Below are 72,089 nucleotides of genomic sequence, written 5' to 3'. Positions count from 1 at the left end.
TGCCTTCTCAGGCCAACCCAACTGTAAGCACACTTCTTGGAAACAGTGAATGGTGCCCCAATAATTTGTGCAGTGCTTAACCTACACAACTGTTCCTGCCTATCCTGATTAATTTGGGTATTATATGTGGAGGTTAAAAAGTTTTGCTGATGCTCTTGCTGTAGGAGTTCTCTGATCTCTCTGCTCTTAAGAAATATAAGGGGGCTTCCCTGGTGGCACAGTGGTTGAGAGTCCGCCTGCCGACGCAGAGGATGCGGGTTCGTGCCCCGGTCCGGGAAGATCCCACATGCCGCGGGGCGGCTGGGCCCGTGAGCCATGGCCGCTGAGCCTGCGCGTCCAGAACCTGTGCTCCGCAACGGGAGAAACCACAACAGTAAGAGGCCCGCGCACCGCAAAAAACAAAAACAAAAACAAAAAACAAATATAAGGAAACATCTCACTTTTCAGAACAACCTGAAGCTGTCCCACCACCTTTTATAAGTAGACAGCTGTTGATTATTTAATTTATTAAGTAATTCATTTAACAAACATTATTTAAGTAAAAATGATGGGCCAGGGTTTGTGCCCAAGCAATGGAAAGAATCAAACAAACAACAACAAGAAAATAAGACATGAACTTGTCCTCATGGGACTTAGAAAATTAAAGTAAAAAGGATCAAATATCTCTCTCCTTTATATTCTATTTGAAATAATGCACAAACCTCCCATAGCCTTTTTTAACTTCTCACTTCAGTCAGTATCTATTCTCTCCTCTCTTTTATCTACAAAATAAGGGTAGAGATGTGAATAATCTACATCTCATTAGCAATAAGCTTCTTAACCACAAAACAAAGCAGGGAATGGGGGCAGTTCATGATCAAATAAACTTGGAAAATGAGTCAAGTCACACTGCACATTGGAGATCCACATTCACCCATTAAAAGGTCTGAAGAAGAGTTTTTCACCTTTGGCTGGCTAGTCCAGGATTTCCAAAACATATCAGCCCAGGAAACCATTTTTTTCATAGATATTCTAACACTAACTTTAGGAAATAGTTCTCAGAGTGCAAGCAAGTCGTAGACATACTACCTTGGAACCACCTGGGGGTACGTTATCAAAATCTTGCAGAGAGACTTCCAAGAGTTTAAGTTAACATTTTAGATCATTAATGCTTTACAGGCAGTAATGAGTTAATGGCCAGTGGGACTGGCGGCCAGCAGGATTGGTGGCCAGTAAGAAATGAGCAGGGTTGAGTGTGGGCAGAACCCCTAAGAAACTTTGGACTGGTGACAGTGGGGCTGACTAAAGAGTCAAGCACCTAAATCCTGGTCTTCGTGTCCTCTTGGATTCATGTGTGATCTTGGGGAAGCCACCTTCCTCCTAGGACCATCTAGGAAGGTCTTGGGGTTTGGATTGTGGAAATGTATGATCAGAGGTCATGACTGACATGGAGGATGTAGGGAGTAGGGATGCTAGAGGTTTTCAGGTGTGGGAAGTTCCTCACCTTACAGGACTGCGCTGCCTGTTGCTTGATTTTCTGATGTTCCTCTGGACATTAATGCAGGAGGTGAAAAACCTGCTACCAATGATCAGAGCCTAGAACCGAATCCTTAGCTGCACATAAATGGTTTAATATGCACTGAAATTTCCAGGAATGCAACTGCATTAGGAACCAAGAGAAGATTGTACTTTATGTATTCAGAACTTTACCTAGAACTTTACCACAATTTTGGGAAATCTCATTACTCATGATAACAGTACTCGGGTTTTTGTTAAATTGCCAATGTTACAGGCCTGTATCAGTCTTCACTGGTAGCTGTCACATTCCTGTTGACTCGAAGTATGGATTCATGCATCTGATACTTCTTGATGTCATCTAGAGCAATGCCCTTCAAGACAGTGTGCTACCAGATAAAGAACTTGCACCAGGGACTTCCCTGGTGGTACACTGGTTAAAAATCTGCCTGCCAATGCAGGGGACACGGGTTCGATCCCTGGTCAGGGAAGATCCCACATGCCGCAGAGCAACTAAGCCCGTGCACCACAACTACTGAGCCCGTGTGCCACAACTACTGAAGCCCATGCCCTAGAGCCCGTGCTCCGCAACAAGAGAAGCCACTGCAATGAGAAGCCCGCGCACCGCAACAAGGAGTAACCCCAGCTCACCGCAACTAGAGAAAAGCCCACGCAGCAGCAATGAAGACCCAACGCAGCCAAAAATAAATACATAAATTAATTAAAACAAACAAACAAACAAAAAACTTGCACCAGAATGTAGATCAACATCTTGTTTTCTTCATCAAGGAAGTCTTGCTATGAAAAAAATGTCCACTAAACTAAATAGTGTGTTTCAATACGGTTGATTTTCATTTCTGGTATAAGCTCTTTCCGTCATTGCAGAGATATAACAGTTTATGTTTACGGCATATGATCTTTTTATAGTCATATCTGGAAGTAGGCTTTATTATCAATGGCTTTCATTTCAGGAAAGGAAAGGGAACATCATAAATATTGGTGATAAAAAAAGAAAATTGGGCCCAACACATTGGATTATCACTGCGTCGAATGCTTGCCAAGAGGGGACGAGCTTTAGTTTGTCCATGGCATCAGCGGCTGCCTCACCCAGTTCTCCGATGAGACAATCTTGCGTAAAATGAATGCTTGTCCACTGCCATCTGGGGACACCTCTTTCCACCAGAACACAGTCCCTAAGCCCCACCTACATAGAAAGTCTGAAGCACCCCACGAATGATCTCTGAGGTCTTCTTCAGACTTCTTTTTTTTTCCAGCTAATTCTGTATCTTTCGAGCTTTGCCACTTTGTGCCTTGACTCATCTCTATGGCTGCCCAAGTCACAGAAAGAATTGATGCTGCTCTATTAAGGGAGCAATTCGAAGTCTTCTCCCCTGCAAATTAAGGACAATTACCTCCTGTGCTGCTCTGTCCCCTAAATGTGTACTAGATCAGCGGTCCCCAACATTTTGGGCACCAGGGACCGGTTTCTTGGAAGACAGTTTTTCCACGGAAGGTGGCGGGGGATGGAGAGTAAAATTTCTTTGCTGCAGACAGTCAACACGATTCGGTCCAGCAGGGGTTAAAGCTGGCTTCTTGTCGCTGCTGGGGAGCAGCCAGGGGGATGGGGCTCCGCCTGTAATGGGCGCAGATGCCGCCATGCATTGTTGATTACAGTCTCCCACACCAAGGAAGCTTTGACTAGGTTTGACATAATCAGCTCAGAGCCTCTGCCTGCACTCTTTTACAAACAGGCCATTTTCACATCTTTTTCATGGAATCCGACAAGCGGAAAAATAATTAATGTTACCTCAGCCCAACAATGACCCTGGCTCTGATTCAAAAAGAAGGCATGTTGCATAAACTGCTCTTTAATTGAGGTTTGGGGGCAGACCCCACATACTCCTGTGTCGGTTCTGCCTCCCTGGCCAAGGCTGATTAAGGCTTTCCTAAGACTGAGGACCCTTGGTCACTGAGTACTACTCAGTTTCAGGTTCAAAGAGTTTCCGTGAAAGAATTCTGTTCATGGTATTTAGCAAGCACAGACCAGTTTCATCTGTCGGAGAATTCCAGATGGTACTGTTGGTTGTTCCCATTTTATTGATGAGGACAAAGTGACTTGCTCTTTGCAGAAGACACAAAACTAGAACCCACAGTTATTTTCCAGTATTTTTTTCTTTCTTTTGAGAAAGAAAATACAAATGTATTTTATTATAGACGTCTACATAGTCATTTATACAATTGTTGAGAATGGTGCAGCCATTCAAATGGCAAAATGGTACAGCCACTTTGGAAAATCACTGGCAGTTCCTCAAATGGTTAAATATAGAGTTACCTTTTGACTCGGCAATTCCACTCCTAGGATCTCTCCCAAGAAAATTGAAAACATATATCCAAACAAAAACGTGAACACGAATATTCACAGAAGCACTATTCATAATATCCAGAAAGTGGAAACAACCCAAGTGCCTCTCAATGGACAAATGGATAAACAAAAGTGGTGTATCTATACAATGGAATATTATTTGGTCGTAAAAAGGAAAGAACATGAATGAATCACTATAACATTAATGAATCTTGAAAACATTATGCTAAGAAGCCAGTCACACACAAAAAAACCCACTTATTATATGATTCCATTTATATGGAATGTCCACAATGGGCAAATATAGATACATAGAGAGTTGATTCATGATGGCTTAGGTCTGAGGAGAATGGGAACTGGTGGGGGGAGGGGTTGGATGGTGAAGGGGTGCAGAGCTTCTCTTTGAGGTGATGAAAATATTCTAAAGTTGATTGTGATGTTGGTTGCACACTTCTGTAAATATACTAAAAGCCATTGAATTGTACACTTAAAAAAAAAAAGTGTATAGTACACTAATCTTACTCCAGAAAAAATTATTGTCAAATTGTGAGCCAAAAATCCTGGCGATTCCCTACATCTTTTGGGGTGTCTGTAAGTACTTACCTTTCCAACTACACATCCACGCGAGGCTGGATTTTTCTTTATATAATTCAGCAATACATTATAATGCAACAGACTGAAGGCAGAAGCAGATGTGAGAACTGAGCTGTCTATATTTTACCAAGCCATAAAAAAAACTTCTCAAAAAAGTAAAAAGAAAAAAAAGTCCCAGGAATTCCCTGGCAGTCCAGTGGTTAGGACTCTGTGCTTTCACCGCTGAGGGTGCGGGTTCCATCCCTGGTCAGGGAAGATCCCACAAGCCACACAAGGGGGCCAAAAAAAAAACCAAAGACAACAAACAAAACATTGTACGGGTGTGTGTATGCATGTGTCTGTGTATCGTGCATATATGAAGCAGAAAACATAATGATCTGAGATATCAGATCAAGGTGGCAGATGAGAATACACTTCTTCAACTCTGCAACCCTAAAAATGAAGGAAAAGTGGCTTAAAGAATAAGTTTATCATAGCAAATAGGAGAGATGCTACTAGCAGATCAGAAATCATGAAGAATTCCCAGAAGACAGAATAAAGAAAGGAAGCAGATAAGTAAGAAGAGAAACTCTAAAAACACTTAGGCAAAAATACAGGTGAGGAAAAACAAATTCAAAGCCACACCAAACTCTAAGTCAAATAATAAAGATCTGCAATCTTGTATCTGCAATTCTTAAGTCCAAAACTCTCAAGACAGAAAGGTTTTTTCCTAAGTTTAGCAGAAACATTTGAAGCAGAACCCGACCAGAACTGAGGTGGAGCTATTTTTAGACTTTATCTCATTTCATGTGAATATTCATTTATTTCTTTGCAAAAAAATTAATATATCTGATTACATGGTGCTGCCTCAGATTTTGCTGGGAGTATTATGAAATATTCAGTAAGTGCAATGAACTACCTTTTTTTAAATCAAAAAAATTCAGAATTCCAAACACAACTAGCTCTTAGGGATCTGAATAAAGCATGTGGACTTGTACAGATATCAGAAGAGGTACTTGGGACAGAGTAAGAATGGGGTTTCCATCAACAGGAGAATGAATAAGTTGGGATAAGTTCCAATGAATGAAAAGGTGAGTAGAGGAAATACAGATTGGAAAGGGAGAAATAAACTATCCCAATTTACATTATTGTCTACAAAATCTCAAGGAATCGACCCAAAACAAAAGAAAACAAACCCCCCCCAAATGCCTAGAGCTAATAAGTGAGTTTAGCAGATTCTCAGGATTCAACATCAACACACAAAAACTATCAGGCTAACAACCAATGCTAGCAATGAACAATTAGAAACAGAAATTAAAGCACACTACTCTTTATAATTGCTAAAAAAAAAAAAAAGGAAATATTGGGTATAAATCTAACAAAACATGTATAGAATCTATATGCTAAAATCTACAAAATGAACTAAAAACTGATGAAAAAATTTTTAAAAATCTAAATAAATGGAGAGAAATACTATCTTCATTAATTGAAAAACCCAACATAGTAAAAATGTCAATTATCCCTAAATTTTTAAAAAAATATTTATTTTGGCTGCGCCGGGTCTTAGTTGCAGCATGTGGACTCTTAGTTCTGGCATTCATGTGGGATCTAGTTCCCTGACCAGGGTTCAAACCCGGGCCCCCCCTGCACTGGGAGCACGGAGTCTTACCCACTGGACCACCAGGAAAGTACCTCAGTTATCCCTAAATTGATTTATCAAAGTCCCAGCAGGATTCTTTGTAGATATAGACAAAGTGATCCTGAAATTTATATGGAAATACAAAAAAAAATAGAAGAGCCAAAACAATTTTGAAAAAGAATAAAGTGGGAAGAGTCACACTACCTGATCTGAAGCTATTTATACAGTTTCAGTAATTACGACAGTACAGTGTCAATAGAGGGAGGGACACTTAGATCACGGCACAGAATAGAGTCCAGAAATGAACACACACAAAGTTTTACCAACTGATTTTTTTTTTTTTTTTTTTGCCCAAGCCGCATGCAGCATCTTAGTTCCCCGACCAGGGATGAACACACAACCCGTGCACTGGAAGGTGAAGTCTTAACCACTGGCCCGACAGGGAAGTCCCTTTGACAAAGGTGCAAAAGCAATTCAATGAAGGAAAGATAATCTTTATAACAAATGGTGTTGAAAATATTGATTCTCAGAGAGGGAAAAGAACCTTCACCTGAATCTCACAACTTATGCAAAAACTAGCTCAAAATATATCATAGGGACTTCCCTGGTGGTCCACTGGTTAATACTTTGCTTTCCAATGCAGGGGGTGTGGGTTCAATCCCTGGTCAGGGAGCTGGGATCCCACACGCCTCTTGGCCAAAAAACCAAAACATAGAAGCAATATTGTAACAAATTCAATAAAGACTTTAAAAATGGTCCATATCAAAAAGAATCTTATAAAAAAAAATAGGTCATAGACCTAAATGCTAAGCTTAAAACTATAAAACTTCTAGGGCTTCCCTGGTGGTGCAGTGGTTGAGAGTCCGCCTGCCGATGCAGGGGACACGGGTTCGGGCCCCGGTCCGGGAAGATCCCACATGCCGCAGAGCGGCTGGGCCCGTGAGCCATGGCCGCTGGGCCTGCGCATCCAGAGCCTGTGCTCCGCAACGGGAGAGGCCACAACAGTGAGAGGCCCACATACCGCAAAAAAAAAAAAAAAAAAAACTATAAAACTTCTAGAAGAAAACACAGGAGAAAATCTTCGTTACTTAGTGTTAGGTGAAGAGTTCTTAGACATGACAACAAAGCATGATCCACAAGAGGCAAAAAATTGATAACCTGCTTTTCACCAAAATTAAAAACTTTCACTTTGTGGAAGACTCTGTCAAGAAGATGGAAAGGGGACTGCTCTGGTGGTCCACTGGTTAAGAATCTGCTTTCCAATGCAGGGGATACAGGTTCAATCCCTGTTCGGGGAACTAAGATCCCACATGCCAGAGGGCAACTAAGTCTGTGCGCTCTAGAGCCCACATGCCACAACTAGAGAGCCCACGTGCCACAACTACTGAGCCCGCACACTGGAGCCCGCATGCCACAACTAGAGAGATGCTCGTGCGCCGCAACGAAGAGCCCGTATACTGCAATGAAGATGCCTCGTGCCACAACTAAGACCCAATGCAGTCTTAAAAATTTCTTTAAAAAAATTACTTTAAGAAAAAGAAGAAGATGGAAAGAAGCCACAGACTGTGATCAAATGTTTGCAAATCACACATCCAACAATGAACTTGCATCCGGAATGTATAGAGAACTCTCCAACTTCAACAGCAAGGGAAAAAAATCCAACTAGAAAACAGGCAACACTTGAAAAGGCACTTGATCAAAGAGAATATATGGAAGGCAAATTAGAACATAAAAAAATTATTAATATCATTCGCGATTATTACGCACCTACAGAATGAGTAAAAGAAAAAGTACTGATTATACCAAGTGCTGGTGAGGGTGTGGTGCAACTGGATCTCTCGTACGTTGCTAACGGGGATGTAAAATGGTTCAGCCTCTGAAATAAGGTTTAGCCATTTCTGATAAAAATAACTTTACCCAGCAATGATAGTCCTGACTATTTATCCCAGAGAAATTAAAACTTATATTCGGGGCTCCCCTGGTGGCGCAGTGGTTGAGAGTCCACCTGCTGATGCAGGGGGCGCAGGTTCGTGCCCCGGTCTGGGAGGATCCCACATGCCGCGGAGCGGCTGGGCCCGTGAGCCATGGCCGCTGAGCCTGTGCGTCCGGAGCCTGTGCTCCGCAGCGGGAGAGGCCACAACAGCGAGAGGCCCGCGTACCGCAAAAACAAACAAACAAACAAACAAAAAAACAACTTATATTCACACACACAAAAAGAATGAACTATTTTTTTTTTTTTTTTTTTTTTTTTTTTGCGATACGCAGGCCTCTCACGTTGCGGAGCACAGGCTCTGGACGCGCAGGCTCAGCGGCCATGGCTCACGGGCCCAGCCGCTCCGCGGCATGCGGGACCCTCCCGGACCGGGGCACGAACCTGCGCCCCCTGCATCAGCAGGTGGACTCTCAACCACTGCGCCACCAGGGAAGCCCCAAGAATGAACTATTGATGCACTCAAAATCTCAGATGAATCTCAAGGACACTATGTTGAATGAAAAAAAAAGCCAATCTCAAAGGGTTACTTACTCGACGGTTCTGTATATATAATATTCTTGAAGTGGCAGAATTACAGTAAAGAGAATACATCAGTAGTTGCTAGAGTTGTAGTGAAAGAACAGTTCTGTATCCTGGTTGCGTTGGTGGCTACTGTTATTTGCACATGACAAAATTTCATATAACTATTTATGCGCGCACACACACACACACACACACACACACACACACACACACAGAGGAGTGCCCATAAAAGTAGTGAGATCCAAATAAGATCTGTACCTGAGTTTTATTATATTAACCTTACCTTTCTGGCTTTGACAATGTTGTGTAAGATATTATCATTGGGGGAAGTTAGGTAAATGGAACACTGAAACTCCCTGTACTATATTTACACCTTCTTCTGCGACTTAAACTATTAAAAAATTTTTTAAGTTATTAAAGGAAAAGCAAGGGAACGATCATTGCAAAACTTCTGAAAGTAGTTACCCAGGAGAGATGCAGGGGAATGGAATAAATAAGAAATATAAAAGTAGATGTAAGTTACTAGTTATGTTGTCGTTCTGAGTTCACTTATATATGGGTGGCTATTCCCTGTCTTATGACGTTTTTGTTTGTTTGTTTGCTTGTTTTAATTTATTTTTGGCTGTGTTGGGACTTCGTTGCTGTGCGCGGGCTTTCTCTTGTGGTGAGTGGGGGCTACTAATTATGGTGGCTTCTCTTGTTGCAAAGCACGGGCTCTAGGTGCGCGGGCTTCAGTAGTTGTGGCACGTGGCCTCAGTAGCTGTGGCTCGTGGGCTCTACAGCGCAGGCTCAGTAGTTGTGGCGCAAGGGCTTAGTTGCTCCACAGCATGTGGGACCTTCCCGGACCAGCACTCAAACCCGTGTCCCCTGCGTTGGCAGGTGGATTCTCAACCGCTGCACCACCAGGGAAGTCCATGACGTTTTATATAGATATAGATGTGGGTATAGATATTGACAGAGATGGAGATCTAGATGTAGGTGTAAATGTAGATGTGGAGACAGAGTGAGAGATCTCACATATAAGCATCCCTGCAACTCAAAGCAATATTTTAAGAGTTAATGAAGAAAAAGAATATTAATAGAAAGTTCTGAAACAGTATATGTAATAAGAGCCGATTAAGATTTAGAGAAAAATAAAAGCTCTGTTTCTATGTACACATATATATATATAAATGCACAGGAAACTGCAGAGAGAATGCAAGAGCAAAGATGGATAGTCAGAAGCTCTGGTGAGGGTATTGGGATTGTGCTTGGACAGGGGAAGGGGAAAAGTAAGGGATGGGAGTAAACTGAGATTTTCCCCTTTTACGCTCTACATTTTGTATTTAAAATTTGTTTCCAAGAGAATGTATAAAAACTAGGCTTCACTGTGCCACTGCCGTCATATGTTCTTTCTGAACTAGACACTTATTCTGCATATGGTGTGCCTGCCTGCCCACAATTCTTCTGCTAAAACCATCCCCTGGGGACTTACAGAGTGTCTTATTCACTTTTATTCACATAGCATTGCTTCTGACCAAGGGACTTCTTTTACAGCAGATGAGGACTGCAATGGGCTTAGGATCATAGAGTTCGTTTCTCTTATCATGCTCCCTATTATTCTAAGGCAGAGCCTTTACAGAACAGTTGATGTCCTTTTGAGGACATCATCAGTTATGTATGCCATCAACTAGGTGGCAACACCTCTCAGGGCTAGGGCCATGTGTGCTCTAAATCAGTGACCCACATACGCTGCTGTTTCTAAGGATCTGCAGGCAGGGGACCACAGGGCAGGGATGGGAGTGGCCCCTCTCACCGTTAGCCCTGCTGATCCACAGCCAACATTTGGCTTCCCGCTTCCACAACTCCGAGCTCTGCTGGTGAAGAGGTCTCAGTCCCCAAGGGGGTGGGGATCTCCCACAGGGGACACAGCACGGGGTCCACTGAAGAGGAAGCTGGGACGGCCATCTGGCCACGTTGCCTCTTCACTCCAGTGAATCAACAGGCAAAGAGGTCACTCTACTGTTTGGGGTGATTGATCCTGATTCTCCAGAGAAAATCGGGCTGCAGCCACACAACAGAAGTGACGAGGAATATGTCTGGAATGCAGGGGCTTCCCTGGGGTCCTCTTAGGACTCCCGAAGCCTGTGACAAAATTCAGTGGAAAACTACAACAGCCCAATGCAAGCAGGCCTGCTATTGGCCCAAGCCCTTTAGGAAGAGAAAGGTTCAGTTCACCTTCCCAGGCAAGGAAACTGGACCAACCAAGGTATTTGCCCAGGGCGGATGGATATAGACTGGGCAGAGGATGAACTGGCACACACCTGGCACAGGATTAAGAGAAGCTGGTGGAGATCTAGAGAGAGCTGGACCAGCTGCTGGCTTGGAGGATGCCAAGTTCTGGGGAACAAAGCAATGAAATCTGCTAGCCCAGTGGTTCTCAAATGCTGGTGTGCATCCGAATCACTGGGGGGAGCTTTTTTTAAAATGCTGGGTCTAGAAGCCTCCCAGCCTAGGCTTCCTGCTCAGAACCTTCCAGGTAAGGGTCAGGACATCTCCTGTTATGTTCTCAGATGATTCTAACACGTAACTATAGCCAACACCTTTGTGTTGGTATGTAGTTCTGGAACATTCATGCATGGTCTCCTTGTTCCCCAGTTGCCCACTCTAATTATTTTATTTTCCAAATGAAAGGTACCCCCTAAAGCATAACTCCATGGGTGATGAGATATATGAAGCCCCAAAGTTTTGGAACTCTGAGTTTCCCCTATTCAGTCCTCATGACTTTTGCTTCAATTAGTAAAACGGAAAAAAAATATTAAATAGGGCTTCCCTGGTGGCGCAGTGGTTGAGAGTCCGCCTGCCGATGCAGGGGACGCGGGTTCGTGCCCCGGTCCGGGAAGATCCCACATGCCGCGGAGCGGCTGGGCCCGTGAGCCATGGCCGCTGAGCCTGCGCGTCCGGAGCCTGTGCTCCTCGACAGGAGAGGCCACAACAGTGAGAGGCCCGCGTATCGCAAAAAAAAAAAAAATTAAATAAAAACAGTCCCCACTAGTAAAGGTATTCTTTTATCCTGCTTATGATATTAAAGGTTTAAATGGCCATTAAACTTCTTACCTGGGCTAACTGGCTTATCCGCAGAAAGACTCCCTGAGAGAATAAGAGATCTTTGCTACAGATGTGCAGATAGACATGTGATTTAAGAGGAACGGTCAGGACATCTATTCTATATGTGCTCAATTGCTAGATGCAAGAACCTTGATGTCATGATATTGTATCCTATCAAAGCCTGTAAAGATGAGACCTCAGGGCTTCCCTGGTGGCGCAGTAGTTAAGAATCCGCCTGCCAGTGCAGGGGACACGGGTTCAAGCCCTGGTCCGGGAAGATCCCACATGCCGCAGAGCAACTAAGCCCGTGCGCCACACTACTGAGCCTGTGCTCTAGAGTCCGCAAGCCACAGCTACTGAGCCCACGTGCCACAACTACTGAAGCCTGCATGCCTAGAGCCCGTGCTCTGCAGCAAGAGAAGCCACGAAATTGAGAAGCCCACGCACCACAATGAAGAATAACCCCCGCTCACCATAACTAGAGAAAGCCCGCGCACAGTAACGAAGACCCAACACAGCCAAAAATAAACAAATAAATAAATACATTTATTAAAAAAAAAAAAAAGATGAGACCTCATCCCTGGAGGCAAAAAGCCTAGTCTCTCCTGGAAGGTAGAATCATTTCTGGCACTGGTAGGCTGATGAAAAGGTGGTCAGTCTTTTTATTCAAAGATATCATTATTCCCAAAGTCAGTGGGCTTGTTGCATTCAAGTGTTTTTTTCAACAGTGGTAATAACTTTGTGATTGTTCATCATCAACTCCTCTGCTGACTACTGTTGGCTTTTTAAAGAGGCAAGTCTTGTTTGGGCTGCTTTCCCAAAGGACGAATTTTCACCTGCCCAAAACCCTGCACTGTGTCCTCCCATCTCTGGAAACCTGCCTCCATTTAATCAAAATCGACCATATATTGAAATTTCCCAAGGTCTGACTCTCCACCGTCCAAAGGGACGGGCTGCTTGACTGATAATTCAATCCTATTTATGTGGTAGTAGATGGTAAATTAACAACGACAATAATAACGTAGAAAGTATAACACTTTCTGTGACATTACCATGAATCCTCATAGCACCCCTGTGAGGTGGGTTGAATTGTCTCCATTTCAAAGATGAGAAAACTGAAACCAAGGGACCACAGAGAGAGTTCAAAAGCAGAAAATCAGGATTAGAGCCCAAGACCACCTGCTCCCAAGTCCACTCTAGTCTGAGTGAGATGTTTATCCCTTACTGCAAACTCCCCCCATCAAAACCACCATATGCTTTATATTACATATCTCTGGAAAATACAATCTTCAGTCATATTTTCCCACATTTAGCTAATGGTAAGCATCTATCTGTAGATCCTCTTTATAAGATTCTCTTAACAGGGTCTGGAATCCCAGCCCAGACCACTGAATTTGACTTTTTACACAGAGGCTAGGGAAGGTACATTTTTCATGGGGCCTCCCTATTGGTGAGCGGCCACAATAACCTAGGAGACGCCTCATTAGTGGAATTTCTGCCAGCGGGAGAGTTGGGTGAAGTAAGTCATTGGGGAGAAGTGGGGGATTTCTTAAGTAGCTGAAAAATCTCACCTGAGACAACCCTCCAGGGACACTCTGGGGGGGGGGGGGGGGCAGGTTTCCCACCTTGGGGCTTGATCTCAGCTGAGGTTCCTCAAATGGCTAAATAGTGACGTTTCCTTTGAATAAGCATAGTAGAGTCATACCGCTTGGGTTTGCATTCTGGCTCCTCAACTTCTAAACTTTGTGAGTTTAGACTGATTACCTAACCTCTCTGCGTCCCAGCTTTCTCACCTATAAAATGGGGGATGGTAATCATAACTACCACCTGAGGATGTTGTCAGAATTAAATAATATAATACTCGGGGACTTCCCTGGTGGCGCAGTGGTTAAGAATCCGCCTGCCGATGCAGGGGACATGGGTTCGAACCCTGGTCCGGGAAGATCCCACAGGCCGCGGAGCAACTAAGCCCGTGCGCCACAACTACTGAGCCTGCGCTCTAGAGCCCGCGAGCCACAACTACTGAGCCCGTGCACCACAACTACCGAAGCCCCTGTGCCTAGAGCCCGTGGTCCTCAACAGGAGAAGCCACCGCAGTGAGAAGCCCGCGCACCGCAACGAAGAGTAGCCCCCGCTCGCCGCAACTAGAGAAAAGCCCGTGCGCAGCAATGAAGAACCAACGCAGCCAAAAATAAATAAATAAATAAACTTATAAAGTAAATCAATAATATAATATAATATTAAAATAGTGTCCAGTACATAGTAAGTATTCAACAAGTCTTACTAGTTATTATGGTGTTAGATAATAATAATGATAATAATAAAGTTCAGGTTTACATAATGCTTATGGCACAAAAAACTTTGACGTGTCCATTTACTTTTTTAACCTACCAAATCCGAGCTTCTAAAATATGTCAGGCATCACATCAAGTGCTTTATACATAATTAATTTTTTTAAAAAATTTTGGAGTAATTTAGACTCAGAGAAAGTTGGAAAAATAGTTCAGAGAGGTCCGTGTACCCTTCCCCCAACTTCCTCCAATGATAACATCTTACACACCCATACCTATAATTTTTTTTTTAAGATGAAACTTTCCAGAGGAAGAAACTGAAGCTAAGTCAACAACTTGCCCAAGGACAGACAAACTCAAGGTCTTCAACTAAAGAAAAAAACGACCCTTAATTTTTGGGGGGCTTGGGGGAGTCGGGGACAGAGAAGGGACAGTCAGAAAATAAGGGCTTCTCCTTTTGAGGACTGAGCACTCCCACAGAATGCTTCACTTTTCAGAAATGGCTACATATTTTAGCCCATTTAGTTCCTGAAAACAGCTCTAGGAGGTAGCAGGGCAGAGAATGTCTTATTCCAACTTCACATGTGAGGAAAGTGATGTTTAAGCAAGTTGCCTGAAGTTAGAGGGCAAACTCAGATAAAGTTGCCTTAGGAAATGTCCAGAAGAATGGTTGTGTAAACAGGTACTGAGTTTGTCTTTTCATTCTGTACCCTCAATGTCCCTGGGAAATACACAAACTAGGGAGCTGTCATCTTCAGATGAACTGTTTGTAGGGACAGCAGAGCTGCTGGTGTGCTGAATATGTGGAAACCCTTCCCCGTTTCCTTCTAAACTCCTCTGAAATGATAGGAACTTTATAATGAGACAATAGACACGTGAACTCAGGCTTTCAGCCCGGAAGGCATAGCACAGGGACCACAAAAAAGAGAAATTATGCAGGCCTTTTCGTTGCCCAAATACCTCCAAAGAAGCCTTTATGCTGGAAGGCGTAAAAGTGAATTTGGGTCCCTCTTTAAAACCCATGGACCAAACTGGATTTACTGTTTGAGTGCAGGAAACTTTACCAAGATTATGGAAACAGAAAAGAATTCGAGATTAACACATACTGTACATTTCAGTACAGGTGGCAGGACAATTAGAAATCTAGTTAAGCTATAGAAAATCTCCATAAATCTGGGAGGGATTTAGATCTTGGTGTGTTTTGGTGTAACCCGTCACCAGATGCATGTTGTACTTGGTCTCAGTGTATCCAGACACCCCAGGTGTGGGGGAGATGATGTAAAGGGGAAGAATAAAGAAGTGACTTTTCTCTGATCCACCTTTTGTGTGGAGCAAACGATTAGGTGGCACTGGAAGGGGAACTGAGTGAGTCCTTGAGAGCCGTCTCTTGTCACTGTTTCACAAGTTTCATATTTTCCTTTTTAAAGTAACTAAGATAATCGAGGTAATTGCTTATATGCAGACGTTGATTTTAGAGTCTGAAAGTTGATGCACCTCTGTACGTTTACCTTGGATTCTTACACTTTGGATTCTTACAAAAGCCTTTGATGGTTTTGTCTTGTGTGTAAATGCTATTTATTTAGCCTAGCTTTTTTTTTTTTTTTTTTTTTTTTTTTGCGGTACGCGGGGCTCTCACTGTTGTGGCCTCTCCCGTTGTGGAACACAGGCTCCGGACGCGCAGGCTCAGCGGCCATTGCTTATGGGCCCAGCCGCTCCACGGCATGTGGGATCTTCCCGGACCGGGGCACGAACCCGTGTCCCCTGCACCGGCAGGCGGACTCTCAACCACTGTGCCACCAGGGAAGCCCTATTTAGCCTAGCTTTTAAAGATAACTTTCTGGAAAAGAAAAATGTAACTAAGAGCATTGCCACAAAATTTTAAAAAGCAGCTAAGAGAAAAGAAAAAACCAAATGCCCAAAAGCAAAGAGTACCCTTGAGCATGGCTGCTCTGGCCACCTCATTGTCATATTCTCCAAAATGAAGAAGAAGGAGAAGGAGAAGGAGAAGGAGGAGAGAAGGAGGAGAAGAGGAAGAAGGACCAGGAGAAGTTGTTTTTAACTGACCATAACTAGTAGTCAGCACACTTTTTCTGTAAAGTGTCAGAGAATAAACATTTTAGGCTTGGAGGGTCACATGGTCTGTGTTCACTACTCAGCACTGCAGTGGGAGCCCCATAGCAGCCTGGCATAATATGCAAACGAATGGGAGAAGCTATGTTCCAATAAAACTTCATTTATGCCCAAATTTGAATTTCATATAATTTTCATGTGTCATAAAAGAGTATTCTTTTGATTTTTTCCAACATTTAAAAATGGAAAAACCATTCTTAGTTCTGCACAAAAACAGGCCTTATGTGGGATTTGGTTCAAGGGCTGTAGGTTGCTAACTCCTGATCTAGGCCTATTCTGCCTCTTAAATCTCTTCAGGAGAGATCCTGAGGTAGATGGGAGCTCCCCGGATCTGTGGGAGGGGCCTGTGTCCCAAATCCTTTCTTCCAGATGTTCTGAGCTCCTGTGCCATCGTGCTCTGACAATCAGATCCCCTTTCCAGTGTCGCTTAAACTCTTTTGCTAGGATTCTCTCTTGCTCAGTGATTACTGTTTCCAGGAATAGATAGAACATAAGAGAACACACATTTAAGGGTAGCTTAAAAGGCAGCTTTAAAATCTGGACCTCAGAATGGTTTCCCAACACCAGGTCTCTCAGGGGGTCTCTAGTTGCTCTACGCTGGGTATTGCCAACTGCTTCTTACACAGAGTGAGGATGTTTGCCCTGAAAATGGGCTTGGAGAGGTTAGGCTGAGAGAAGTCTTTGCTCCTGACCAAGAGAATTGAGGAAAGAAAGCCCCCTGCCTTATTTATCAGGGATTTCATGTGGTTGGAATGAAATACTGCTTTAGGGCACTTTGGGAATAGATTTTTATCTGCTCGGGCAGTGCTCCAAATGAGATGCCGGAAAACACACCTTGAATGTCAGAGAATGGAGTTCCCTACAGGGAGCGCTTTGCAGATCTTATGAAATTCCAACCAAGCCCTGGAGATTCAGCCCTGCAACTTAGAGCAGAAATAGTCCCAATCTGGGGGGATCTGAGCTAGTAGCAGTCTTCACTGTACCCCTAAGGCCAAACTAGAAAAAGAAGAGAGGATTTTGCCTTGTCTGGGGGGTGAGACCACCAATGACAAGGAGATTCTGGATAGAGAGTGAGTGAAAGGGGCTTCCAAGAGACTGTGGGTCTGGAGAGGGGACAAATACAGAGGCAAGGCCCAGAAAACATTAGTGATAGGGCTTCCCCCTAGCCAGAGAGGGCACAGGTTTCCTGGGAGTTGCTTCTAGAGTACCAAATTCATGTGCCTTAGGGTGGAGCTCAAGGCCACATTCTCTCTCTATCTGCAGGCTAGAACACTTGTACCTCTGATGTAGATGGGAAGAGGGCAGGAGCAAGGAGAAGGAAGGTCAAGGTTAGCCCCACGTATTAGGGTGAACTGAAGTATCGTCCCGGGTGGGACTGGGCCTTACAGTGAAGCAGTTACCTTCAGGCTGTGATGTAAATCTGATCATCCCTGTGCCCTTCTCTGCCCGGTTCTGCCGGAAGTTAGGGGATTTTGTTTAGTTGGTCGATTTGGTGTTGTCTAGTTGTTCCAGTCATAGAAATGTTTAAAACCTCAAAGGCAAGCCAAACTGTGCAGTCCTTTTTCCATGCAAAAGCCTGGCAGGTAATTGGGGCTGGGAGTTCATTGCTCTGACAAGAACCAATTACCAACAGTTAGCAGAAGGCAGGCAGAAACCCAGAGGGAAAAGGCTCCCCTCTCCCTTGAAGACTGAGAAATTGAATTCAGGAGCAGAGGAAGAATTTAACCTAGTAAGGGTTCCTAACAAGTTGTCAGGAAGCAAAGAGGAGACCCCATGAGATGGTAAAAAAATATTATGCTGTTCATTTTGCACAAGATGAAACAGACCTAGAGGTTAAGCAACAGGATTGAATAAGCAAAGGGAGAGAAAAAAAAGAAGAAATTACAGTCCTTAGAGTAAAATGTAACAATGAAACAGAGCAAAACAGCAAAGAAGAAGAAAAATAATTTAATGAGATGACAAACGTTAGATCAAACCTGTGTGACAATAAACGTGGGTGTGATAAGCTCATCCATGAAAGAACAAGATTTCTGGAATGCCTCAAATACAAAATCCCACAATATGTTGTGTGAAAGAAACACAGCTAAAAGAAACTGAATTTTAAAAGTTACAGTTTAGAAGGCAGGTAAACAGACACCATGAAAATGCTATTAAGAAAAGAGCAAGGTTATAGATGAATATCTGACAATATTTGTGCAAATCTTAGAGTGGCTTGAAATAATTGGCCAGAAGTAGAATTTCTGGGCCAAAAATAAGTGTACTTTAAATTTTGTATGACACACTGCCTTCAGAATTGCTAAGTAGTAGAAGTAATTTATACTGGCATCAGTAATGTATAAGGATACACCATTGCTAACCTTGGAAATTATCAATCTTCTTCAATTTGTTAATTAATATGAATAAAAAGAAAAAGCATTTGTTTTCATTTGAATTTCCCTGACTAAAAATGAGGCTCAGAATCTTTATGTGTATATTGGCATCTGTTATTTCTACTGTGACTAACCAGTTCTATATTTGTCTACTTTTTATGGATTTGTAGCTGAAATACATGGAAGGTAATTATTTACCTTTCATATGCAAATATTTCCAAGATTATAAAATTATCCTCATTTTTTTATAATAATTTTATACCTTTGTTTTCAGATTTATCTCTTTAAACTTCTGGAATTTATTCTTGTATATAGTATACATAAGAGTTTAAATGTATGTTTTCTTTATGGATTCCAAGTGCCCTAACTCTTTGTTTTGAGTGTTTTTTCCTTTTCCACTGATTTGAAATGCCACCTCGAGGATATTCTAAATGTACGTAGGTTCCTTAATGGAATCTCCAGACTGTCTCCTTGATCCATTGTGTTTTCCTACAGTAATACATGCTGTTTTATTTTTATTTTTTGGCTGCACTGCGTGGCAAGTAGGATCTTAGTTCCCTGACCAGAGATCAAACCCATGCCCCCTGCAGTGGAAGCATGGAGTCTTAACCACTGGACCGCCAGAGAAGTCCCAACACATGCTGTTTTAAAGTTTGTAAATGCTGTATCTTTTTTGTTTTAATTAATTAATTTATTTATTTATTTTTGGCTATGTTGGGTCTTCGTTGATGTGCGTGGGCTTTCTCTAGTTACGGTGAGAGGGGGCTACTCTTCGTTGCAGTGCACGGGCTTCTCATTGAGGTGACTTCACTGGTTGCAGAGCATGGGCTCTAGGCAGGAGGGCTTCAGTAGTTGCAGCACATGGGCTCAGTAGTTGTGGATCATGGGTTCTAGAGCACAGGTTCAGTAGTTGTGGCACATGGGCTTAGTTCCTCCTCAGCATGTGGGACCTTCCCAGACTAGGGCTCGAATCTGTGTCCCCTGCATTGGCAGGCAGATTCTTTTTTTTTTTTTAATTTTATTTATTTATTTATTTGGCCGCGCTGCTTGGCATGTGGGATCTTAGTTCTCTGACCAGGGATTGAACCCACACACCCTGCACACCCTCAGAGCCTTAACCACTGCACCACCAAGGAAGTCCCTGTAAGTGCTATATCTTAATAGATAGTAAGGGAAAGAGGATATATATATATTTACACATATTTTTCCTTTTTCCAAAATTATCTCATATATTATTACTTACTACAGGTAAGCACTGGAATTCTTTAGTTACATTAAAAAATTCTTTAGGGAAATCAATTAGTATTACATTAAACATTGTTTGGGGGACAGTGACATCTTTACATATTGAGTTTTCCTATTCAAGAGCATGTTTTTTGTTTTCTTTTTTAATGACATTCGGTAAGATTTTATGGATTGTTATAAAAATATTTATATATAACATGGAGCTTGACTTTTCCTTGTTAAATTTATAGCTAGTAATTTTATAGATTTTATTAATATTGAAAATGGGATATTTTAAAATTTATATTTTCTATTGATTATTGATTCTATAAAGGAAAGCCATGAATTTTTGTATCTGATCATGATCATATTACTGAACTATCTCATTAGTTTTAATACTTCTGTAGATGATTCTCTTGTTTTGTTTTGTTTTGTTTTTTGCAGTACGCGGGCCTGTCACTGCTGTGGCCTCTCCCGTTGCGGAGCACAGGTTCCAGACGCGCAGGCTCAGCGGCCATGGCTCACGGGCCCAGTCGCTCCACGGCATGTGGGTTCTTCCCGGACCGGGGCACGGACCCGTGTCCCCTGCATCGGCAGGCGGACTCTCAACCACTGCGCCACCAGGGAAGCCCTCTTATATTTTTTAGAGGATAATATTGTCCACCTGCAAAATGGCAAATCTTTCTCTTTTTTCAATATTTATACCTCTTGCTTATTATTCTTACTGACTAGTTAACTCCAATTCAATGTTGAAAAGTATAGGTAATAGTGTAAAATTTTGCCTTGTTCCTGACTTTAATAGGAATGCTTTTTTAAAAAATTAATTACTTTATTTATTATTTATTTTTGGCTGTGTTGGGTCCTCATTGCTGTGCATGGGCTTTCTTTAGTTGCAGCGAGCTACATAATAGTTACTGCTATTGTGGTGTGTGGGTTTCTCATTGCAGTGGCTTCTCTTGTTGTGGAGCATGGGCTCTAGCGAGCGGGCTTCAGTAGCTGTGGCTTGCGGGCTCTAGAGCACAGGCTCAGTAGTCGTGGCGCACGGACTTAGTTGCTCCGCGGCATGTGGGGTCTTCCCAGACCAGGGCTCGAACCCATGTCCCCGACACTGGCAGGCAGATTCTTAACCATTGCACCACCAGGGAAGCCCAATGGGAATGCTTTTAAAGCATTGTTTTTGGCTCCTTATAAAAACATTTTCTTAAATTAAGGAATGTTTTTTTCCTATTCCTAGCTCAGTAATAAATAGTTTTGTTGATACTTATTGTTTTATTTAGTTTTATTAAGAAATAATGGATACATTTTAACAAATGTTTTTCAGCATATGCTTTGTTTTCTTGCTTTTTTAATATATTCAATTAATTAACAGATTTTCTTTTTTTTTTTTTTTTTTCGTTTGCAGCAGGGGGCTCCTTAGTTGCGGCATGCATGTGGGATCTAGTTCCCTGTCCAGGGATCGAACCCAGGCCCCCTGCCTTGAGAGCTCAGAGTCTTATCCACTGAGCCACCAGGGAATTCTCACATTAAGAGATTTTTCTAATGATGAATGATCCTTGAATAACTAGAATAAGCCCTATTTTTCCATGATATATGATCTTTTCACACCTTACTGAATTCAACCTGATAAGAGTTTAAGACTTTATTGAGAACTGTGAGAGTTCTGAGATTTTTTTTCCTTGCTTGCCAGCTAACAAGTTAACCCAATATAGTATCATATAAGCTTACAGAATACACAAGACTCTTGGGTCAAAGACAAAGGATTTTATTACACACAGAACAGCAAGCAGCATAAGTTTCCATAACCATAAGTTTCCATTGGTTTCCCTTGCTCCATAAATCCCATAGGGGCAACACAGGTAATTGCTATACATCCAGCAGGCTTGCATCACAGTTCAGAACTCCAAGGTTAGGAACCTGAATCTTTTATAAAGAGAAGTAAGCAAAGGCACTGGAGGGAGACATCATGTTTATCACACAGTAAGCTATCTTCTCTCTATTCCAGGTGGAGGTTCTATCACTATGTTCCAAAGTTGTTGACTATACAAACATCCTTGAAATTATAGCCTGGAACAAAAGGGCAGTTAGTACCTCTATCTGCAAGATGTGTGGAAACACAAGAGTCTCACAGAGTCTGTCTCTTGACAGACTTTTGTGTATATTAGCACTCATTTGTAAGTGAAATTTGTCTATACTTTTCTTTGGAGAGCTAACCAGTTTAAGAGTTATTGGGATTTTGTAAGTAGCAACTGACACTGCAGAAATACAAAGGATCATGAGAGATTACTACAAGCAGCTATATGCCAATAAAATGGACAACCTGGAAGAAATGGACAAATTCTTAGAAAAGCACAACCTTCTGAGACTGAACCAGGAGAAATAGAAAATATAAACAGACCAATCACAAGAACTGGAATTGAAACTGTGATTAAAAATCTTCCAACAAACAAAAACCTAGGACCAGATGGCTTCACAGGCGAATTCTATCAAACATTTAGAGAAGAGCTAACACCTATCCTTCTCAAACTCTTCCAAAATATAGCAGGGGGAGGAACACTCCCAAACTCATTCTATGAGGCCACCATCACCCAGATACCCAAACCAGACAAAGATGTGACAAAAAAAGAAAACTACAGGCTAATATCACTGATGAACATAGATGCAAAAATCCTCAACAAAATACTAGCAAACAGAATCCAACAGCACATTAAAACAATCATACACCATGATCAAGTGGGGTTTATCCCAGGAACGCAAGGATTCTTCACTATACACAAATCAATCAATGTGATACACCATATTAACAAAATGAAGGAGAAAAACCATATGATCATCTCAATAGATGCAGAAAAAGCTTTTGACAAAATCAACACCTATTTATGATAAAAACCCTCCAGGAAGCAGGCATAGAGGGAACTTACCTCAACATAATAAAGGCCATATATGACAAACCCACAGCCAACATCATTCTCAATGGTGAAAAACTGAAACCATTTCCTCTAAGATCAGGAGCAAGACAAGGTTGTCCACTCTTACCACTATTATTCAACATAGTCTTGGAAGTTTTAGCCACAAAAATCAGAGAAGAAAAAGAAATAAAAGGAATCCAAATCAGAAAAGATGTAAAGCTGTCACTATTTTCAGATGACATGATAGTATACATAGAGAATCCTAAAGATGCTACCAGAAAACTACTAGAGCTAATCAATGAATTTGGTGAAGTAGCAGGATACAAAATTAATGCACAGAAATCTCTTGCATTCCTATACACTAATGATGAAAAATCTGAAAGAGAAGTTAAAGAAACACTCCCATTTACCATTGCAACAAAAAAAATAAAATACTTAGGAATAAACCTACCTAAGGAGACAAAGGACCTGTATGCAGAAAACTATAAGACACTGATGAAAGAAATTCAAGATAACACAAACAGATGGAGAGATATACCATGTTCTTGGATTACAAGAATCAACATTGAGAAAATGACGATATTACCCAAAGCACTCTACAGATTGAATGCAATCCCTATCAAACTACCAATGGCATTTTTCACAGAACTAGAACAAAAAATTTCACAAGTTGTGTAGAAACACAAAAGACCCTGAAAAACCAAAGCAATCTTGAGAAAGAAAAAAGGAGCTGGAGGAATCAGGCTCCCAGACTTCAGCCTATACTCCAAAGCTACAGTAATCGAGAAAGTATGGTACTGGCACAAAAACAGAAATATAGATCAATGGAACAGGATAGAAAGCCCAGAGATAAACCCACGCACATATGGTCACCCTATTTTTGATAAAGGAGGCAAGAATACACAATGGAGAAAAGACAGCCTCTTCAAAAGTGGTGCTGGGAAAACTGGGCAGCTACATGAAAAAGAGTGAAATTAGAACACTCATAACACCATACACAAAAATAAACTCAAAATGGATTAAAGACCTAAATGTAAGGCCGGACACTATAAAACTCTTAGAGGAAAACATAGGCAGAACACTCTATGACATAATCACAGCAAGATTCTTTTTGACCCACCTCCTATAGAAATGGAAATAAAAACAAAAATAAACAAATGGGACCTAATGAAACTTCAAAGCTTTTGCACGCAAAGGAAATCATAAACAAGACCAAAAGACAATCCTCAGAATGGGAGAAAATATTTGCAAACGAAGCAACTGACAAAGGATTAATCTCCAAAATTTACAAGCAGCTCATGCAGCTCAATATCAAAAAACAAGCAACCCAATCCAAAAATGGGCAGAAGACCTAAATAGATATTTCTCCAAAGAAGATATTCAGATTGCCAACAAAGACATGAAAGGATGCTCAACATCACTAACCATTAGAGAAATGCAAATCAAAAGTACAATGAGGTATCACCTCACACCAGTCAGAATGGCCATCATTAAAAAATCTACAAACAGGGCTTCCCTGGTGGTGCAGTGGTTAAGAATCCGCCTGCCAATGCAGGGGATATGGGTCAAAGCCCTTGTCCGGGAAGATCCCACATTCTGCGGAGCAACTAAGCCTGAGCTCCACAACTACTGAGCCTGTGCTCTAGAGCCTGCAATCCACAACTACTGAGCCCGCATGCCACAACTACTGAAGCCCGCACAACTAGAGCTCATGCTCCGCAACAAGAGAAGCCAGCACAAGGAGAAGCCCGTGCACTGCAACAAAGAGTAGCCCCCACTCGCCACAACTAGAGAAAGCCCGTGTGCAGCAATGAAGACCCAATACAGCCAAAGATAAATAAATAAATATATTAATTAATTAATTTTTAAAAACCTACAAACAAAAAATGCTGGAGAGGGTGTGGAGAAAAGGGAACCCTCTTGCACTGTTGGTGGGAATGTAAATTGATACAGCCACTATGGAGAACAGTATGGAGGTTCCTTAAAAAACTAAAAATAGAACTACCATGTGACCTAGCAAATCCCACTACTGGGCATATACCCTGAGAAAACCATAATTCAAAAAGAGTCAAGGACTACAATGTTCATTGCAGCTCTATTTACAATAGCCAGGACATGGAAGCAAGCTAAGTGTCCATCAACACATGAATGGATAAAGAAGATGTGGCACGAATATACAATGGAATATTGCTCGGCCATAAAAGGAAACAAAATTGAATTACTTGTAGTGAGGTGGATGAACCTAGAGACTGTCATACAGAATGAAGTAAGTCAGAAAGAGAAAAATAAATACCGTATGCTAACACATATATATGGAATCTAAAAAAAAAAAAAAAAATGTTCTGAAGAACTTAGGGGCAGGACAGGAATAAAGACGCAAATGTAAAGAATGGACTTGAGGACACAGGGAGGGGGAAGGGTAAGCTGGGACAATGTGAGAGAGTGGCATGGACATATACACACTACCAAATGTAAAATAGATAGCTAGTGGGAAGCAGCCACATAGCACAGGGAGATCAGCTTGGTGCTTTGTGACCACTTGGAGGGGTGGGATAGGGAAGGTGGGAGGGAGATGCAAGAGGGAGGAGATATGGAGATATATGTATATGTACAGCTAATTCACTTTGATATAAAGCAGAAACTAACACACCATCGTAAAGCAATTATACTCCAATAAAGATGTTAAAAAAAAAAAGAGGTATTGGGATTTTGCTGGCTTCATAGAACAAATTAATAAATTTTCATACTTGTCCATGTTTAAAAGTAACATTGGGGTAATACTGTCTTTGAAACATTGGTAGAGCTTACTCATAAATCTGTCTTGGCCTAGTGTCTTTTTTAGGTGTAGATTTTTTACTACTATTCAGATTTCTTCTGTAGTTATTAATCTGTTCAGAGCTTCTACATCTTATGTGTCAGTTTTATTAGTTGATATACAGTACCTTTAGAAATGTTTCCATTTCATCTAGATTTAATTATTTACTGTTATATAGCATTCGATATACAGATATTTACTAATTTGTGGCGTTTTTGTTTTTGTTTTTTACATTTCGCTGAAAACTTTTTATTGACCTTTTGGTTAGAAACGAGAACTTATTTGCCAGGAAGCATGACTCCATTATACTTCTGCTGGAACCAGTGCATGGCCTCCTCTTTTCTGATTCTGTGTTTGGCCCTAATTCAGCCTGTCCTGTGCTTCTCATCTGCAATGCTGAAAACTGGCTTACCCGGCACCACGTAGAAGTCCAGCTCGTAGATATCAATTCTTGGGTCATATGTGATCCCCAATCGATGTGTTCTTGGATTGCAAAACCAGTTTCTAATATCTGAGAAGTTATTTTTTCTTAACACATGTTCTCCATACCTTTAGACATTTTTCCAGGATTTCTTCTGCCTTGGCCCCACGGACTGTGCAGTGAACAATCTTTTCATTTCTCCTGATGCCGAAGGATCTGACGGTGTATCTGGCTTTAGAGAACACAGGGGTCTGGCCTGTGAGCTGCGCCAGCACCTTGGCTGCTGGGGTCAGTCTGTCTCAACTTTCCCCCACACAGATGGTGAGGTAGAGCTTGCTGATGCAAAGTTCCCTCATGGGGTTCTCCTCTTCACCTTGATCCTATGCCATGATGTGAGAGGTGCTCAGAAGCAACCCTTCATCAAGTGGCAATGAAAGAGAGAATGAGAGAAGTGGGCCTTGTGAAGTGGGCTTCTCATGAAGACGCAAGAAGCTACGTAGGTGGGAGTACATATTTTGTGAGTGTGAACAGCTTGGCCCCAAGGAAAGTTGATTGAGAAGAAAAAAACAAACAACCTATCCCTGATTTACAGATGGACATGCACTATACTGCAGCATCAACCACAAGTGTCTGACTTCAGCCTTACATCTCCACGCCTTGAAAGACAGTAGAGAAAGGAAATTCTCCCAGAAGACAAAACTTCAAGAAATATATCTCACTGTCCACTTTGCCTCAAGAAGACCTTCTGGTCTAAGGTGAGGACCTTATTGATTCCTGAGCATGACGTTTATTAAACACTCAATATGTCTCAGACACATATCTGTCACTAAATACACTGGATAAACAAGTCAGACAACATCTTCCTTCATGGAGTTTATCTTCTCTTGAGAAGACCAGCAACGCCAAGCTTGTCTGACCACAGCCACCAAGCACCAAATTCACCATTAGCCTTGGAAACCCTGAATCTTTAATAATAGAAGGATACCTCCAGGGCACGTGGTTTCTAGCTGGTTACATGGTATCTCTTCCATCATCGAGGAAGGATAAATCTGTCTTTGCTTAAATAGACTTTTTCTAGAAATGGATTTGTGTTCTTGCCTGTCACTACTGGGAACACCACCAAACACCTTACTTAATATCATTCACTATGACGGTAAACCATACACCATTACCTCCTACAAATAAATTCGCTTCATAATAAAGTAAACAAATCAGATATCACCCAAAGGAGTCATTGGTCTGCATGTACTCCATCATCCAGAAAGAGCTGCTCTTGAATGGCTATTAAAAAGTCAGCCATTTGACTGACTCTTGAACGGCTATTCAAACAGCCGTTGGCTGTGAACAAGCAAAGTAATGGTACTCTTTCTCCCAAGCAAAAAGTTCATTGGCCAGGGAATGAAGAGGTAGAGCTTGAGAGTCACACCTCTCATATGACACCCAATGAAAGGCTCAAAAATTTTTTCCTTCCCATTCTCAAAAGATCTGGGCTCTGCTGATTTAGAAGGAAGGATCGCTCATGTCATAGGAACACAATAATGATTGTGATGGAACTGGGAGCTGAAACAGTCACTTGTTCATTTTGAGATCTCAGGGAAGGAGGAAAGGAAAGTAGGAGGGAGGAACAGAGGAAGGAGGGGAGGGAGGGGGAAAAAGGGAGAATGGGGGAAGGATGGCACAGATGGAGGGAGAGAGGGAGGAGGAGGGGAGAAGAAGAAATCAAGAGGAAATTGCCTTGCTGCTAATGGGTAAAATTTGATGAGAAACAGAATGCCCAGTCTCAAGGTAGCTCTCTACAAAATACTTATCAATTTTCTTACTAATTCATAAGTAAAATTACTTATAAATTAACTTTGTAGTGAAGAAACCTGAAAATACCATCTATATTAGTCAGTTAGGGCTGCTATTAAAAATACCATACTGTTCTCCATAGTGGCTGAACCAATTCACATTCCCACAGTATGGAGGTTCCTTAAAAAACTGCAAATAGAACTATCATATGACCCAGCAATCCCACTACTGGGCACATACCCTGAGAAAACCATAATTCAAAAAGAGTCATGTACCAAAATGTTCATTGCAGCTCTATTTACAATAGCCCAGAGATGGAAACAACCTAAGTGCCCATCATCGGATGAATGGATAAAGAAGATGTGGCACATATATACAATGGAATATTACTCAGCCATAAAAAGAAACGAAATTGAGCTATTTGTAATGAGGTGGATGGACCTAGAGTCTGTCATACAGAGTGAAGTAAGTCAGAAAGAGAAAGACAAATACCGTATGCTAACACATATATATGGAATTTAAGAAAAAAAGTGTCATGAAGAACCTAGGGGTAAGACAGGAATAAAGACACAGACCTACTGGAGAACGGACTTGAGGATATGGGGAGGGGGAAGGGTGAGCTGTGACAGGGCGAGAGAGAGGCATGGACATATATACACTAACAAACGTAAGGTAGATAGCTAGTGGGAAGCAGCCACATGGCACAGGGATATCGGCTCAGTGCTTTGTGACTGCCTGGAGGGGTGGGTTAGGGAGGGTGGGAGGGAGGGAGACGCAAGAGGGAAGAGATATGGGAACATATGTATATGTATAACTGATTCACTTTGTTATAAAGCAGAAACTAACACACCATTGTAAAGCAATTATACCCCAATAAAGATGTTAAAAAAAAAAAGATACCATAGATGGGTGGCTTAAACAACAGAAATTTATTTTCTCACAGTTCTGGAAGCTGGAAGTCCAAGATCAGGGTGCCAACCTGGTCAATTTCTGGTGATAGCTGTCTTTCTGGCTTGCAGATAGCCGCCTTCTTGCTGTGCCCTCACATGGCAGAGAGAACAAGCTCTCTGGATGTCTCTTCTTATAAGGGCACTGATCCTAAGCCTCGTCTAAATCTAATTATCTTCCAAAGGCCTATCTCCAAACAGCATCACACTGGGGATTAGGGCTTCAACATAAAATTTTGGGAGGGACATAATTCAGTCTATAGCATCATCTTAACTAAGTGAAAAAAAGTTATCATCACCAATAATAGGACAAATCAATATCATTTGCCTCTTAATCTGATGCACTAAGGCGAACAGAACCAAATCTGTGATATTTCTGCCCAAAAAAAAAAAAAAAAAGTAATAACCTGAATCTAACCATGAGGAAAACATAAGACATTCAAATTGAAAAATAACTGGCCAGTACTCCTCAAAAATGACAAAGTCTTGAAAGATATGGAAAAACTGAAGAACAGTTCCAAATTGATGAAAACTTAAGAGACACAACAACTAAATATGTGTGATCCTGGATTTGATCCTGGACCAGAAAGGAGACAGCTTTATAAAGGATATTATTGAGACAATTAGCAAAATTTGGAAAGGGTCTGTGGATTAGCTGTAGTATTTTATCAATGTTAATTTCCTGAGTTTTGTGGTTGTGCTCTGATTGTGTAACAGAGTAGCTTTATTTTGGGAAAATATACATACTAAAGTATTCATGTGTAATGGGATATCTGGGTGAAGAAAGAGTATATGGGAGTCTTTTGTACTGTTGTTGAAGCTTCTCTGTAGGTATCAAATTATTTCAAAATAAAAAGTTAAAAACAAGCAAAAAGATGAACTGAAACAAATTAGAGAGTAGTAAGCAAGAAGTACAAAGGTGGAATTTGACCAGAGGGCAAATATTGAAGTTGGCCTCGTATATTACTAAGGCACACAAACACAGCAGGCAGCAGGGTGGGGATGCTGAATGCCAGAGAGTCCCAGCATAAACTGGGACCCTCAAAAAAGGCTAAAATGCTCACATGTTGATAGCATCCCCCCTGATAGCAGAAGCTTATATAAATCCTCTTTCCCAGAGATTAAGATTAACCATATATTAATTCACAATCAAGGCAAGTGACACAGAGAGACAAGTCATAATGAGTGAGAGTAAGCTGAAATAATCAATAGATTTAGACTTGAAAAGACTTCAGATATTGGAATTATCAGATCCAGAATATAAAATATGTACAACATGTTTACAAAATAAAAGATGGATTGTAAAGCTAAGCAACCCATCAGACATTATCTGAAATGCTAAGGCAGATTTGGAAAAGAAACAAGTCAAACTTTTTTTTTTTAAAGACTGGTTATTTTCATTGAGTTAGTCTCAGGGTCTTTTTTTAAAAAACATATTTATTTATTTATTTGGCTGCGCTGGGTCTTAGTTGTGGTACACGGGATCTTCCTTGCAGCATGCGGGCTCAGTTGCAGCATGCAATCTCTTAGTTGCAGCATGCGGGCTCTTAGTTGCCGAGTGTGGGCTCTTAGTTTTGGCATGCAGGATCTAGTTCCCTGACCAGGGATCAAACCCAGGCCCCCTGCATTGGGAGCGCAGAGTCTTAACCACTGGACAACCAGGGAAGTCCCCAAATCGAATTTTTTGGAATGAAAAGTGTTATTGTTCAAATTTAAAGATCAATAGTGGAAAAGTTAAACAAAGCCTAGGGAAAAATGAAGAGGGAAAGAGTGACCTGGGAGGTAGAGCGAATAACGTTATGGAGGATGCAACTTAGAGAGACAAGGTGATGAAACATATGATAGAGAGAGAGGTTACATATGTAGAATGAGAAATGGGATAGACATTTAATCATAGTCCCAGAAACAGAAAATCCTGAGGATGGAGGAGAAGCTATATTTAAAGAGATAATGGTTGTGCATTTTCCAAAATAGATAAAAGGCAAAAATCTACAGAAACAAGGAAGACAGCATACACCAAGCAGGGTAAGCAAAAACAAATCTACCTATACATATTTTAGTGAAACTGTAGAACACCAAAGGCAAAGAGAACATGTTAGTAGCAGCCAGAAAGAGAAGACAGATCCTCTCCAGAGGAATGACAATTATTCAGACAGCTGATAACAGAAATCAGAAGATATGCGAACTTCCCTGGTGGTCCAGTGGTTAAGACTACACGCTCCCAATGCAAGGGGCCCCGGTTCGATCCCTGGTCAGGCAGCTAGATCCTGCATGCCACAATGAAGATCCTGCATGCCACAACAAAGACTAATGTTATTTATTTATTTTAAAATAAATATTTATTTAAAAAAGAAAGAAACCAGAAGATACAGAATAACATCTTTCAAAAGTTAAGGGAAACACATGTCAACGTAGATTTCTGTGTCCTGAAAGCATACTATCTTTCAAGAACTAGGGCAAATGGAACATTTCTCTACAAGTAAAAATTGAAGGAGTATATGGCCAAGAGAACTTCACTAAAAGAACATCTGTATGATTTACTTCAGCAAAAAGAAAACGTCTTTAAAGAAACATAAGAAAAGATGGTGAGCATAGAAAGTGATTGACTTTTAGGTAAATCCAAACAAATATTTCCTTATAAAATAATAAGAATAGGGACAAGGATACTACTTCATAGCTTTTTCCATTTCATCACTGGAGAAAAGAGATCATGGAGCTGTATTTATTTTCTGTCAACCATCACCTCCCTCAGCAGAATGTATGCTCCATGAGAATAGTGTCTCTGTCTGGTTTGTTCACTGCTTATGTCCAGTGCCCAGAACAGTGCCTGGCACATAGAATGACTCAATAAACATGGATCAACTAGATGAATTAATGCGTTGTTTGACTGCAAATTCATCCTCACTATTCTAGTAACTGTATCCTGTCAATTAAGGTGTCCCACCCCCCTCCCAGCCCAGGAGTCAATCAGAATTTTTTCCCTGAAATCTGAATCTTACGCAGAGTGACACAGATACCATACCTGGCTGCAGCTCCCTCCTCCCAGTGATGGGGTTCAGAGGAGACCTGCTGCTGTGACCTTCAGAGCTAATATGATTCCCTCCCCAACAAGACACAGTTTTTCAGGTTTCCTTTGATTCTGTGAGTTACTGCATACCCTCCTAATAAATTCCTTTTTTGCCTAAGTTAGCTGGACTGTCTTGTGTATCAACAAGAAGTCCTCAGAGGGTGCAGTGCTATTGAGGAGAAGTCTGCTGACCATCTGATTTTCCTTCCTTAGTAGGTATTATCCTTGGATTTCTAGAGTTTTACCAGAATGTCCGTGTATAGGTCTTTTTCTTCCCCCCCCAAAATCCTGCTTAGCATTGGGTGGGTCCTTTCCATCTGAAGATTATAAATATCAATAAATTAATTGTTGGGACTTCCCTGGTGGCACAAGGATTAAGAATCTGCCTGCCAATGCAGGGGACAAGGGTTCGAGCCCTGGTCCAGGAAGATCCCACATGCCATGGAGCAACTAAGCCTAGAGCCCATGAGCCACAACTACTGAGCCCGCATGCCACAACTACTGAAGCCCACACGCCTAGAGCCCGTGCTCCCCCACAAGAGAAGCCATCGCAATGAGAAGCCTGTGCACTGCAACCAAGAGTAGCCCCCACTCACCGCAACTAGAGAAAAGCCTGTGCACAGCAACAAAGACATAGCACAGCCAAAAATAAACTAAATAATGAATTAATTAATTTTTAAAAATAAAATAAAAAAGAAATAATGAAACAAGAGATGATGAAAACTAAAGAGTCCAGTCTTTTTCTAACCTCTGGAAACATTTCTTCTATTAGTTTATCTTCTTCCGTTTTCTCCTTCTATTTTAAACCTTTGGTTGCCATGGTGTGTGGGGATTTCCTTTTCCAGTCTCCTTTTCTACCTTGTTAATACTGTACAATGGAAAGAAAATGTGTTTTCTGTATTTATGCCATAACTTTATGGAATTCTCTTACTATGTCTCTGTACTGCAGCCTGCATATGGATCTTGTAAACATGGAAATCTAGTCATGCCATTCCTCTGCTTAAAACCCTTCAATGGCTTCCCAGTGTTCACAGAGCAGTGTTCAAAATCCTCCTCCTGGCTGCCAGTGGTGCATGAGATCCACCTATGTCTCTGGCCCTCCTCCCTCTGCTTTCCCACTCTCCACTCACTCAAGACACTTGAGTCCCATTGATCTTCCCCCTGTACCTTCTCACCTTGGCACCTTACCCACACTCTATCTTTTGTCTGGAATGCCTTCTCCTTATCCATTTGGCCAGCCCAGTCACCCATGTTCTTCAATGACTGCCCAGACCTTGAGCTATTCCCTTGTATCTATCACAAAATATTTCCTTCATGGAATTATAGTTATTTATGCAATTATTTGTTTAATGAATATTTTTGTTAATGACTATGGCAAGGCTATTGGTTTTATTTTGGGTACAAGATGATTACTGTTGGTAAAAGAATTATAGTAGGGGCTTCCCTGGTGGCACAGTGGTTGGGAGTCCGCCTGCCGATGCAGGGGACACGGGTTCGTGCCCCGGTCCAGGAAGATCCCACATGCCGCGGAGCGGCTGGGCCCGTGAGCCATGGCTGCTGAGCCTGCGCGTCCGGAGCCTGTGCTCCGCAACGGGAGAGGCCACAACAGTGAGAGGCCCGCGTACCGCAAACTAACAAACAAACAAAAAAACTACTTTAAGAATTATAGTAGAGGGCTTCCCTGGTGGTGCAGTGGTTAAGAATCTGCTTGCCAGTGCAGAGGACATGGGTTCAAGCCCTGGTCTGGGAAGATCCCACATGCTGCAGAGCAACTAAGTCCGTGCGCCACAACTACTGAGCCTGCGCTCTAGAGCCCTCGAGCCACAACTACTGAGCCCACGTGCTACAACTACTGAGCCCGCACACCTAGAGCCCGTGCTCTGCAACAAGAGAAGCCACCACAAGGAGAAGCCCGTGCGCTGCAACAAAGAGTATCCCCTGCTTGCCGCAACTAGAGAAAAGCCCACGTGCAGCAGCGAAGACCCAATGCAGCCAAAAAAATGAATAAATAAAATAAATAAATTTATTTTTAAAAAAGAACGATTATAGTAGAGATCTTTAATGATGATACAAGGCTCAGAGAAGTTCGGTCAAGACAACAAAGACCAAAGTGGACCCAGAATTCCCACCTGCCTTGGAGTAGGGGATTATTACCATTGCCTGTTACCATTCTCTTCAGTGCTCCAAGCTGCTTGTTACAGGGCCTAAGGGATCTATCCCATAAATAATGATACCTGCCTCAGTGTTGTAGGGATTGAATAAATACATGTAAAGCCCTTCTGAAACAGTGCCTGGCGTATAGTAAGCAGTGTACCAGCTGTCATTGAAGACCCTGTACTTTTGCCCTTGGGTCTTGTTTGTCTGAATACTGGAGAGGTGAGTAGGCTGGGCAGCTGATAAAGACAAGTGTCTGGAAGGGCACCACGTGAGATACAGAAGGAGCCTCGTTTTTGAATCTGCCCTGCACTCAAGGGCCGGGAGGAATCCATCTTCACCCCACTGACAACCTCCCTCAGGACGATGTTACAAATGAGGGCAATTCTCTTTTGGATTTAAATTTAAATTGTAGTAACTTGGTTTCGGACAAAACAGTAATATGTTTCCAAGTTCAAAAAGTACAAAAGGCTCTGCATTGAAGCCTCCCTCCCACTCCTTCCCCAGTCCCCCAACTCACCTCTCCAAGGTATTACCAGCTCCTTTTTTCCATACCAGGGATATGTTATGCATTTTTAAACGAAGCACACCCATTCTTCCTCCTCTCCATCACCTGATACTAAATCATATACACTTTTCTGCTTGCTGTCTCCTCTTTCCCGTTGTTGTCTGCTGCCTTTTAACATTTTTTACTCGTTTAGTGATGTTTCAAGGGAGTAAAGATAAATCTTCATTCGACCATCTTTTTTTTTCTTTTTTTGCCGTACTGCACGGCTTGTGGGATCTTAGTTCCCTGACCAGGGATTGAACCCAGGCCCTCGGCAGTGAGAGCACGGAGTCCTAACCACTGGACCGCCAGGGACTTCCCTCAACCATCATGTTTAACTGGAACCTGAATGAGATTTTTTTCTCATTTCTTTTTGTACCGTTCGTGGGTGGTGTAAAAGGAGGATATAAATTTATATGCTTTTATCTTCTATCTAGCCACTTAAGACTGGCAAACATAAGAAATATTTATATGTCCCCCACTGTTGGTGAGGGGATATAAGCACTTACATAGATACATTTAGGGAAAAATTTGTCATAGTTTTTTAAAATTCAAATGAAAAATATGGGGCTCTATTTGAAGCATTGGCCTCGATTGACCATCCTTTCTTCATTTACATCCACCTTCCTTGGCTTCTGGGACACATCGATCTCCTTGTCTTCCTCTCTGCTCATTCATTCTTCTGTGTCTTTTTGGTGGAGTCATCCTCTTCTATCAGTAAGTCACTGAAACCCTGATGGTCCTCAAGGCAGTTTGATACCCTCTTTTCTCCTCATTACACATTCTACCTGCTAAGTGGTTTCATCCACAGCTACTACCTCAGTTAATATTTCATTAACTTTGGAAAATTCACAAACATTATTGCTTCAATTATTTCTTCTGCTCCTTTCTCCTTTCCTTTCTGGTATTCCCACTGCACGGAAGTTATACCTTTTGTCATTGTTGCACAGTTCTTGGATCATCTGTCCTGTCTTTTTCATCCTTATTTCCTTTTTGCATTTCAGTTTTGAAAGTTTCTATCAACATATCTTCAAGCTCACTGATCCTTTACTTGGCTGTGTCCAGTTTACTTATGAGCCTATCAAAAGCGTTCTACATTTCTGTTCAAGTGTTTTTGATTTCTAGCGTTTCCTTTTGATTCCTTCTTAGAGTTCCCATCTGTCTGCCTGTATCATCCATCTCTTCTTGCACGGTGTCCACTCTTTCCATTAAAGCCCTTAATATTAATCATAGTTATTTTAAAGTCCTGGTCTGATCATTCCAACATCCTTGCCATCAGCCTGGTTCTAATGTTTGTTTTGTTCAGACTGTGTTTTTTACCTGTTAGCATGCCTTGTAAGTTTTTTTCTTGAAAGCCAGATATGATGAATCTGGTAAAAAAGAAACTGAGGATATGTCTTTAGTGTGTTTATGTTTATTTGGCTAGGAGTTAGGCTGTATTTACTGTTTGCTGTAGCTATATGCGTCAGAGGATAACATTTCCCCCAGTGTCCTCATTTTTGCATCCCTTGTTGTCTTTGGGTTTCCCTAGAGACTCTGTCTTGAAATAGAGTCTGAGCCTTACTGTTCATTTAGCTATAATCCACTGTTATTATACAGGAGCCAGATCGATATGGTGGTAAGGTGGGGATAGGTGAAGTGTTTATAGTTTATAATTCAATTTTGGTCTATTAGTGAGCCTGTGCTCCTGGTCTGTGATCTGCACAAGTGCTTCTCTGCTGTTTTGTTTGTTTCTTTAGGTGAGATAGGAAGTCTAGAGGGGGCTGGAGTTGGGTATTTCCCTTCTCCCAAGTCAATTAGGCTCTGATAAAATACATAGAGCAGGGGCTTCCCTGGTGGCGCAGTGGTTAAGAATCTGCCTGCCAATGTAGGGGACACAGGTTTGAGCCCTGGTCCGGGAAGATCCCACATGCCGCGGAGCAACGAAGTCCGTGCACCACATCTACTGAGCCTGCACTCTAGAGCCTGCACTCTAGAGCCCGTGAGCCACAACTACTGAAGCCTGTGGGCCTAGAGCCTGTGCTCTGCAACAAGAGAAGCCACCGCAATGAGAAGCCCTCGCACCGCAATGAAGAGTAGCTCCCGCTCGCTGCAAGTAGAGAGAGCCCACGTGCAGCAGCGGAAGACCCAACGTAGCCAGTAAATAAATAACTAAATAAATAACTAAATAAATAAAATATAAAAAAAATACATAGAGCAGGATGTCATTATGGGGAACAGAATGATCTGGTTTATTTCAAAATGGTTACTTTCCCCTCCCCCTGTCAGCAGCATGAGAGGACTTTTTTTTCCAACCTGTACTCTGAGAACCTGAAAGAGTTCCTGGAGGTAACACTCAGCAACGTGTGGGGACTCCAGAAGTTTTAACTCTCAAGCTTGTACACACTGATCCTCCAGCAATTTGTCAATCACATTTTAGGTTTTTCTACCAGCACTGGCTCCAGTGGCAAGAGTAAACTTTGCTCCTGTTAAACTGTGATTCTTGGTGTTCATCTCTCTTTTCAGTTCTGGAGGCATCTGTTCTCTGATGAATCTAAGAAAAGTTGTTGATTTTCAGTTTGCTCAGCGTTTTCTTAGTGTGAGCATGGAAGTGATAACCTTCTAGCTCTTTGCATGTCAGAAGCCAGAATTCCCTTAATTAATAGTTCCACACCAGTGACTCATAATTTAAATTTCCAGCCTAGGCTTCTCCTGTGAGCTCCAGAATCATCTGTGCTCCTACCTGAATGTCTGGGGCACCTCAACTCAATGTATTTGAGACCAGATTTATAACACACATGCACCAAATAACAATTGATGTTGTTTCAATTTTCCTCATCTCTGAAACCCTTACCAACCAGTTTCCCAGGGTACAGACCAAAAACTCATCCTTGATACCTTTCTCCCTTACATCTCTATATCCAATGCCTCACCAAGACTTGTTGATTTTATTGGGTGGGCCAAAAGTTTCGTTCGTTTTTTTCCGTAAGCTGGCTCTAGTAGCCCTTAGTTGTCTTTAACTTCATTTGAAACAATTTTGTTAGATCGTATGTGACAACTGTCATATCAGCGTGCATCTAAAAAAAGACATCAAAATTGGTGAATTTTTGTGTAGCCATTTTAATATCGAAGATGGAAGAACAAAAAAGCGACATTTTCCGCAAATTATGCTTTATTATTTCAAGAAAGGTAAAAACGCAACCGAAACGTGAAAAAAGATTTGTGCAGTGTATGGAGAAGGCGCTGTGACTGATTGAACGTGTCAAAAGTGTTGCGAAGTTTCGTGCTGGAGATTTCTCTGGACGATGCTCCACGGTCGGGTAGACCAGTCGAAGTTGATAGCGGTCAAATCGAAACATTGTGAATGATCAATGTTATTCCTTGCAGGAGACAGACAACATATTCAAAATATCGAAATCAGGCGTTGAAAATCATTTGCACCAGCTTGGTTATGTTCATCGCTTTGATGTTTGGGTTCCACGTAAATTAAGCGGAAAAAAAACCATCTTGACTGTATTTCCACCGCGAGTATCTACTGAAACATAATGAAAACGTTCCTTTTTTGAAACAAATTGACAGGGGATGAAAAGTGGATACTGTACAACAATGTGGAATGGAAGTGATCATGGGGCACGTGGGGCAAGTGAAATGAACCACCATCAACCACACCAAAGGCCGGTCTTCATGCAAAGAAGGTGGTGTTGTGTATATGGTCGGATTGGAAGCTCTATTATGAGCTCCTTCTAGAAAACCAAACGATTAATTCCAACAAATACTGCTCCCAGTTAGACTAACTGAAAGCAGCACTTAGTGAAAAGTGTCCAGAATTAGTGAACAGAAAATGCATAATCTTCCATCAGGATAACGCAAGACTGCATGTTTCTTTGATGACCGGGCAGAAACTGTTACAGCTTGGCTGGAAAGTTCTGATTCATCTGCTGTATTCACCAGACATTGCACCTTCGGATTTGCATTTACTTAGGTCTTTACAAAATTCTTTTAATGGAAAAATTTCAATTTCCTGGAAGACTGTAAAAGGCCCCTGGAACAGTTCTTTGCTCAAAAAGGTAAAAAAGTCTTTTTTCAATAAAGTTCTTGGTGAAAATGAAAAACGTGTCTTTTGTTTTTACTTAAAAACCGAAGGCACTCTTTGGCCCACCCAATACTTCCCTGATACCTTTCACAAGAATCCGTATGTCTTTCTGTATTGTCACGATCGTGGTCATTGCTTGAACTGCAATGACATCCTACTTTTGTCCGCTTCACTTCTGAAGACCCCTTACCTCAAACAACCCTTCAAAATGCAAATCTGATTATGTCCCCCCACACTGCTCTGTGCACCCGCGCAGCCCTGTTCAGCCCCTCCAGCGCGCTGTGTCCTCTTGGCCACAGAGACTTTGTAAGTTCTGCTCCTTCTGTCTGGAATGTGCTTTCGTTCCTTTCACCGGGTCCACTCCCGCCCATTTTCTCAGATCTCCATTCAAGCCTCATGCCCTCAGGAAAACCTTTCCTGGTGCCTCAGGCTCGGTTACTATCCTTCCTTTTATTCTCACAGAACTCCACCCTGCCCCTTCACAGCACTTTGTAATTACATATTCATTAGCAAGATTATTTCCTCTCCCACTAGACTATGAAATCCAAGAGACGAGGGAACAAGTCTATTATACTCACCATTGTATCTCCAGCCCACGGCACAGGGCTTGGCACAAAGTAGCTGCTAAGAAATATTTGTTAAGTGGCTAAATTAAATCTCTCATCCACATTCTGATACCTCTCAGATTTATACAGCTAGCCTGGTCCTCCCTCCTAATCAATCTACGGACTCCAGCTCCTGCTGGAAAGCTCCTCCTGGGGGACTCTCAGACAGTCTCCCCTCTTCTGGAGTGTCCTGATCTGGTGAATGGTACCACCTTTCACCCCACGACCTCGGGCAGAGCCCCGATGTCATCTTGGAGTCATGCTTCTCCCTTGACCACCAGTTTCTGGAAATCCCAAAGTCTACCTTCCTATATCCTACGTGTCCCTCAAACCTCCCCTTATTTTCTTCCTCATTATCCCAACCCTATTTCAGATTCCCATCACTTCTTGCTTGCTACAGTAGCTTCCAGAGAGGTCTCCCTAAGAAGATCTTGTCCTTCCAAAAGACTGTCCACAAAGAAGTCGCTTTGAAATACAAATCTGATTCATTTCTGTTCTCATCTATTCTGCCCAGTTCTATTCTGTTGACGCAGGCTTCCACCCACTCCACTGCCCTGCCTGCCTAAAACCCTGCTGTATCTACCTGCCTCTGAGGGTAGCTTCTTTCAGTTCCCATAAGAACCATGGCTTCTGGTTTCCAGACCTCCATTCTACTGCCACAGCCTCCTCCTGTCCACACATCTTCCCTCCCTCCCTTCCCTCTTCACCTCGCCAGCTCCTACTCAGGTGAGGGGTGCGGCCTCTCCCAGAAGTTCCCACAGCACCCCACATTTCTCCCATCAAAGCACTTTGACCCTGCTCTTACCCCTTCTTTGCTTCTCCTCCTCCCCTAGAATGAAAGCGTCATCCTTATAGGGACCTTGACTTTAGCCAGGTCTCTGAGTAGGTATAGAAAGTGGTTGGTAAAAACTGCTGAGCAAACGAAGGGCCACTGCATTTGGGAGCATCAGGATGAATTGTGATGCTGCCCTTTTGGAGGAATCTGAGCATGTAAGATGCTGGAAAGGAGGATCATTGCCTCACAAGTGCCAGCCCCACTACTACTTCGGCAATGGCAATAATCCCTTTATTAAGGTGTGTATGTTCTCCGTAGTTCCTGAATCAAGAAATTGGAAACAGCAGGACATCCAGCACACAGGCTGGAAAGGCAGCAGAAGGGGCTGGGGCTCTGTGGCTGACACTGCGACGCTGTGTGGCAGCCATCATCGGCCGCCCGGAAGTTAATCCCATTGAAGGAAGGTTTTTTAAAAATCTTTGCTAAAGCAGCAATTCCTTGGCGCTGACCACCAGTACGCAAAGAAAGGTGCAGTGTAACAGCTGCTACGGGTGTTTTTTTTTTCTTCCTTTCCCAGACCTAGTAAAGGGGGAGAACTTGAAAGTCTTCTAGCTGACATGAGTGCTGGGAGGCAGCCGATGGGTTGATGATCAAAGACTCCAGGTGTTTGGCTGAGAATTACGTCTCCGGGAGAACACAGGGGAGGTATGAACGCAGAAAGGGGGAAGTGATGTGTGGGAGAGGAGGACGGCTGAGTGCTAAATCCAGGCTAAACATAGCAAAAATTCCTGGGGTTTTGCCCACTTAAGACTGGAGGAGAAAGAGAAATTTTCTACTGTACGGACTAAGTGGTCCCACAGGTGGGCAAATGAGGTGTATCATCAATGAAACTCTTGTGGAAAGGGATGCTCTGTGCCTTAGTTTCCCCACACAGGGAGGGGGGAAAATGTTCTTTTCTTTTAAGATCAATAAGATAATTATTTCACTTTAAAATAGGAGGAGGGACTTCCTTGGTGGTCCAGTGGTTGACTCCACGCTTCCACTACAGGGGGCTTGGGTTCGATCCCTGGGGAAGTAAGATCCCACATGCCACGTGGCACGGCCAAAAAATAAAAATTAAAAAAAAATAAGTAAAATAGGAGGAGACAGACATGAATGGGGTTTAGTTACGGTGGGAAGAACAATTTATAAAGGGCTTCCGAGGGGACTTGATGGAAATGGGAAGGGTTACGATGCTCAAGGGACAGCTGCTCCAGAGATGGAACTCTGAGTGGAAGCCTGAAAAGATCTGGGGAGGGACCTCCCTGGTGGTCCAGTGGTTAAGATTCCACGCCTCCATTGCAGGGGTTCGATCCCTGGTCAGGGAACTAAGATTCTGCATGCTGTGCAGTGCGACCAAAAAAAAAAAAGAAAGAAAAAAGGTCTGGGGAATTGAGCTCTCATGGTAGAGGAAATAACTGCAAAGACCCTAAAACAGAAGAGTTTGGAATGCTTGAGGGGCTGCAGAGCTGTAAGTGTCTGGAGCCAAGTAGAGGGGGGGTTACATGAGTAAGGGAGGGAGCTAGTTCATGCAGGGCACAAAAGAACTTTGGGGTTTGCTAGTAATAGAGGTTATCAAAAGGTTCTAAGCAGGAAAGCTGTATCATCATATCTGTTGTTTAAAAGATTACTCTGGGCTCCAAAGGGAGAATGAGCTCGGAAAGGTAGGGATGGAGGTAGCGTGCACAGCCGGGAGTCAGGAGTCAGGGCTGGGAGGCCTGCAGGCGGGAGGTGTGGTGATGGCAGAGGAACCAGTGAGAAGTCGTGGGCTGCAGACTAATTTTGGATTCTGGAGCCGACAGTCCTCATTTCAGGCTTGGAGGTGGGGTGCGAGGGAAACAGGAAGCAAAATAAAAGTTAGTAGGTGTTTGGTACATTTACTAAGTGACTCACTCGCTCACTGGAGGCCATGAATGAGTGAACTTCCCTTTCCTATGAGATCTCCATGGCTCCTGGCAGCCAGCTGTTTGCCAAGATCCCTACTCTGTTTTTTTGTTTTCTTTTTATAAATTTATTTATTTTTATTTTTGGCTGCGTTGGGTCTTCGTTGCTGTGCGCGGGCTTTCTCTAAGTTGCGGCGAGCGGGGGCTACTCTTCATTGTGGCGCATGGGCTTCTCTTGTTGCAGAGCACAGGCTCTAGGCGCACGCGCTTCAGTAGTTGTGGCACGCGGGCTCCGTAGTTGTGGCGCACGGGCTTAGTTGCTCCGTGGTACGTGGGATCTTCCCGGACCAGGGCTTGAACCCGTGTCCCCTGCATTGGCATGCGGATTCTTAACCGCTGTGCCACCAGGGAAGCCCGTCCTACTCTGTTTTTGCCTTTCTGTAGTATGAGGTTAATAATACTCACTGTCCAAGACTGTGCGGCAAACAAATGATGACACTGACCTCAGACCTTCTGAGAAGAAACAAGTGGAGGCTCTGTGAGTGGACGCTGAGGCCCTTCTGGATGTTACTGTTGGGCAAACACACAGATTCAATATAAAATAGATGTATTAACCCTCTCAACGGTCCTGTGAAGGAGATACCTCTATTATCCATTTTATCCGGAAGACAGAGGCCCACCCAGGGAGTTTGTACAAAGGGGCCACGGTCGCAGTGCCTATGGGTCAGCCCAGGTGGGGGCAGTTGGAGGTGAGAGTGATGTGATAGGGTGAGTTGGCATCATCTTTGGGGCTGAGAGAGAAGAGGTCCTTGTGCTTGGTAATGCCCCACTTGCTGATCCCAACCTGGAGCAGAGGCATCCCTGCACTGTGGTTTGCTTAATGCCTTTCGAGAGAGTAAACTGGGGAGGAGGGGATCCCAGCATGCTTGCAGCCTCGAACCTCCTTTTGTTTGCTTGTTTGTATTGTTTTGGTTTTTTAGCCGCATCTCGGCCTGCGGGATCTTAGTTCCCTGACCAGGGATCGAAACTGCATCCCCTGCAGTGGAAGCACGGAGTCTTAACCACTGGACAGCCAGGGAAGTCCCTCGAAGCTCCTTTGAAGTGCGGTGGAGTGGGGGCCGCGAGTCTTGATGCTTGTTGGTGTGGCTGGAAAGCACCCAGGGCTGGAAGGGCAACGGTGTAGGGGAACTGACTGTAGTCGTGCCCCCAGGCCTGAGGCCTTGAAGGGAACTCCCTTTGACCACTTGACCATGGTTGCGCTGTCCCTTCTGTCAGTCCAGAAGCACCACGGTTTTGAATAAGGCCCTGGTATTTTCTCCTCCCAGCAGGAGCACAGGGGAGACACGGGGTGAAGGAGACAGTGGCAGGGCTGCAGCTTCTCAGCCCGGGACAGGAAAATTGCCCGCTGCTCTTCCCAGAGGTGAAGTCATTCTGCCTCCCTTGGAGGAGGCTGGCAGCTGCGTGAGGGAAGCTCAGTCCCTTCCTGTGGACCTTCCCTACCCTGTGTACATCTTTTCTAGGCCCTACCATGCTTGCTAAGGATCTGAGTGGATCTAGTCATCTTCGTATCCTCAATGCCTAGCACAGGGCCTGCTGCCCAAAGGGATTTGCTGAGTCAGTGGATACATTTCCAAATTTATGTTCAAAGTCCAAGGTTCCAAATCAGCATCTCCAACATCTGGCTTCCCTCGGCCGCTTCAGAGCCTGAGATCTGGACCTCTGATCTGGCTGCTGGCTGATCCTGCAAAGGAGGACACGTCAAGGAAAAGTGACTTCTCTCTGTTTACCTTCCTGTATCCCTGAAAAGGAGCCCTGGACACAAAAACCAACCTCAAGGAGTTTACAAATGAAGTGCCTGAAGAGAAGAAGGGAGTGGGTGGCAGGGCAGGAGCCTGGGTTCTAAGCCCAAATCTGCAACCAGCAAGCTGTGTGGCCTTGGGCAAGTCACTTAACCTCTCTGTTTCTCATCTTCAAAATGGAGCGGCATTATAGTAGGTTAAGGGCAGGTAGGCTGTGACATCAGATGGTCTGATTTTGAATCTCAGTTCAACCACTTGCCTGCAGCAACCACCTAGATTTTTGACCTTGGCTTAGTTATACAAACTTCCTGGGTCTCAGTATTCTCATTGGTGAAATGAGTGACAGTATCCACTTCATAGAGTTGCTTTTTTAAATTTAATATATATATTTTAGGACTGTGCTTGGCACCTAATAAGAGAGTTATTATTATTGTAATGTTTACCTTTTTTAAAATGATAAAGGACTGTTCTCCAGGCCTCCCAGGGTTTTGGCGATGATCCCCCAACATCATGAATAAAAAGGTAGGGAGGAATTCTGTAGGTATCAGGTCTTTTTTGACCTTTTTTTGTTTTCAAACCTGACAGGAAATTCCTTCTTCTTCCAGCGGTGCCAGCCACCCAGCCACAAGCACAGCTGACTGCTTTCCATGACAAAAGGCAAGGCCACAGGCCCCCAGGTCTCTACCCCAGAAACCAGCAAATCCCTGCCTCAGGAAACCACCACGGATTTCTTTTTCATGAAAAACCTCAAGGTTTTATCTACTAGAGCAGCTCAAGAAGATAAAAAACCAGTTAGATTCTGAAGATGTAGGCTCTTTCCAAGTTCTAGTAAGTCTCAGAGAGGCAGAGAAGCACAGCGTGGGAGTTTCCTCTGAAGTTCAGTGATGTTCCTTCTTCCGGGGTGTGTGTGGGGGGCTTTGGGACACCAAAGCTTGGCCCATTTTGCCTGGAGAGCCCTGGGGAGCTGGGGGAGGAGTTAAGGGGGCAAAGGTGCCCAGTTTTCAAAGCCTCTGGGCTCCCCGGCTGCCTTTTCCCAGTAAGTTCAAGAAGATAAAGGATGTAAAAGTATCAAGAAGGAAACCTGAAACCTGCTTATTAGTTTTTCAAATTCTCCTTTACCCCTGTCTTATTCTAAAAGGTACATCAGGTCCTAGAAGGTCGAAAGGCAGCTGCTTTAAGTTATACATGTGCCCAAAGGTCCTCAGCCTGGGCTGCAACTTGACACCAGGCCCTAGACTCTGGGAGAACCCCAGAGAAAGAAGGGCGCTAAACTACATGGGGATGGAGGGGGACGTCTTCTTCTCTGTATTGTCCCGAACAACGGAAAGTGAAATCTAGCTCAGGTCCAGAATTCCTGACCTGGTTCCCAGGCAGAAAATGTCACAGATGCAGGAAATGGGTGTCAATTGGAGTGCCAGTGCAGACTTTGACCTGGAAACATCACAGGCACAGGCAGCTTCGTCTCTTTCCCTTTAATCCCAGGCCCAGCGGGAGGCAGTTCCCGGATGGAGACCTGCCCTGGGCACAGCTCCTTTGGTCCCCAGCTCAGCTCGGGGGGACTGAGCCACACTGCTGCCCTTTGCGGTTGTCTGGGAGATCAGAAGTGGATTCTCCTCTTCGTCTTTGTTCTCATAAATGCCATCGTTCTGGCATTTCATAGCTATCAAACACCCAGATTTAGATGCTTCCAAATACAGGTTAATCACATTCTTTCAATGTATCTTTCTTTCCAAAAAATCCTTCTAAGTCTGTTCTCCGCACCACCATCCCTATCAAATAATAATAACCCAGATAGTTTAATTTTGTTTGGTCAGAATTATTCCCAGCCGAGGTCTCTATTAATAGAGATAGATGCCAAGAAGGAAGCTCCCATAAGCATGTACAACAAGCAACTAAAATATGGCGAGCCTACCTCCAATGCGACCGGCAAACGGGTAGATCTGTTCTGAGAAATGCCACAATCGTTGGGCTGCTTCTACTCACAACTCATTGAAGAGAAAAGCCGTTTCATAGGACAGACACTGTCCTGTACCAGAGCCCAGAGGCCTCATTCATTCAGGGCTCCTCTGCTAGCCCTAGAGCCTAGGACTTTGTGTGGGGTAGTGAGGGGTCTCCATTTCCTCCCTGGCAAATTGTGGGTGTTGGTCTAGATCAGTGGTTCTCATCCAGGTCTAATTTTGCCCCCCAGGGGACATTTGTCAATGTCTGGAGAAACTTTTGGTTGTCACACATGGCCAGGTCCTGGGGGGTGAGGAGGCAGGAGGAGGGGGAGTGCTTCTGGTATCTAATGGGTAGAGACTAGAGATGCTACTAAACATTCTGTGATGTACAGGGCAACCTCTACAATGGGTTATCCCTCTCCAAATATCTATAGTGCTGATGAAACCCTAGGCTAGAAACCTTATCTTTCAGGTTTCTTCTAGCTGGGGCCAAGTTCAAGTTTCCTAGCAATTTCCTTGGAAACGATGGGCTGCCCACGGCCCCCTTGAGGACCACAACAGCCAAAGCCAGAGCTCCCCCTGAGGAGTGCTGCTAGCTCGTGGGGCCTTACAGCACCATTTCTTTCTGGAACACAAATTATCTGGTGCACTGAAACTTAGTTTAAACTAAATGACAGAACCGTTACTCTGTTAAAAATAAATAAAATGCTCATATGCCTAGAGATCCTCCAGAACTGTTTCATTCCAACCCTTTAGGATAGGATGTGTGTAGGTGGAACAAATCCAATTAAAAAAAAAAAAAAATCAATCGCTCGCTCTCTCAACGCACAAAAATCCCTGTAGCAGCCTCCATGCCATGCCACTTATAGCTCTATTCCTTTAGGAGAAAGAAGTTAAAGACAGAAAAACAGTAATGCCTAAAAGGTAGCCATAAGTCATCCCACTTAAAGTTTATTTCATGTGAGTTCCAGCATGCGGTGTGCTTTTTTGGGGAAAAAAAAATGTTGTCCCAGTTCACATTATAAATTAATTTACAAATATAGAATTGTGTTAGAAACAGTATTTATAAAAGTCCATACAGTTTTTCACATAGAAAAATATCTATAGAAAGCGTTTTTTTGTACACACAATACGGCGGTAGGTAGTCTCTTTGGTTGTCCTCCTGCATAATATTTACAAAGTAATGGTGATGTTATTTATACCGCAATAGACTATTTTAAAAAAATAATTCTGTATGTATATTTCAAACTTCAAATTTAACAGTAACGCTGTGAGAGTCTCAAAAAAGAATACACAGGGAAAAGTTAAAAATTTTTTTGCAATGAATTTGTGTTCCTTTTTCTAAAAAAATTAAAATCCTGAACCAGCAACGCTCCCATCAAAGACCAAACAACATCGTCCAAAAAACAATTCATATGACATTATCTTCATCTTAATACATCGCTATTCCAATAAAATCACCAACTATCTGCATGTTAATTCACACTTTCTGGATAAGTTCAAACAGTGGCTGCATGTCTGCCATGTACAGACATTCTGTTGGGCACCAGGAGGGTGACCATAAAAAACTATTTAAAGGAAGATACCTCTTGAGAAGTACAAGGGAATGTTAAAAATAAATTACATAAAAAAAAATTTTTTGACCACAAATGTCTTATTTTAAAAACTTATAAAAATTCCATTTAAAAACTACTTTGAATAAAATTCGAAAACTTTGTTTCAAAGACGAAAAATCCAGGACAAATGCTAAAACGGATAGGATGCCAATTAATTAGGATGGTCACCCCAAACCTCAGAAATATGGCAGCAGAAGTAAGACAGAGCTGGTGTCCAACCTCGCTGCTCAGAATGTCTCAAGTGATACTGATTTCAACCAGAATCTTTGGTCAGATGAAACCTAGCTCATTCCTACTCTTTAGACACCATGTCTGCCTATGCACGTTGGTGCCTTTGCTTTTCAGGAACTAGAACACACTAGAACACAAAGCTTACAAGCACTGACTCTGGAGCCAGACCGCCTTAAAACTGGATCCTGGTGAGAGTTCCCTGGTGGCCTAGTGGTTAGCATTTGGCACGTTCACTGCCGTGGCCTGGGTTCAATCCCTGGTCGGGGGACAGAGGTACCGCAAGCCACACAGTGAGGTCAAAAAACAACAACAAAACAAAACAAAAAACCCTAAAATACAAAACACACACACGCACGCACGCACGCACACACGCACGGCCCAAACTCGATCCTGGGTCCATGACTTACTATCTGTATGGCCTTGGGCAAGCTAACTAACTTCTTGGCCGTTCACTGCCCTCATACAGAAAATGAGGGGGAGTAACAATACCTCTCTCCCAAGGTTGTCGTGAGGATTAAACGAGCTAATATACGTCAAGTATCTAGAACAGTGCCTGGCACACAGGGTGTGCTTGGGCGGTTCTATTGCTATTAGTATCTGCCATGTACCTGACACTGAGCATAGACAGAGGTGATTTGTGAGCTGCGAAGAGCTCAAGGATTTGTGGCGCTTCCTAGCACAGTATTCGAAAGACTCTCAGTAGCCACAAAGAAGACAAATGGAGGTTTCCTATAAAAATCCAGGTCTCTGGGCTTCCCTAGTGACGCAGTGGTTGGGAATCTGCCTGCCAATGCAGGGGACGCAGGTTCGGGCCCTGGTCCGGGAGGATCCCACATGCCACGGAGCAGCTAAGCCCGTGCTCCACAACTACCGAGCCTGTGCTCTAGTGCCCGCGAGCCGCAACTACTGAGCCCGCGAGCCACAACTACTGAAGCCCGTGCACCTAGAGCCCGTGCTCCGCAACAAGAGAAACCACTGCAATGAGAAGCCCACGCACCATAACGAAGAGTAGCCCCTGCTCGCCACAACTAGAGAAAGCCCGCACGCGGCAACAAAGACCCAACGCAGCCAAAAATAAAAATAAATAAATTCATTAAAAAAAAATTTTTTAAAAATCCATGTCTCTGACTTTTCTAGAAAAATCAGAATGCTGTCAAGCAGGAGATAACCAGCTGCCCACAGCAGCCTTCAGCTCGAAGGTCCCAACCGCTCGCAACTGCTTCCAGTGCCAACTGTTATCTTTTTCCGACCCAATAACTTAATTCACTTGTTTTTGTAGCCGGTCCCTGGACCCATTTGAGCTTGTGACCCTGACATACAGTGATGAACAAACACACGTGGTCCATGCCCTCTCAGGGCTCACGGGTATGATCCCAGAACAGAGTGAGCTGGATTTCTCGCCAGAGAAACCTGTCAAAGTTTGCCGGGTTGTAGAAACAGTTACCTACTGCATCCACACTACTCCAAGTGTGGTCAGTGGACCGCAAGCTCAGCCGGGAGCTTCGGAGAAATGCGGAGTCTCAGTTCTCGCCCCAGACCTACTGCCTTGGAATCTGCATTTTCCACAAGATTTCAGGTGTCCATAGTCAAGTCTGGGAAGCGGGGGGTCTATACCTCGGAGCCCTCCCGGGGGTAGATGAGGCTGTTGACCATGCTGAAGTTGTAGAAAGGGGTGCTGAAGGGGCTGCTTGGTCCCCCGCTGGTGCTGGCAGGGAAGGGGCTGTAGTAGGAAGACCTCTGGCTGCTGCCATTGCTGGTGCTGTGACTCAGCTGCAAGGTGTCTGGCGAGGCCTCCGGGACGGAGCTGGGGGGGAACGCGCCGCTCGAGGGCACCTGGGTCCCCTGGATCCCTAGAGGGCGGCCGCCGGGGAGCACTCGCTGGGTGCTCCCACTGCTGTTAACACTTAGCGTGCCGAGGCTGCTGAAGAAGCTGTTCAGGCAAGGGGTGGAGGAGAGCACAGACCCTCCTGGGGAGGAGGCGGTACTCTTGGTGCCCTCGGGAGGCTCTGGGGACTGAGAGGGCCTCAGCAACGCCGGGGAGCTGTCTCCTTCCGGCTTCCCACCCACTCCAGACCCCAGTCCCGGGGAGAGCCCTTCTTCTGTTTTCGAGGTCCCCACGGCCACCGTAGGGGTGCTGCTGGCTTCCGAGCGGCGCTTTCGCTTCCGACGGAAGTTCCCGTTGTCAAACATTTTCTCACAGTTCGGATCCAGGGTCCAGTAATTACCTTTCCCTACGGAGATGAGAAAGAAAGCTGAGTTAGGGGAGGATGCGGTTCAGGCTCATGTACTCGGCTTCACATGTGATAGGGGGCTGGTGGGCAGGCTCTCGTGAAACTCCGACAGAGATGCTCAAACCACTCTGCTGTTTAAATGCATCCTTTTGTGGGAGATGGCACTAACTGAGCCTCATTTATCTGTGGAGATAGGGATAAGAACAGTACACCTCACAGGTTGGCTGTGAGGGTTAAATGACAGATCTCCGCAAAGTAGCCACACCACAGTGAGTGAGTGAAGAAACAGTATCTGTTATCACTTGCTGAAAGGGAGCAATACTTGCCCCCCAAAAAATACTCCAGTGGAAAAAGGCAACCTCCAATACCCAACCCTCTGCCTTGCCGAACAAAATCAGGTTATAACTGGGGAACTGACTGGTTGAACAATGCCTTGGATGGATGTATTTGGAGTACAAGGAGGCTCCACACCCCTTCCTTGCCTAGGGCAGGAGGCACCCCTGCATCTCTTCCAAGCTCTTCCTCCACCAGGCCAGTCTCAGAGATCAGGGCCCCATTTAATGCATGCAATGCTAGTCTTCTGCTTAGAAAATTTCCCTCCCTTTTGAGCACAATGGAAGTAAAAAAGATCTATCGTCTTGGAGGATTTTATCTCCCAACAGCTTTTTTCACTTCTGGTAAAAAGAATCTTTGCCATTTGCAAATACTGTAAAGCGCTTATCCTGTAGTGAATTCTCTGCATGGGTAACTTCAGTTACTCCTCACAGCTCTTTGGAGACAGGCAGTATTATGGCCTCCATTTTTCAGATGGGGAAACTGAGGTGCAGATTGGTTAGCAACCTGCCGTCTTTCCAGTTAGCAACGGTAGGTAGGGCCAGGATTTAAGCAGGCTGGCTCTAGACTCAGCATTCTTAACTACTAGCACACACTCCCCCATATCCATTACTTCCACCTACACATTTTCTGCAAGTAGTTGCAGGAAAAAAACTTATTCACATATCTACCATCTAAATAACAATACCTGCATCTATCAGGATATTTATACTGTGTCACATCTTGGTACCAAAAGCTTTTTTCTTTTTCTTTTTTTTTTGGGGGGGGGGCATGCCGCGTGGCATGCTGGATCTGAGTTCCCTGGATCAGGGATCAAACCTGTGCCCCTGCAGTGGAAGCTCGGAGTCTTAACCACTGGCCCTCCAGGGAAGTTCCTGGTACCAAAAGCTTTGATAAGACACCGGTTAGAGGTCCTCGACCTTTTTAGAAAGTTGAGGAGTATACATGACAATTGACATGATCATCTCAGGTGATTGAGAAGCCAGATCTGGAAGATGTATCTTCTAGAACTGCATGCTCTGTCCAGTACAGTAACCACTAGCCAAACGTAGCTGCTAAGCGCTTGAGAAGAGGCTAGTCCCAAGTGAGATGTGGTGTCAAACACACACATAGGAGTTTGAAGACTTAGTGCCAAAAGAATAATGGAAAGTAGTTCACTGATAATTTTTTATATTTGTTCTATGTCGAAATGAAATTAAAAAACATTTCCACCAGCGTCTTTTCACTTTTTTCACGTGGCTACAAGACAATTCACAGCCACGTGTGGGTTGTACTGTATTTCAAGTGGAAAGCACTGCTCGAGAAAGACTTTAGGTACAAATACTCCAGGTCATAATTTGCATAATTTACACAAAATCCTGGATCTCTGTAGAGGGCAACTGAAACAGTTTTCTCTTCCCCTTTTCCTATTTTAATTTTTTAAATTAATTTTTAAATTTTTTTAAATTTTTTAATTTTCTTAAATTTATTTAATTAATTTTTAATTTTCCTAATTTCCGACTCTCTCCTCACACCCCTAGTCCTGGGCTCCTTCTGAAAACCTCACGTAAGATTCTGTTTCTCTCGTTTTTGAGCTTTTCTCCACCTCACTCCTCAGGTTAAGAGGGAAACCACTAACGCGCCACGGTAACCCAGCCCTCCTCACCCCCGGGGTTAGATCCGAACGAAGCAAACTTGGGGTTTTCATTTTTACATTTCCAAATACATAAGGTTCCCAAACCACAATCTGCAGGACCCAGCTCAAGCTCCCTGATCCCTCGACCCCCGTCTCGCGATGCCCGTGCCACCATCCTCGAATCATGTCTTAAGGTAGGGACAGTACGTGTCCCACGAAGGACACAAGTGAGTCTCTCTGGAACCCGAGACAGGAGGAAGGACATCTACGGACAGCGTGTTCCAACTCCCGGTCTCTCCCCACCTCTCTCGTGAAATGTAATGGGATTCTCAGCTCATCTGAATCTTTACAGCCATCCCTTATCTGAGAGCCCACCCGTGTTCTTATTCCTAATCCACCTCCCTGCAACTCGACCGGCCCTTCCAACGGCCTGAGGAACATCACCCAGGGGCGGCTCTCTGCTTGCCCTTTAACCCTAACTGGCCAGTCTCTGCGCGTGTGTGAGTTGGGGGTGGGGGTGGGGGTGGGGGTGGGGGGTAAGGGACCGGCCGGGAAGCACCTGTCCGCCCTCACCTGGGTCGTCCTCGTCGCGGGGCACCTTCTTGAAGCAGTCGTTGAGCGACAGGTTGTGGCGGATGGAGTTCTGCCAGCCGGCCTTGCTGCGCTGGTAGAAGGGGAAGCTGTCGGCCACGAACTGGTAGATATGGCTGAGCGTGAGCTTGCGCTCGGGCGCGCTCTGGATGGCCATGGCGATGAGCGCCGAGTACGAGTAGGGCGGCCGCACCATCTTCATCAGGTCCTCGCGGTTGGCCATGGACAGCCAGCTCAGCTCCCCGGGCGCCGCGGGCCCGGCGGGCGAGGCGGGCGCTGCGGCCGCGGGCTGCGCGAAGGGCCGCTGCGCGCAGGCGAAGGTGCCGGCGGCGGTCGGCGGCTGCAGGAAGGGCCCGGGCGCGCCCCCGGGGGGCGGCGGCGGCGGCGGCGGCGGCGGCGGCGGGGCGCCCAGGTACGCGGCGGCGGCAGGGGGACCGCCCACGGCCGGCCCGTTGAGCCACAGGTAGGGGTTGGCGGCTGCGGCCGGCGGCGCGGCATAGTCGGCCAGACCGTAGGGCGCCCGGGCAGCCGGGGGGGCGCCCGGGGCGGCGGCGCCCGGGGACAGGCCGGGCTGCGAGTACACGCCGAAGTTGTCGCCGCAGTAGAGAGCCATGTCGGCGACCGTCGGCGGGTGCGGCGCGGCGGCGGCGGCGAGGGGAGAGCGGGGCTGATCTCGCCGCTCGGGCGAGAGCATCCCTTTGGGGGCCAACCCTGCGGCCCCGCCTCGGCCCTGGCCGGGCGACCGGTGTTCTGGGCGGGGGAGGGTGCGCGCGGAGCGCCGACAGGCCGGCTTCTTATAACCGTCGGCGGCGCGACTCCTCCCGGGCAGGTCCCGGGGCTGGGCGGCGGCCCGTGGGCCGCGGCTCTCCACGCCCCCGCCACGCCCCATCTGCCCGCGCGTCCCGGCCGAGCGCTCGGAAACCTCGCGCCGCCCGCGGCGCCCCGCCCCGCCCCGCCCCTGCAGCCCCTCCTCGCCGGGCCAGGGGAGCCCCGGGGGCCAGGGTAACCGGGGGAGGCTGGCGCCTGCAGGATTCGAGCGAGGCGCTCCCCGTTCCTAACCACCGTGTCCTCAGTACAATAACGAAATAAAATAACGAATATCAAAACAAAGAGATCACCCGAGACGGTACTACTGTTTTCTAAAAAGTCTGTAAGTTAACTCTGGGTGGCCGCTCAGGCCACCTGCCTAGCCCCCTTTGGTATTTCGACCTGGAGCTATACCTTTTGTCATCGAGTTGCCGGATTCACGTCCGGTCTCGACCGCTCGGCTCACAGTCGAAAATAATAGACGTGATTTACAAGTCTTTGGGGTATACGAAAGATATCCCTTCTCCTGGGGAATTCTTTGAAGGGAGGGACTGAAATCGGTTTTTAATTTCTCTAACCACGTCTCTAAACATAACGATAGGTTCGTTCACATTCGGGAAACATGTTCATTTAGGTCACGTTTGCGCAGTCTTTTGGTGTGATTTGTTGTCTTTCAAAACAGAAGGGTGAACGTTTTCAAAGACATTGAAATGGGGGGGTTCGGAATTAGCATTTTAAAGCCAACTGTAATTTAAACTGTGCAAGAAGCGCTCATTTACAAAAACGGTCTTCACGAATTACGGTAGAAGACTTGCCCTCTACTTTTGTAAGTTTTCAAATGCGGCTCCTGCCTGGAAAAACAAACAAAACCAGTGAAGTACTGTGTGGACCCCACGTGCCACGCGATCGTTACTTACTGGCCCCGAACAACGATAAGAAAACTGTTTCTTTTACAATTAAAACGATTCCTAAATATGTTCTTAAGAAGTGACCGGTCTGAGATTCTCGTTTAAGGGAGAGGGTGGGGGAAAAGATTTTTTTCTATTAGCCAATTGCAGGCTGACAGTTCAGAATATTTAATAATTCGGAAACCCCTCCCCTCCACCACCCCGCATTTATTTTCAGGACAAAGTTAGTTATATACTTTCAGGAAAATGATCGTCTTCTGCTACCTCACTTCGTAAAAAATGAAATCCAGAAAACATTTAACGAGCAAATTTTGGTTCCTAAAATGCAAATCACACTTCAGATGCAACATTTTTCTCGTCTTTTGTGAAACCGGAAAGGAATTCTTGTCACGCAATTTCTTTCAATCTCCTTGCAGATGATATAGAATGGAATAGTGTTTGCCTTAGTCGTATTTTGAGTTAGGTTTCCTAGTTTAGATAAGCACCGTGCTTTTGTTTTCCTTCCCAAATAACCCAAACGAAACTGTTTTGTTTTGCTATTTCTCTTGCGATGTTAATAAGGGTGACAGCTATAAGGAAGGAAAACAATTTTTAATAAGTTATAATGCCCCAATTTAATAATTTTTCGTAAATTTAAAATTTAAACTAAAAAGAGAAAGTCCACAAGAAGAGCTGGCAAACTAGATGGCAATAAATTAGGAAAAATTTGAAACCATCTCCCCCTTAGTAATTGATGTCCTTAAGAATATAATATAATGCCTTCCCTTATTTTTTAGCAAATTGCTTACCCATATATACTTTGCAGTCCTGAAGGTTTGTTTTTGTTTTGTTTTGTTTTGTTTTAGTTTAACTCTTAACCCTATACTCCAAATTATCCTGAGTGAGAGACCATGATTGAAGATTATTGTTTCTTGTTTGGGTTAAAGGTTCAGCCCAGTAGAGATATTTTGTTCCTTGACTATGCAAGGAACTTGACTAAAGTCTTTTGCGGACTTTACTTTTATTTAAAAATCATGGAGCCACCTAGCGTCTCCTTGCCTTTGTTACAGCATTTATCCAGATAGGGATCTGTGAGGTGGACACCCCCTCTAGGGGTTTGGAAGTTATACTCTTTTCTATCTATTTTTAAATCACATATTAATTAGATAAGCTTAAAACTATCATTGGTCATAATCTGAGTTTTTAATTCAAAGTTAAAATATTATTTTAAATCCCCGTTTTTTAAAAAAATTAAATTTAAAAAGCAGTTGGTGCACTTAGGGAAAAAAAAGATAAAAACTATACTTAGGGGAAAAAAAGTTAAAAACTATGCTTAGGGACTTCCCTGGTGGCGCAGTGGTTAAGAATCCGCCTGCCAATGCAGGGGACACGGGTTCGAGCCCTGTTCCGGGAAGATCCCACATGCTGCGGAGCAACTAAGCCCATGCGCCACAAATACCGAGCCTGCGCTCCAGAACCCGCAAACCACAACTACGGAGTCCGCGTGCCACAACTACTGAAGCCCGCACGCCACAACTACTGAAGCCTGTGCACCTAGAGCTCGTCCTCCGCAACAAGAGAAGCCACGGCAGTGAGAAGCCTGTGCACCGCATTGAAGAGTAGCCCCCACTCGCCGCAACTAGAGAAAAGCCCGCGCAACGAAGATCCAAAGCAGCCAAAAATAAATAAATAAAAATTAAAAAAAAAAAACTATGCTTAAAATGTAAGTTTCCTGTAATAACGTTTTGTCAAATTCCCTTTTCACAAAAGAATATGATCGAGGCAATTGATTAATGTATCTATGCCACTGTTACATGTTTTCATCACTGGAAAATAAAACATTTTGAGAAATTATTCAACCCAAAGAAAACATCTCATTTATTTTCCACTGACATTTGGTAATATCCTTGAGGCTTCTTTGAGCGACAACAGTGATTTATGATGGCATGTAGTTATTTTGTAACAAACGCTGTAACAGAATGTCAAATTCCTTACACTCATTGATTGATAGCATCATAGAAACCTTGGCACGTTAGTGTTTGCTGGTATTTTTCCATATTTACCGAGGAAGAAAAAGGTAATATAAATTGGAAATAGCCTCAGTGGTCTTAATTCCTAATGGCTGTGACTTAGAACAACATTGAACTGTGAACAGAGTCAGTCCTTCCCAATTTCAGCATCATTGTTTACTTTGTATCATCTATGAAAAAGGCCACAAGCAGAAATTATGAACTCTACCCATGTCCCCCACCTGGCTTTCTACCTTGCACTATAGTTATTATACCTATCTTACCTCTTCTCATACATCAGAGGCCCTTTGAAGTTGAATCCTTATATGTAATTCCGTTTTTGAAACACCTTGCCCACCAGAGGACAAACAAATATCAATTTTTGAAAAATTCGTACCTGTTGAATTAAGGAATGACTACTTACAAATGCCATGTTGGAATATAAATAAGCCCATTCAAGGATGAGTAAACACACACACACACACACACACACAAACCAAACACACAAAATGGAACGTTGGGACCTGGGGAAAATTTCTATAGCAAAAAGGAATAGAAGCGTTACTCAGATGTGCAGAAAAAGTCCAAATCTGAAAATCATTTACTAGAGTGATGGAAAGAACATTTCAGAAAATATCTGCCTTTTTTCTTCAATAGACGTAAGACGGTTTGGCCTTTATGAAACAAGAAATCAGAGTAAGGTAAAAACCAAACTCTGGGTGCAAGTGGAGATGAAAAAGGAACAAGAAGAGGTGAGAAAAGAAAGCAAGAAAACTCAAATTGTAATCGGAGAATACAGTTTTTGGAAAAATGAGGTGAGATTAACTCTATCACTTAGGCTAAAATATGTAAGATTAATCAGTGCACTTATTGTTTTGGTGAAGATGGGATGGATTATGGAAGAAAAGATCTTGTGTCAACGGGAGCTGGACCCAATATCTCATTCCTTACTTTTTCCAACTTCTGACCACTTAATTGGTTCTCCTTTTGGAGCTGGTAGTGTCATTAGTGCGGGGCACACTGAAGAGCCTCTGTCCACTCCCGGCCCCTACCTCAAAGGCTGCGACTTGCAGCTTAAAGCAGAACCCAGAGGTGCTGTCCGTTTGCTCCTTTAACAAACTTTTAGGGCTCTACTTACTGAATGTTAAGTGCTGGTGGGAAACTGAGGCAACTCTTTTCCCTAGGAGAGCAGGTTTTCCACCAATTTAGCATTTGTCTTCTTTTTTTTTTTTTAAACAGTATTTGAACTGGATCATTTTTTTTCTTTATTTATTTTTGTCTGCATTGGATTTTCGTTGCTGCACGCGGGCTTTCTCTAGTTGCGGCGAGCGGGGGCTGCTCTTCATTGCGGTGCGTGGGCTTCTCATTGCGGTGGCTTCTTTTGTTGTGGAGCACGGGCTCTAGGTGCGCAGGCTCCCGTAGCTGTGGCACACGGGCTCAGTAGTTGTGGCTCGCGGCTCCAGAGCACAGGCTCAGTAGTTGTGGGGCACGGGCTCAGTTGCTCTGCGGCATATGGGAGCTTTCCAGACCAGGGATCGAACCTGTGTCCCTTGCATTGGCAGGCGGATTTTTAACCACTGTGCCACAAGGGAAGTCCAGCATTTGTCTTCTGTTCAAAGAATACGGTTCCCTTGTAAGCCCTTCATGTTGCCATTGGCCAAGTAGCCCCTGCCGGTTCCCCTACTCAGCCACCTGGGAGTCAGGGAAGACTGGAATGAGCTGCAAATACAGAGTGAGGGGCAAAAATCAAACCCAGGGAGGCTCAGAAGCAAGGGCATAGCCCAGGGATCACTGGGCCACAACCAGCTGACCCCCAAGGCTCATGGCCTTCTTCCCACTGCCAACATTAGGCACAGGACGTGTAGCAAAAAGGATGCATCCTTAGGATTCTTGTAGGCTGAAGCCTCAAGGATACCACAGAAGTTCCAGGTACTTAATACAGAAAAATAAAGAAAAAATTATCAGCCCAAACAAGGGTGATCCAACAATTCCTTTGAACAAAGTTATTAATACCTCACTCCCCTGCTTGAGCCTTGCACCTCTTTCTGTGGCCTCACTCTCCCCTCCCCAATCCTCTGGAATGCTTCCTGGCCTCCGGTTCTAGCTGATTAGCCCCATTCTGGAGCTTCCTCAGCTGACTTCTCAGACCCTTCCTTCTGCTCCAGACCCAGCTCCCAGAGTGTCTTCCACTCTTGTAGGATGTCTCCCTGCATTGAATGCATTCTGGCTCTCCTGGGATCTTCCCATGGTGTCCTGAGGCTCCGTTTCCCCCAACGCCTTCCTCCTCGGGGCAAGAAGGTCCTCAAGCCCTCCTGTCTTGCTGGATGGCTCCGGCATCTGCTTGCATGTTTCATCCAACTCTCTGGACTCTCGTTTCCAATAACCAACTCCTCCTCTGCAGGTCAGCCACCCACTGTACTGGGTGTTCTCTGAGGCCGGGGACTGTGGCTCACTTTTTCTTTGAGCACTTACAATTAAGGAACATGCACTAAATGCCTGGGACGGTGCTAAGCACCTTACATGTGCTATCTCATTTACTTCTCATAGCAATTCTGTGAAATAAGAACTGTTCGTCCTCATTCTACACATGAAGCAACAGAGAGAGAGAGGTGAAGTCATTTAACTGGGGTCTCCCAACTTCTACATGTGCAGCCAGGATTCAAAGCCGATTCACAGCCAGGCAGTCTAGCTGAGGGACGCAGGCTGGAAGCCCTCCGCTCTATTTCCCTCCTCTAGTATTTCCCGTGTGCCTAGTTCGGTGCCTGACATCGGGGCCTGCTCAATTATCATTTGTCACTTGAATAAATTAAAAAGCCTTAAATCATATAAAACAGAAATTGGAAATCTCACCCCTGCAACCTCCTACCCCCCCTTTTTACATGGTCCCTCTCACCAAAGGCAGCCATTTGCTATCAGTTTCTTATGCTTTCCTCCAGAAAATGTTTTCAGGTACTTATCTGCACAGCTATGGCTTTAAAACCTGAATCCATGCTATTCACATAGCTCTGCACCTTCTACTTTCATTAATATGTTTTGGAGGACTTTCCAAAGCAGCCCCTATGTCCACATGTCTACCTCATTTTGTCCTCCTGGTTTTCCCCTTCATGGGATTTTCAGCGGAGACCCACCAGTATGGTTGTGCGTGGGTGGTTTATAGCCTGTGTCCGTTCTAATGGGTTGGTGCCCCTCCATACCTGTTAGCAATATTTTGAGTTTAACGTATTTTAGATGATCTCTGGATTATTTCCTTTCTAAAAAACAAAAAACAAACAAAAAAAACAAAACGAGGCTTACTTTACTTATGATAGTAACTTCGTAGCTGATTTTGTAAAGAGTACGTACCTTTAAATGTTTAATTCTGACAAATTGCTCTCCCAGAAGATGCCCCACTTTGAACCACCAGCAGTTCCTCCTGGGTGCTTATTTCCCTTCCTCTTTGCTAATGCCGGATGTCTTCAAGTCTTTTTATTTTGCCAATCTTAAAAGCCCAAAACGATATCTCAAAAGTGTTTCCATTTGTTTTCCTTGATAAATGAATACCTAGTCACATATCATTTTAATTTAATTGTGTGTGTGTGGGAACTGCCTGCTCTGATCTTTTGCTCATTTTTCTATTTGTGTTCTTTTTAAAAAATTGATGTGTCTGAGCTCTTTGTGATTAAAGATATTAATTTTTTTTTCTCCTAGGTTTCACAAATCATGGTTTCTTTGTTAAAACTGTCTCTTCTGTTGGCATCTGTGATAACACTCTGTCCTGCCTTTCTTCCTTTATCTTCTGCATTTTCCTAAAGGATGTCTGTTTATTTCACATCTCATCCTTTGAATATTGTGTTTTTCCCTCGGGTTCCTAACCTCAGCCCTCTTTTTTTCCTCCCACACATTCTTTTTTTTTTTTAATTTATGTTTTGGCTGCGTTGGGTCTTCGTTGCTGCACACGGGCTTTCTGTAGTTGCCGCCAGCAGGGGCTACTCTTTGTTGTGGTGCGGGCTTCTCATTGCGGAGGCTTCTCTTGTTGCGGAGCACGGGCTCTAGGCGCACAGGCTGTAGTAGTTGTGGCTCGCGGGCTCTAGAGCGCAGGCTCAGTAGTTGTGGCGCACGGGCTTAGTTGCTCCGCGGCATGTGGGATCTTCCCTGACCGGGGCACGAACCCGCGTCCCCTGAATCGGCAGGCGGACTCTCAACCACTGCGCCACCAGGGAAGCCCCCTCTCCTGGATTTTTGCAGTTGGCTCCTAACTGACCTGCTGGCTCCTTTTGTCACGTCTAATCCTCTCTCTACACCATAATGATTTTGTAGAAGAGCAAATCTCGTCATGACACTTAACAAGTCTTTAGTGGCTCCCAGGGCTCTTAGGATAAAGTGTAAACTCCATAGCATGGCACATGTGATCCTAGGAGAGGCAGCTCATCCTGTTGGCCAGCCTGCTCTCCACTCCACACTGGCTCCGTACTCAGTGTTTCCCCTAAATCCAGTCCTTCTGTTATCCTCTTCATGATTCTAACCCATTATGCTAATTACTACTTAATAGTTTTCTTTTAATTGATTCAACTTTTAAATTCCATTATTTGGAAGGAAAACCATATAGCACTACTGCAAATTAAGTGTATATCCATATATCTATATAGATATAAAGTGATTGAGATATATATAGACGTTGCCATAGATAGAAGGTAAACAATGTCTATGAATTTTGTTCATTAATACTGCTGATAAAATTGTTTCCTTAAATAATGTTAAATTTCAAAAAAATTAAAAATACCAGTAAACTTAATTTCATTAACAGTAATACAAGTAACAGTAAGTTTACCTTAATTTCATTAACAAAGATTCAAACCTGAAAATAAATTCCTCAGTAAGAACAACAGGACTAATGATCAGTTTAGTAGAAAGTGATGTTCAGTTTAATGATGTTTATTTTTAAGTTAAGATTAAGAACAGCATTGTAAAAAAAAAAGATAAATGGAAGATTGTAAATTAACTACACTTCGATTTAAAAGAAAAATAAGATTAAGACAAAGTTCTACTTTAGTAACACAAATTCTGTTTTTTGAACTTTTTTTTTCCAGCACGAAGAATTGCAGCTTACGTGTGTTTACATGGGAATGGAAAATGGTATTTGATTGCCCCATTTGATAGGTATGGCTAACTTTTATTCCAAAATGTTTGATTCAAGAAGCTGTCTGAAGGAATCATTAGGATCCATTATAAATCTGTGAAGACATAATCCAAGATGTTATCCAAAAAGGAATAGAGAAGGGATTTCTTGGGCCCTAACTACCGTCACTGGATCATGCTTATAAAATCCTTTTTATCAACCCTGTCAAGTGTTTTTTCATCCCTGCAAAATACTTTCAGCAAGTATTTCAGGTGAGTTTGTAACCAGGTTCATTTATTCAAGAAATACTTATTGGGCTTCCCTGGTGGCGCAGTGGTTGAGAGTCCGCCTGCCGATGCAGGGGACACGGGTTCGTGCCCCGGTCTGGGAGGATCCCATATGCCGCGGAGCGGCTGGGCCCGTGAGCCATGGCCGTTGAGCCTGCGCGTCCGGAGCCTGTGCTCCGCAGCGGGAGAGGCCACAACAGTGAGAGGCCAGCGTACCGCAAAAAAAAAAAAAAAAAGAAAAAGAAATACTTATTAAGTATGACAGACCCTGACCCTGGCTCCAGGCAAACCTGGTAAACCATGAATTTCTCCTCCCACATAGCTTCAGACAAGGAGAAGTTTCCCACCCAGAGGACCAAGGGACCCAGGGGACCCAGGCTACTGGTTTATAATCCCCAAGGTCACTTTATCTTGTTTGGAAATACTGAAATAAGCTTGTCCTTCAAGGATAAATTAGGCTTTCAAATGAGCAAAACTTATCTAAAGATATGCTAATTTGCAGATCCTTACCCAATCATGCATATGATGTCCATGAAGATAGAATTTTCTTCTAGAAAGACTTAATTCTTCTCCTATCTTGAAAAGACAGGAGTGGAACTTCAGTATGAAGCAGTAGTCACTGCCCTACACTTCACAAATTTGAAAAGACTGAGACTTCAGTGACCTGTGCTTAATACAACTGACAATTTTAATTGCCTCCTGGAATCTTCTTGCCAGTTTTCCTTGCCAATTTTCTGTGGCCAAGAATTCCCCACTGTACACAAGATGAATAGTTTTGGCTGCCCAGCCTGAAGGAAGGGAGTCCATTCTTTTGTGAACCAGACATGGTCCTAGTACCCTCCAAGCTTTTCCCAGTGCATTGCTTCCGAGCCTTATCATGGTTTGCCACAAATTGGCCAATAAACTTAAAACCCAGTTCTCTTCTTCAGATGTATGCGTTGACAGGTCAGGATGCAACCATGGTCTTAATTCAGCCTGTGTCTGACAAACACACAAAGATTAGATGGTTTTACAGTATCAGTGGCTTCCTCAGTTTGCTAGACTCCATTATGTAGAAAATCTTTGCATCAGATGTATTTTACTGACTTACTGCACCTCTTCTTAACCAACCTCCAGTTGAACCCAGATTCATTCTTCTAATTCCAGTTCCCACAGCCTTTCTATCCTAGAGCCCTTTGCTTTGCTTCTACTTTTTGAGGTTGGTAATTGCCTTTCATAGGTAATAAGCACTCTGTAGATGGTTTTCGAGGGTGATGATGATGATGACAATGTTCATGACATCCTTGACCCTATGGCTGCCTCCTGACTCTCGTTCCACCCAGCCAGGGCAGAAATTGGAAAAGCTGGACTGACTTAATTTTCCAACCAGTGCTTCCCTGTCCTGTGGCAGAGTGACCCAGGGAGCCAGTTAAAATGCAGATTCCTTGGCTCCACTCGGTGGAGTCTGAGTCTCTAGAGTAGGACGCCCGCAGGCTCTGTACTTAACCTCCACCCCTAATGATCCTAACACTTGAGTTTGGGAGCATAATCACCTGCTCAAAACTTTAAAAAGGAAGGACTTCCCTGGAAGTGCAGTGGTTAGGAATCCGTCTGCCGATGCAGGGGACATGGGTTCGATCCCTGGTCCGGGAAGATCCCACATGCCGCGGAGCAACTAAGCCCATGTGCCACATCTACTGAGCCTGCGCTCTAGAGCCTGCGAGCCACAACTACTGAAGCCTGCACACCTAGAGCCTGAGCCCCACAACAAGAGGAGCCACCACAGTGAGAAGCCCACACACCGCAAGGAAGAGTAGCCCCCGCTCGACACAACTGGAGAGAAAGCCCACGCGCAGCAATGAAAACCCAACACAGCCAAAAATAAATAAATAAATATATTAAAAATGAGGAAAAACTGTCCTTTATAGATACACATAAGTGATAAAGCAATGATTCTCAAGTTGGGGAGATCAGAGAAAACTGTCAGAATCAATCAAAGTATTTTTCAAATCATAGGAGTCCTTGACTTTATCTCCATGTGGAGATGACGTGGAGAGCCACGACTAGCAAACACGTGCCTGTAGCATCCCTCAGAAATGGAGGGGCAGAGGCGGAAAGTTGAGATACAAGATATGGGAATAATCAGGATCACCTCATATGAATGTGTATATATATATATATTCTGTGGGTTTTTAAAGAAATTTTCATTGAAATATAGTTGATTTATGATGTGTTAGTTTCAGGTATACAGCAAAGTGATTCAGTTATACATATATACATATATATGTATCTATTCTTTTTTTTAGATTCTTTTCCATTATAGGTTATTACAAGATACTGAGTATTGTTCCCTGTGCTATACAATAGGTTCTTGCCGGTTAACTATTTTATATATAGTAGTGTGTATATTTTAATCCCAAACTCCTAATTTATCCTTCCCTCCCCTTCCCCTTTGGTAACTATAAGTTTGTTTTCTATGTCTCTGGGTCTATTTCTCTATATATTTTGGGGGAAAAGGAGGTGGTTTTGGGAGAAAAGAAAATCTCCTAAATAGAGTTGAGAGGTGAAAATGGAGTGAACTTGAATACAGAGGGCACAAGTCATTGTGGGATGCTAGTTCAATCTGCCCTTCTAAAGCAGAGCCTCCGGGACTTCCCTGGTGGCACAGTGGTTAAGACTCCAAGCTTCCAATGCAGGGAGCCCAGGTTCGATCCCTGGTCAGGGAACCAGATCCCACATGCCTGCTGCAACTAAATGTTTGAATGCCCCAACTAAGGAGCCCACGTGCTGCAACTAAGGAGCCCATGAGCTGCAACTAAAGAGCCTGCCTGCCGCAACTAAGACCCAGAGCAACCAAATAAATAAATATTTTTAAAAAAAAGAAAGAAAGAAAAAGCAAAGCCTCCCATGAACCTCTGACAAAGGGCCTCAGAGGCTTTTTTGGCAATAGAGCAAAATGTTTCAGCTCTCTGGTTTCTGTAGTGGGAGAAACCTCGGTTCTGATCTCAGCTTAGCTGCTTATTAAGCTTAGGGAGTAACACCACCAGCTAAAGAACTACTTAAATCTCTAAATCATGATTTTCTCATGTATAAAAGGTTGATGGCAATACTAAAATTGTTCCAAGGATTGAATGTGATAATGTGTGTAAAATACTAGGCAGTCAATAAATGATAGTTTTTATCATTGCCTATTATTTATTTTCTGAATTGATAAACCTGGGAATGAAGTGCACTGCCTTTGATCATGGATAAGGCACAGATCAGAAACACAAAGCAAAGGTAAATGGGCACTTCCCTGCTGGAAAAATTAAAATATGAGGTTTCGCCTTGTAGAGCGTTATTTGGACAAATCTTATTAGGGGAGAGAGTATCTGGCAAAATGGTTGAAAATGCAATATATAACATACGAAACTTCTTAAATTAGCAAAAAAAACTAATGGGGTGACAAAGATGTGCCAGGTCCTGCAGAAGGCAAAAGAAATAGAGTTTCTAGGGGCTTCCCTGGTGGCGCAGTGGTTGAGAGTCCGCCTGCCAATGCAGGGGACACGGGTTCGTGCCCCGGTCCGGGAAGATCCCACATGCCGCGGAGCGGCTGGGCCCGTGAGCCATGGCCGCTGAGCCTGCGCGTCCGGAGCCTGTGCTTCGCAATGGGAGAGGCCACAACAGTGAGAGGCCCGCGTACTGCAAAAAAAAAAAAAAAAAAAAAAAAGAAATAGAGTTTCTGTCCTCAAGGTTCCCCCAGCTAAGGAAAAACAACAACAAAAAGGAAGTAATTAGGTTGGAAGTTGGATCTGTGGGAGTTGTGATAATACTTTCTTTTAAGATATTAATAATTTTCTTATGAATTTCTAAGAGCTCCATATATTTTGGGGAGATTGAGCCCTTTGTCTGTAATATGAGTTACAACATGTTTTCCCAGGATTCTCTTTTGACTTTTTCCAGTGATATTTTTGTTTTTGTTTTTTTTTTGTTGTTTTTTTTTTTACCATGCAGGTATCATTTTTATAACATCAAATGTCAATATCTTCTTTAAGGCTTCTAGAATTTGTGTCATAGTTGTCAGGTCTTCCCTATTCTGAAATTATAAAATAATGTTTTCTTCTAGTACGTTTACAGTTCTATTTTTTATATTCAAGATGACAGTTATTGATTTTCATCCGTGATGACCCCGAGTCTTCAATAAAAGATTAAATGACGTGTGTAGTCTCTGTTAAGAGGCAAGAGGAGGAGTGATTTATGTAGAATTATTTTATTTTATTTTTAAAATTTATTTATTTATGGCTGTTTTGGGTCTTCGTTGCTGCGCGCAGGCTTTCCCTAGTTGCAGCAAGCGGGGGTTAGTCTTTGTTGCAGTGTGCGGACTTCTCGTTGCAATGTCTTCTCTTGTTGCAGAGCACAAGCTCTAGGCATGCGGGCTTCAGTAATTGCAGGACGCGGGCTCAGTAGTCTTGGCTCCGGGCTCTAGAGCAAAGGCTCAGTAGTTGTGGTGCACAGGTTCAATTGCTCCACAGCATGTGGGGTCCTCCTGGACCAGGGCTCGAACCCGTGTTCCTGCACTGGCTGGTGGATTCTTAACCACTGCACCACCAGGGAAGTCCCAACATAGAATAATTTTAAACACTCATGTTAACATTTTTTGCTTCGTTGCCTTTTTAAAGGCAATTATTTCAAAAGTTTACACCTTATCACCCCAAAGCCAAGGTAAATCCAATACAAAGTATACAATGAAGCACTCTTTCTTTTAAGCACTGAAATAATAAAAATTTCTTGGTAACTAAACTTAAAAGAAATGTGAAAACCTCAGAGAAAACCTTGCTAGTGATGAATTGCTGACTGGTGAAAGGTTGCCCATGTCCAGGGTCAGTTGGCAGTTATCCTAGATCAGAAACCCTGAGTATTTTTTTTTAATTTAATTTTTATTTTATATCGGGGTATAGTTGATTTATGATGTTGTGTTAGTTTCAGGTGTACAGCAAAGTGGTTCAGTTATACGTATACATATATCCACTCTTTTTCCGATTTTTTTTCCCATATAGGTTATTACAGAGTACTGAATAGAGTTCCCAGTGCTATACAGTAGGTCCTTGTTGATTATTTTATATATAGTAGTGTGTATATAAGAAACCCTGAGTATTTAAGGCATCACTTTTTTTTTTTTTTTTGGCGGTACACGGGCCTCTCACTGTCGTGGCCTCTCCCGTTGCGGAGCACGGGCTCTGGACGCGCAGGCTCAGCAGCCATGGCTCACGGGCCCAGCCGCTCCGCGGCATGTGGGATCTTCCCGGACCAGGGCACGAACCCGCGTCCCCTGCATTGCAGGCGGACCCCCAACCACTGCGCCACCAGGGAAGCCCCTAAGCCATCCCTTTTTTCTGAAACTCTGGGTAGGAAGAAGCCTCATGAGATGACTTACAGGCCCATCAACAGTGTAAGAGACAGTTTCCTCACCGCTTTATTCAAGACTGAATATAACCAATGTTTACTAATCTGAGAGATGAAAAATGTCTCATTTATTGTTTTAACTTTCACTTCTTTAATTATGAGTAATTGTGTATATCTTTTTGTATGTTTTTTTTTCTGTGAACAGTGTCCTTTGCATATTTTTGTTGGATGATTTGCCTTTTTGTTATGCATCTATAAGAATCTTCATTCTGTAGCAGAGAAATCACTTAGCCTCTCTAGGCCTCCGTTTTCTCATCAGGAGAATGAGAACAATGTTAATGACAATCGTTAACTTGTACTGAACACTTAACTGCAGGTATTGCTCCCCCACTGACTGGCTAGTCTTCCCAGGGAGCATTTCCTAGTATCTCATTTCATGGCCCCTAGTCCACAGGTGCCTTTGTGAAAATTAGAAAAAGGCACCCCGCCCTCAAGCTGGTACCACCCTGCACTAGGGCACCTGGCTTGGAGAGCAGACGCTGAGTATTAGACCTAATTATTGCCTTAGTAGCTCATCCTTATGCAGGGCACAACCTGCCCCACTGTTCACAGCAATGCTGTCGCATCTAATTTTCATAAACAACCCTAGGAAGAAGGTACTATTATCCCCATTTTAGGTCACTTCCTCAAAGCCCCACAACAAGTCAGCAGTGAATTTGGAGCCCATGATTAATCACTGTGCTGTATGGCACCTACCACACAGGGTTACAGTCAGTCTCAATCAGGACAATCCTTATAAAGCACTCAGCCCAGTGCCTGGTCGGTGGTAGATATTTAATGAAATGTATGTGATGTTAGCCTTTCATCCGTCACATGGTGCAAAACTGTTTTCCACTTTTTTCCTTTGACGTTTGATTTGACTTGTGGTGTTTGCTAACTTCCAAAATTTTTACATAATCACATTTCTTCATCTTTTCCATCATGACTTCGGTGATGACTTTTGTCTTGGTTGGTATTATAAAGACAAAATAATTGAGTAAGATAACCGCTTCTGTGTTAATTAGGGGACAGGCTAACTTGAAGAAACCCCAAATACAAGATTATAGTGAACTTCTCTCACAGGGAACAGTCCTGACCTGGGATGTGACTCTGCACCAGAGGCTTCCCAGTGACCCAGGAACTTTCTCTGTCAGAAAAGAACATGGTGGGACTTCCCTGGCTGGTGGTCCAGTGGTTAAGATTCCACGCTTCCACTGCAGGGGGCAAGGGTTTGATCCCTGGATGGGGAACTAAGATTCCACGTGCCACGTGGCGTGGCCAAAGCAAACAAACAAAAACGTGGCCACGGGGAGGGAAAACAAGCAATCTCCCTTAAAGGAAGCAACATTTATTTCCACTTAAATCCCGTTGGAACTTAGGTAGACACCCCATGGCTGCAAAGGAAGCTGGGAAATGTAGTCTCAAGCTGGGTGGCCTGTGCCCTGCTAAAACAATGGATCCAGTGAGCAGGGGCATGGCTCTTGTGCTAAAAGAAGGAAAGGGTACCAGGGGGTAGTTGGCAGTCAGGACCACACCTCCCCAAATCCTACATCCTCATATGTGAAATCCACCCCCTTCCTGAACTTACTTCTGGTAACTACTGTTCAGCTGCAAGAATTTCATTTCTTGTAGATGCAGTTCCCCCCACACACACCCCCCAAGCTCTTTTGTTGGGGATAATTATAAGAGTAACTCAGAGCTGAGAAAAGAAAAGAGAAATAATACTCCTTGCCTCCTGAGGGTCTTGGCAAATTCTCCTTCCTGGGCCTGGACCACCTTCCCAACTTTCAGCCAGTTAATTGCTACCTGTTCTTCAGATGCCTGTGCAAAGCTCCATCCTCAGAAAAGCAGCCCTAGCCCCTTCCCTCCTACACCTCCCAAAGTAGATGAAGGCTCCTTTATAATCATCTCATATTACTTTTATTCATAGTACTTTCATAGCTGGTAACTAAGATGTAGTTGTGTGACTCTTTGGTAGATGTGTTCTTGCAGTGCTGGACTCTGGACTTCCGGGGCAGGAGCAGTGTCTGTTCAGCTCACCTCCAGGGATGGAGCCTCGTGCTTCATAAATATTTGCTGGATGAATGAATGAATGTTGAGAGAAAAAGGAAAGGCAGTGGAGCTCTGAGAGAGATGAAGGAGGCTGAGAAAAAAGTAGCTGATATCTTAGGATGTCATGAGTGGCCTGAACTTGGGGAAGGGCAGGCCTATTGGATGCCAATGAGCTTGATAAGTTCCAGTTCTGTACTCTGGTCTGAAGCTGTCCACAGGCGGGGCTGAGAAGGTGAAACCCCTTCCGGGGCATCGGAGTGCTGATGAGAAACACTTGCTCAAGTCTGGTGCCACGGTTGAGGCCTCTGTCCCTTTAGCGGAGGCATAGACCCTTAATAACTGATTGTTGAATTAAGAAAACATTATGTGTTAGAATTTTCCTAGCTTTTTCTGTGAAATAAAATTACTTGTTCCATGACTTCATTCATTTTTTTTGGAAGAAAGCTAAGTTCTCAAAGACTTACTTAAACAATTTGCTATTTAATCTAAAAGTGACACTGACATTTAAGGACAATCTGTATTAGGAGTGGTGGCAAAACAAACATGATTAGGATTCCATTGTTTCCTATTGTCAGTATACTTTTTGACATTATTATCTACAGTTGACCAGTGTCCTAGTCAGTAAGATATATAGCATATTGACTATCGAATTAAACTTCTGAGATACTGTTTCATTTTGGATAGATGTAAGCTACATTATATATAATGTATCTATTTATGTACCTATCTTTTTAAAAAAAAAAAAAACCTAGACTGCTCAAAGTTTCTGCCTCTTTTGTAGGAATGGTAAGTCACCTATGAGCAAATATTTTAATTAAACGTTAAGAGGGAAAACAAGTGACTTCCCTGGTGGTCCAGTGGTTAAATTCTGTGCTTCCACTGCAGGGGGCATGGGTTTGATCCCTGGTTGGGGAACTAAAATGGCTCAGCAAAAAAAAAAAAAAAAGGTGGAACTATATTCATTAGCTATAATGGAAATAATAATAAACTGTAATGGAAAAGAATAGGGAAAAAAAAGAATATATATAGATATATATGTATAACCGAATCACTTTGCTGTACACCTGAAACTAACACAATATTGTAAATAAGCTACACTTCAATAATAAATAAATACATACATACGTACATACAAAAAATGTTAAGGCCGGGGGAACACTTTGGAAAGCATGCCGTCAAGGTAGCTGATGTTGAATCACTTATAAAATGAAACACAGAGAATCGAAAAAAAAATGTACTTTCAGTCTTTTGCTTTTTAAATTTTCTTATTTGACATCACTAGGAAATGACAGCAGCTGAGAGACGTATGGAGTCAAGAAGACTCCGGGAGAATCAGAGGGGTTGGGGTTATACTTTGGTGGTTTCCTGATCTTCTCTTCCTTAGTCTCACTTCCATCTCTCACTATCACCAGGGGCTGTGCAGAGCCCATGGCAACCTACTGTGTGAAAATGCTTCCCTACATCCAGTGATCTATCTATTCGTGACCAATGAAGAATTTTTGCATTGGTTCAATTTGGAACATTAAAGCACTTTATAATAAACCATCTTCCTGCCCGTTATTCAGGCTTTCTCCCATCAGATGATCTCAGCTTCAAGGGAGTGAGAAAAAAAGGCAGCACGGGTGAGTCAGCAGCCCCTCCAATCTTCTGTCTGTTCCATTACACTCAATGCAATGATGGCTCTTGCAAAAATTATTAGAAAAGGAAGATGTGATTCTGACTTTCCCATAAGAACACATCTACTAGGCTTTATTGCCTTAAATTAATCCATTTTTATTGTGGACGTTATTTACAGAGAGTACTTGGAGGAAGGTCACTTGAAAATAAGAATTTAGCATTCCTTATATCCAATGATGCTTCGGTACTGTTTGCTGAGTTGTCTTTGGCGGAACATTTGAATTGCAGCCGCTTCAAAATAGGCAGTGTCCCTGCTACCAAGCGTGTGAAAATGTATCTCAGTGTCCCGATATTTTCAAATCTAGTCTGGCAAAAGAGTTAGGTCTGCTAAGAGACCTAATTTTGAGTTTAAAGAAAGCATGGAGGCAAAGTCTGGGAGGACCGGGGCTAGAAGCGCCAGCCTCAGATGGTGACGCCAGAAAGTCATCTTGTGGATGGCAGTGTTACCCATTTCCAAAAGAAACTGAAATCAGGGGCGTGGCTTGATCTACGTCTCCAGACTTGAAGGAAGCAAGGAGATGAAGCCTCCCACTGTGCTCTTCACAAAGCAAAGAGGCACCGGGCATGAGCCCAACACCTTTGTCAGGTATGCTTTCTCTATTGTTCTCCAAATGACAAGGGATTAAGATGAGGGGGTTGGAGCCGCAATTTTTTTTATGATTCTTCTTAAGCCAGAAGAGACACTTTTCTTAGAGAGTTGTGGAAAGGAATGCAGACTGCTGAGTGTGTTGGGAAAGTTGTCTCAAAACACCAGGTGTGTGTGTCTTTAAAACAGCTGACTGCTGCTTCCTCAAAGCCGGCTCCCCTGGCTGGACCCAACCCCTTCCCTTTCACGCCACTGTTCTGCTGGCCTCCAAAGCCTTGCTCTTTGAATTTTGGGAAGAAAAGAAGTCTTGTGCCCACAGCTATAAGCGGGACGCATCACATGTCTTCTCGAGAATGGGGAAACTGTGCCACCCTCTCCCCGACCTCCACTGAGGTTCCAGCCAAGGGGGAGACTTGGATTTTCAAAATGATCTGTACCTATAGCCGCTCAAGTGGACAAGGTCTGCGTTTGCGACTGTTTATGCAAATGTGGGCCTCGGGCTTCTGTTAGGAGATGATGTCTCGTTAGTGTTATTATTCTCAGCACCTTTGAACCCTCAGAGAAAGGCCCTGTAAAAAACAGAAGCCGGTCCTCCTTGAATTGCATCTTGACTTGCTGCCGTTTTTTGGACAATTTACTCCCCGAGAAGTCCTGCAAGCCAGCATAGAGACGACTGTATGACACAAAGCGTCACTGAAATTTTTCAGAACGGATAGGCTTTGTGGAATTTCCCCCCTCACTGTGGGGTGGTGGGCTAGGCACTCAGAGAAATCTCATGTACACCTTTCTCTGTGGACTCTATGAAGTAATAGCCGTCAACAGAGATACTCAGAGATTTCAAGCTGCGTAAAGAGGTCTTAAACTCCTCAGAAACAAAGGTGGTTCTGTAAGTAGTACACAAAGAATGAGAATCAATTCTGCCTCAGGAGGTAAAAGAAGTAAGATGATCATATCTTGTAATAACCTATATTGGGAAAGACACTGAAAAAGAATGTGTGTGTGTGTGTGTGTGTGTGTGTGTGTGTGTGCATGAATCACTTTGCTGAAATTAACACATTATAACTCAACTAGACTTCGATAAGAAAGAAAGAAGAAAGAATGAAAAAGAAAGAAGGAAGGAAAGAGAAGCAAGGTGGCACGTGACTGGTCATCTCTGCTCCGTCCACAATGCAAAGAACCTGGTTTATGTTGCTTGTGTAACTCCCATGCCCCGAAGGATGCTTGGTG

General features: G+C 43.6%; 1 protein-coding gene and 1 pseudogene across 1 annotated transcript; both read right to left on the bottom strand.

The window, feature by feature from the left end:
• Positions 1-25,683: 25,683 nt before the first annotated feature.
• LOC137205586 (large ribosomal subunit protein uL5-like) lies at positions 25,684-26,215 on the bottom strand (annotated as a pseudogene).
• A 20,175-nt stretch (positions 26,216-46,390) lies between these two features.
• Positions 46,391-52,690, bottom strand: FOXI3 (forkhead box I3). Its single transcript, XM_067704429.1, has 2 exons — positions 52,045-52,690; positions 46,391-49,523 (listed from the first exon to the last, which is right to left on the bottom strand). The coding sequence occupies exons 1-2, from the start codon at positions 52,673-52,675 to the stop codon at positions 48,901-48,903; spliced, it is 1,254 nt and encodes a 417-aa protein (XP_067560530.1). The 5' UTR covers positions 52,676-52,690; the 3' UTR covers positions 46,391-48,900.
• Between the last annotated feature and the right edge of the window lie 19,399 nt (positions 52,691-72,089).

Source organism: Pseudorca crassidens, chromosome 14 (genome assembly GCF_039906515.1).
Source record: "Pseudorca crassidens isolate mPseCra1 chromosome 14, mPseCra1.hap1, whole genome shotgun sequence".
NCBI lineage: Eukaryota > Metazoa > Chordata > Mammalia > Artiodactyla > Delphinidae > Pseudorca > Pseudorca crassidens.
The sequence above is the reverse complement of the archived record's forward strand: the minus strand, read 5'-3'. Positions and strand labels throughout refer to the sequence as shown.

What these genes read in the sequence shown, in the direction of transcription:
- FOXI3 (XM_067704429.1), bottom strand. Translation starts at nt 52,675, where the DNA reads ATGGCTCTCTACTGCGGCGACAACTTCGGCGTGTACTCGCAGCCCGGC. An exon ending in CCGCGACGAGGACGACCCAG is followed by an intron (nt 49,524 to 52,044) that starts GTGAGGGCGGAC and finishes TCATCTCCGTAG; the next exon opens with GGAAAGGTAATTACTGGACC.